Source organism: Pseudophryne corroboree, chromosome 9, assembly GCF_028390025.1.
Source record: "Pseudophryne corroboree isolate aPseCor3 chromosome 9, aPseCor3.hap2, whole genome shotgun sequence".
NCBI lineage: Eukaryota > Metazoa > Chordata > Amphibia > Anura > Myobatrachidae > Pseudophryne > Pseudophryne corroboree.
Genome location: NC_086452.1, coordinates 318,636,589 through 318,708,677, shown reverse-complemented (window position 1 = coordinate 318,708,677; position 72,089 = coordinate 318,636,589). Strand labels below are relative to the sequence as shown.

Here is a 72,089-nt window from a genome sequence, read left to right as displayed (position 1 = left end):
TTTTCCGGAAACGGTAGCGTTTTCAGCCACACGCCCCTGAAACGCCGTGTTTCCGCCCAGTAACACCCATTTCCTGTCAATCACATTACGATCGCCGGAGCGAAGAAAAAGCCGTGAGTAAAAATACTTTCTTCATAGTAAAGTTACTTGGCGCAGTCGCAGTGCGAACATTGCGCATGCGTACTAAGCGGATTTTCACTGCGATGCGATGAAAAATACCGAGCGAACAACTCGGAATGAGGGCCATAGATTATATGGGGACTATAAATCACAAGTAAAAATACACCGTCAGTATATCTTGTGATACAATCCTATATTAAACAAAGAAAAACCTGAAACACTTGGCCCCCTCAGGTATAGCAATATAGGAATAGCCCACTGAGTGAAATACCCTGCAATAAGGCAACCACGCAGCAGCTACATGCACACACACGTATATAGTCACAAGCGTACCATGCAGAAATTATGTACCATAAACTGCACTGGACTAGCAATACAAAGTAATACTCAGTATGGCTTATATGTGATAACAATAGCTATAACAATGCACAGTAATTACTGGATGTATATCACAGGGCGTTTGTACCACACAACCCTGAATGTATGCGCTCTTTCTTAACTAACACTGTCCCAGTGACAGGTAGAATACTTAAGTGTCCTGTAGGAAGCACAGCACTGGCAATCAGGCGGTTCGGTTCCACAAAGTATTTGCCCTAGTAGTCCCAGGAACAGCAAGGCTCCGTCTGTAATGGCTGCTGACCGGGAGTGAGGGAGAGAGAGAAGCAGCTCCAGGGCGGGAACATTGCTGAAATGGCACCCTGGGGCTGGGGGGAGGGGCCTCAGGTCCGACCTGCTCCCCCTGCTGGCATCCCCACCGGGTGCTTGCGGGCAGTGTAAAACGGAGGTTTATAATAAAATTTCCCCCTGACCTGTGCCCATGAGTTTACCCTGGTGGCTAGTGGAGCGGCTGCCCAGTATTCAGTGTCCACGCCAATGCGCGCATGGATCATGGTAAATAGCGGGCACAGGAGCCCCTTACCTCCCCCTTGTCTGCGGCCCCGCGATCCGGGAGACGGCGACGTGTGTGAGACTCATGTTTAGAGACCATTTCAAAAAAGGATGGTTCAGCGCATCCCTAGCTTGTTCAATATGTGTATTAAGGTTATATAATAAATTTTGTAATGATATTATGCAGATTATTTCTGCATGATATAATCATTACAAAATGTATTTCTGCATAATATAATCATTACAAAATTTCTTATACAACCTTAATACACATATTGAACAAGCTAGGGATGCGCTGAACCATCCTTTTTTGAAATTGTATTCTCTTTAGGGTGGGGTTCTTTTAGTATACCCACCAATAGTTCATCAGCAGCAACCAGCTTGCATGGTATAATTAGCACAGTTCTTACATACACACTTGCCTCACGTTTAGAAGAAGCCAGCGCCTCCGCAGCAGTGACGCGGCAACCAGGGCGCGTGAGTATACAGCGCCGCTGGGAGTGAGGGAGCCACACACAGGCAAGTCAGAAAGACTGTCTGCAGCAGCCCTTGAAGTCTTGATTAGAAAAAAAAAAAATCTTAATTTTTCTTGTAATTTAAGCTATCAATAGACTGCCTGAGGCAGCCCTCCTGTTAAGTGCCTGATTACTGCATGGCACCAACTTACAAACTGAGCTCCCTGTGCATGGAGGCGGAGCTGTGCATCTTGGGAACAGTCAAAAGCTTTGAGCCTGTTGGTGCCTCGGATCAAGATCCTACTCTACACCCCGATGTGAATCCTTGTGGAGCCCAGTGTACCCCGCAGCAGAAAATAAGAATTTACTCACCGGTAATTCTATTTCTCATAGTCCGTAGTGGATGCTGGGGACTCCGTAAGGACCATGGGGATTAGCGGCTCCGCAGGAGACTGGGCACAACTATAAAGAAAGCTTTTAGACTACTGGTGTGCACTGGCTCCTCCCACTAAGACCCTCCTCCAGACTTCAGTTAGGATACTGTGCCCGGAAGAGCTGACACAATAAGGAAGGATTTTGAATCCCGGGTAAGACTCATACCAGCCACACCAATCACACTGTATAACTCGTGATACAATACCCAGTTAACAGTATGATAACAACTGAGCCTCTCAACAGATGGCTCAACAATAACCCTTAAGTTAAGCAATAACTATATACAAGTATTGCAGACAATCCGCACTTGGGATGGGCGCCCAGCATCCACTACGGACTATGAGAAATAGAATTACCGGTGAGTAAATTCTTATTTTCTCTAACGTCCTAAGTGGATGCTGGGGACTCCGTAAGGACCATGGAGATTATACCAAAGCTCCCAAACGGGCGGGAGAGTGCGGATGACTCTGCAGCACCGAATGAGAGAACTCAAGGTCCTCCTCAGCCAGGGTGTCAAATTTGTAGAATTTAGCAAACGTGTTTGACCCCGACCAAGTAGCTGCTCGGCAGAGCCGAGACCCCTCGGGCAGCCGCCCAAGAAGAGCCCACCTTCCTCGTGGAAGGGGATTTTACTGATTTAGGATGCGGCAGTCCAGCAACAGAATGTGCAAGCTGAATCGTACTACAGATCCAGCGAGCAATAGTCTGCTTTGAAGCAGGTGCACCTAACTTGTTGGGCGCATACAGGATAAAGAGCGAGTCAGTCTTTCTGACTCCAGCCGTCCTGGAAACATAAATTTTTAGGGCCCTGACTACATTCAACAACTTGAAAGCCTCCAAGTCATTTGTAGCCGCAGGCACCACGATAGGTTGGTTCAGATGAAAAGCTGATACCACTTTGGGGAGAAACTGGGGACGAGTCCTCAATTCTGCCCTATCCATATGGAAAATCAGATAAGGGCTTTTACATGACAAAGCCGCCAATTCTGAAATACGCCTGGCCGAAGCCGAAGCCAAAGCCAACAACATGACCACTTTCCACGTGAGATATTTCAAATCCACGGTTTTCAGTGGCTCAAACCAATGTGACTTTAGGAAATCCAACACCACGTTGAGATCCCAAGGTGCCACTGGAGGCACAAAAGGGGGCTGAATATGCAGCACTCCCTTAACAAAAGTCTGAACTTCAGGTAGTGAAGCCAATTCTCTCTGGAAGAAAATCGATAGAGCCGAAATCTGGACCTTAATGGAACCCAATTTAAGGCCCATAGTCACCCCTGACTGTAGGAAGTGCAGGAAACGGCCCAGCTGAAATTCTTCCGTTGGGGCCTTCCTGGCCTCACACCACGCAACATATTTTCGCCATATGCGGTGATAATGGTTTGCGGTTACTTCTTTCCTAGCTTTAATCAGCGTAGGAATGACTTCCTCCGGAATGCCCTTTTCCTTCAGGATCCGGTGTTCAACCGCCATGCCGTCAAACGCAGCCGCGGTAAGTCTTGGAACAGACAGGGCCCCTGCTGCAGCAGGTCTTGTCTGAGCGGTAGAGGCCATGGGTCCTCTGACATCAATTCTTGAAGTTCCGGGTACCACGCTCTTCTTGGCCAATCCGGAACAATGAGTATAGTTCTTACTCCTCTTCTCCTTATTATCCTCAGTACCTTTGGTATGAGAGGAAGAGGAGGGAACACAAACCGATCGGTACACCCACGGTGTTACCAGAGCGTCCACAGCTATCGCCTGCGGGTCTCTCGACCTGGCGCAATATTTTTCTAGCTTTTTGTTTAGGCGGGACGCCATCATGTCCACCTGTGGCTTTTCCCACTGGTTTACAATCATTTGAAAGACTTCTGGATGAAGTCCCCACTCTCCCGGGTGGAGGTCGTGCCTGCTGAGGAAGTCTGCTTCCCAGTTGTCCACTCCCGGAATGAACACTGCTGACAGTGCTAACACGTGATTTTCCGCCCATCGGAGAATCCTTGTGGCTTCTGCCATCGCCGTCCTGCTTCTCGTGCCGCCCTGTCGTTTTACATGGGCGACCGCCGTGATGTTGTCTGACTGGATCAGTACCGGCTGGTTTTGAAGCAGGGGTTTTGCCTGACTTAGGGCATTGTAAATGGCCCTTAGTTCCAGAATATTTATGTGCAGGGAAGTCTCCTGACTTGACCATAGTCCTTGGAAGTTTCTTCCCTGTGTGACTGCTCCCCAGCCTCGAAGGCTGGCATCCGTGGTCACCAGGACCCAGTCCTGTATGCCGAATCTGCGGCCCTCTTGAAGATGAGCACTCTGCAGCCACCACAGCAGAGACACCCTTGTCCTCGGAGACAGGGTTATCGGACGATGCATCTGAAGATGCGATCCGGACCACTTGTCCAACAGGTCCCACTGAAAGGTTCTTGCATGAAACCTGCCGAATGGAATCGCTTCGTAGGAAGCTACCATTTTTCCCAGGATCCGCGTGCAGTGATGCACCGACACCTGTTTTGGTTTTAGGAGGCCTCTGACTAGAGATGACAGCTCCTTGGCCTTTTCCTCCGGGAGAAACTTTTCTCTGTTCTGTGTCCAGAACCATCCCTAGGAACAGCAGGCGTGTCGTAGGGACCAGCTGTGACTTTGGAATGTTTAGAATCCAGCCGTGCTGTTGTAGCACTTCCAGAGATAGTGCTACCCCTACCAACAACTGCTCTCTGGACCTCGCCTTTATCAGGAGATCGTCCAAGTACGGGATAATTAAAACTCCCTTCTTTCGAAGGAGTATCATCATTTCGGCCATTACCTTGGTAAAGACCCTCGGAGCCGTGGAGAGACCGAACGGCAACGTCTGGAATTGGAAATGACAATCTCGTACCACAAATCTGAGGTACTCCTGGTGAGGATGGTAAATGGGGACATGTAGGTAAGCATCCTTGATGTCCAGCGATACCATGTAATCCCCCTCGTCCAGGCTTGCAATAACCGCCCTGAGCGATTCCATCTTGAACTTGAAATTTTTTATGTATGTGTTCAAGGACTTCAAATTTAAAATGGGTCTCACCGAACCGTCCGGTTTCGGTACCACAAACATTGTGGAATAGTAACCCCGTCCTTGTTGAAGTAGGGGCACCTTGACTATCACCTGCTGGGAATACAGCTTGTGAATTGCCTCTAGCACAGCCTCCCTGCCTGAGGGAGTCGTTGGCAAGGCAGATTTGAGGAAACGGCGGGGGGGAGACGCCTCGAATTCCAGTTTGTACCCCTGAGATACTACTTGCAAGATCCAGGGATCCACCTGTGAGCGAGCCCACTGATCGCTGAAATTTTTGAGGCGGCCCCCCACCGTACCTGGCTCCGCCTGTGGAGCCCCACCGTCATGCGGCGGACTTGGAAGAAGCGGGGGAGGACTTTTGCTCCTGGGAACCTGCTGTTTGTTGCAGCCTTTTTCCCCTACCTCTGCCTCTGGACAGAAAGGACCCGCCTTTTCCTCGCCTGTTTCTCTGGGTCCGAAAGGATTGTACTTGATAAAACGGCGCTTTTTTAGGCTGTGAGGGAACCTGGGGTAAAAATGCTGATTTTCCAGCTGTCGCTGTGGAAACTAGGTCTGAGAGACCATCCCCGAATAACTCCTCACCCTTATAAGGCAAAACTTCCATGTGCCTTTTGGAATCTGCATCCCCTGTCCACTGCCGAGTCCATAAGACTCTCCTAGCAGAAATGGACAATGCACTTATTTTAGATGCCAGCCGGCAGATCTCCCTCTGTGCATCTCTCATGTATAAGACTGAGTCTTTTATATGCTCTATGGTTAGGAGAATAGTGTCCCTGTCTAGGGTGTCAATATTTTCTGACAGGGAATCTGACCATGCAGCGGCAGCACTGCACATCCATGCTGACGCAATAGCTGGTCTAAGTATAATGCCTGAGTGTGTATATACAGACTTCAGGATCGCCTCCTGCTTTCTATCCGCAGGCTCCTTTAGGGCGGCCGTATCCGGAGACGGAAGTGCCACCTTTTTAGACAAACGTGTGAGCGCTTTATCCACCCTAGGAGGTGTTTCCCAACGTGCCCTATCCTCTGGCGGGAAAGGGAACGCCATTAGTAATTTTTTGGGGATTACCAATCTTTTATCGGGGAAAGCCCATGCTTCTTCACACACTTCATTTAATTCTTCAGATGGGGGAAAAACTATGGGTAGTTTTTTTCTCCCCAAACATAATACCCTTTTTAGTGGTACCTGGGTTTATATCCGAAATGTGTAATACCTCCTTCATTGCCTCAAATCATGCAACGAACGGCCCTAGTGGACATTAGATTTGACTCGTCGTCGACACTGGTATCAGTATCCGTGTCGACATCTGCGTCTGCCATCTGAGGTAGCGGGCGTTTTAGAGCCCCTGATGGCCTTTGAGACACCTGGGCAGGCACGAGCTGAGAAGCCGGCTGTCCCGCATTTGGCATGTCGTCAAATTTTGTGTGTAAGGAGTCGACACTTGCACGTAATTCCTTCCATAAAACCATCCGCTCAGGAGAGCCCCTAGTGTGCATCCAGCTCAGCCGGGCACAAGAATCTAACTGAAGTCTGGAGGAGGGTCTTAGTGGGAGGAGCCAGTGCACACCAGTAGTCTAAAAGCTTTCTTTATAGTTGTGCCCAGTCTCCTGCGGAGCCACTAATCCCCATGGTCCTTACGGAGTCCCCAGCATCCACTTAGGACGTTAGAGAAACTATATTTTTTAATAACTTTTTGTAGTAAACAAAGTTTGTGTACATTGAGCCAACAGAAAACAAAGATTTCATTATCTCAGTCTCACTCAAAATATTCTTTATTTTGAAATTTTCCATATTTTATAATAAGAATTTACTTACCGATAATTCTATTTCTCATAGTCCGTAGTGGATGCTGGGGACTCCGAAAGGACCATGGGGAATAGCGGCTCCGCAGGAGACTGGGCACAAAAGTAAAAAGCTTTAGGACTACCTGGTGTGCACTGGCTCCTCCCCCTATGACCCTCCTCCAAGCCTCAGTTAGGATACTGTGCCCGGACGAGCGTACACAATAAGGAAGGATTTTGAATCCCGGGTAAGACTCATACCAGCCACACCAATCATACCGTATAACTTGTGATCTGAACCCAGTTAACAGCATGATAACAGAAGGAGCCTCTGAAAAGATGGCTCACAACAACAATAACCCGATTTTGTAACAATAACTATGTACAAGTAATGCAGACAATCCGCACTTGGGATGGGCGCCCAGCATCCACTACGGACTATGAGAAATAGAATTATCGGTAAGTAAATTCTTATTTTCTCTGACGTCCTAGTGGATGCTGGGGACTCCGAAAGGACCATGGGGATTATACCAAAGCTCCCAAACGGGCGGGAGAGTGCGGATGACTCTGCAGCACCGAATGAGAGAACTCCAGGTCCTCCTCAGCCAGGGTATCAAATTTGTAGAATTTAGCAAACGTGTTTGCCCCTGACCAAGTAGCTGCTCGGCAAAGTTGTAAAGCCGAGACCCCTCGGGCAGCCGCCCAAGATGAGCCCACTTTCCGTGTGGAATGGGCTTTTACAGATTTTGGCTGTGGCAGGCCTGCCACAGAATGTGCAAGCTGAATTGTACTACAAATCCAACGAGCAATCGTCTGCTTAGAAGCAGGAGCACCCAGCTTGTTGGGTGCATACAGGATAAACAGCGAATCAGATTTTCTGACTCCAGCCGTCCTGGAAACATACATTTTCAGGGCCCTGACTACGTCCAGCAACTTGGAATCCTCCAAGTCCCTAGTAGCCGCAGGCACCACAATAGGCTGGTTCAAGTGAAAAGCTGAAACCACCTTAGGGAGAAATTGAGGACGAGTCCTCAATTCTGCCCTGTCCGTATGAAAAATTAGGTAAGGGCTTTTATAGGATAAAGCCGCCAATTCTGAGACACGCCTGGCTGAAGCCAGGGCTAACAGCATTACCACTTTCCATGTGAGATATTTTAAGTCCACAGTGGTGAGTGGTTCAAACCAATGTGATTTTAGGAATCCCAAAACTACATTGAGATCCCAAGGTGCCACTGGAGGCACAAACGGAGGCTGTATATGCAGTACTCCCTTGACAAACGTCTGAACTTCAGGAACAGAAGCCAGTTCTTTTTGGAAGAATATTGACAGGGCCGAAATTTGAACCTTAATGGACCCTAATTTGAGGCCCATAGACAGTCCTGTTTGCAGGAAATGCAGGAAACGACCCAGTTGAAATTCCTCTGTAGGGGCCTTCCTGGCCTCGCACCACGCAACATATTTACGCCAAATACGGTGATAATGTTGTACGGTTACATCCTTCCTGGCTTTGATCAGGGTAGGGATGACTTCATCCGGAATGCCTTTTTCCTTCAGGATCCGGCGTTCAACCGCCATGCCGTCAAACGCAGCCGCGGTAAGTCTTGGAACAGACATGGTCCCTGCTGGAGCAGGTCCTTTCTTAGAGGTAGAGGCCACGGGTCTTCCGTGAGCATCTCTTGAATTTCCGGGTACCAAGTCCTTCTTGGCCAATCCGGAGCCACGAGTATAGTCTTTACTCCTCTCCTTCTTACGATTCTCAGTACTTTTGGTATGAGAGGAAGAGGAGGGAACACATACACTGACTGGTACACCCACGGTGTTACCAGAGCGTCCACAGCTATTGCCTGAGGGTCCCTTGACCTGGCGCAATATCTGTCCAGTTTTTTGTTGAGGCGGGACGCCATCATGTCCACCTTTGGTTTTTCCCAACGGTTCACAATCATGTGGAAGACTTCTGGGTGAAGTCCCCACTCCCCCGGGTGAAGATCGTGTCTGCTGAGGAAGTCTGCTTCCCAGTTGTCCACTCCCGGAATGAACACTGCTGACAGTGCTATCACATGATTCTCCGCCCAGCGAAGAATCCTTGCCACTTCCATCATTGCCCTCCTGCTTCTTGTGCCGCCCTGTCTGTTTACGTGGGCGACTGCCGTGATGTTGTCCGACTGGATCAACACCGGCTGACCCTGAAGCAGAGGTCTTGCCTGACTTAGGGCATTGTAAATGGCCCTTAGTTCCAGGATATTTATGTGAAGTGACGTTTCCATGCTGGACCACAAGCCCTGGAAATTTCTTCCCTGTGTGACTGCTCCCTAGCCTCTCAGGCTGGCATCCGTGGTCACCAGGACCCAATCCTGAATGCCGAATCTGCGGCCCTCTAGGAGATGAGCACTCTGTAACCACCACAGGAGAGACACCCTTGTCCTTGGAGACAGGGTTATCCGCTGATGCATTTGAAGATGCGATCCGGACCATTTGTCCAGCAGATCCCACTGATAAGTTCTTGCGTGGAATCTGCCGAATGGAATCGCTTCGTAAGAAGCCACCATCTTTCCCAGGACCCTTGTGCATTGATTTACTGACACTTGGCCTGGTCTTAGGAGGTTCCTGACTAGGTCGGATAACTCCTTGGCTTTCTCCTCCGGGAGAAACACCTTTTTCTGTACTGTGTCCAGAATCATCCCTAGGAACAGCAGACGTGTCGTCGGAATCAGCTGCGATTTTGGAATATTTAGAATCCATCCGTGCTGTCGTAGTACTACTTGAGATAGTGCTACTCCGACCTCTAACTGTTCTCTGGACCTTGCCCTTATCAGGAGATCGTCCAAGTAAGGGATAATTAAGACGCCTTTTCTTCGAAGAAGAATCATCATTTCGGCCATTACCTTGGTAAAGACCCGGGGTGCCGTGGACAATCCAAACGGCAGCGTCTGAAACTGATAGTGACAGTTCTGTACCACAAACCTGAGGTACCCTTGGTGAGAAGGGCAAATTGGGACATGGAGGTAAGCATCCTTGATGTCCAGAGACACCATATAGTCCCCTTCTTCCAGGTTCGCTATCACTGCTCTGAGTGACTCCATCTTGAACTTGAACCTTTTTATGTAAGTGTTCAAGGATTTCAGATTTAAAATGGGTCTCACCGAGCCGTCCGGCTTCGGTACCACAAACAGCGTGGAATAATACCCCTTTCCCTGTTGTAGGAGGGGTACCTTGATTATCACCTGCTGGGAATACAGCTTGTGAATGGCTTCCAATACCGCCTCCCTGTCGGGGGGAGACGTTGGTAAAGCAGACTTCAGGAACCGGCGAGGGGGAGACGTCTCGAATTCCAATTTGTACCCCTGAGATACTACCTGCAGGATCCAGGGGTCCACTTGCGAGTGAGCCCACTGCGGGCTGAAATTCGTGAGACGGGCCCCCACCGTGCCGGAGTCCGCTTGTAAGGCCCCAGCGTCATGCTGAGGACTTGGCAGAAGCGGGGGAGGGCTTCTGTTCGTGGGAAGAGGCTGTCTGCTGCAGTCTTTTTCCCCTTCCTCTGCCCCGGGGCAGATATGAGTGGCCTTTTGCCCGCTTGCCCTTATGGGGACGAAAGGACTGAGCCTGAAAAGACGGTATCTTTTTCTGCTGCGAGGTGACTTGGGGTAAAAAGGTGGATTTTCCAGCCGTTGCCGTGGCCACCAGGTCCGATAGACCGACCCCAAATAACTCCTCCCCTTTATACGGCAATACTTCCATATGCCGTTTGGAATCCGCATCCCCTGACCACTGTCGTGTCCATAATCCTCTTCTGGCAGAAATGGACATCGCACTTACTCTTGATGCCAGAGTGCAAATATCCCTCTGTGCATCTCGCATATATAGAAATGCATCCTTTAAATGCTCTATAGTCAATAATATATTGTCCCTGTCCAGGGTATCAATATTTTCAGTCAGGGAATCCGACCAAGCCACCCCAGCACTGCACATCCAGGCTGAGGCGATTGCTGGTCGCAGTATAATACCAGTATGTGTGTATATACTTTTAAGGATATTTTCCAGCTTCCTATCAGCTGGTTCCTTGAGGGCGGCCGTATCTGGGGACGGTAACGCCACTTGTTTTGATAAGCGTGTGAGCGCCTTATCTACGCTAGGGGGTGTTTCCCAACGCGCCCTAACCTCTGGCGGGAAAGGGTATAATGCCAATAACTTTTTAGAAATTAGCAGTTTTTTAATCGGGGGAAACCCACGCTTCATCACACACCTCATTTAATTCATCTGATTCAGGAAAAACTACGGGTAGTTTTTTCACACCCCACATAATACCCTTTTTTGTGGTACTTGTAGTATCAGAAATGTTCAAAACCTCCTTCATTGCCGTGATCATGTAACGTGTGGCCCTACTGGAAAATACGTTTGTTTCCTCACCGTCGACACTGGAGTCAGTGTCCATGTCTGGGTCTGTGTCGACCACCTGAGGTAACGGGCGCTTTAGAGCCCCTGACGGTGTTTGAGACGCCTGTACAGGTATTAACTGATTTGCCGGCTGTCTCATGTCGTCAACAGTCTTTTGTTAAGTGCTGACACTATCACGTAATTCTTTCCATAAGACCATCCAGTCAGGTGTCGACTCCCTAGGGGGTGACATCACTAACACAGGCAATTGCTCCGCCTCCACATCATTTTCCTCCTCATACATGTCGACACAACGTACCGACACACAGCACACACACAGGGAATGCTCTGATAGAGGACAGGACCCCACTAGCCCTTTGGGGAGACAGAGGGAGAGTTTGCCAGCACACACCAGAGCGCTATATATATACAGGGATAACCTTATATAAGTGTTTTTCCCTAATATAGCTGCTGTATATATTTATATGCCAAATTTGTGCCCCCCCTCTCTTGTTTTACCCTGTTTCTGTAGTGCAGGACTGCAGGGGAGAGTCAGGGAGCCTTCCTCCAACGGAGCTGTGAGGAAAAAATGGCGCCAGTGTGCTGAGGAGATAGGCTCCGCCCCTTTTTCGGCGGCCTTTCTCCCGCTCTTTTATGTAAAAATTGGCAGGGGTTAAATACATCCATATAGCCCAGGAGCTATATGTGATGTATTTTTTACCAAAAAAGGTGTTTTTATTGCGTCTCAGGGCGCCCCCCCCCAGCGCCCTGCACCCTCAGTGACCGGAGTGTGAAGTGTGCTGAGAGCAATGGCGCACAGCTGCAGTGCTGTGCGCTACCTTATTGAAGACAGGACGTCTTCTGCCGCCGATTTTCCGGACCTCTTCCGTCTTCTGGCTCTGTAAGGGGGACGGCGGCACGGCTCTGGGACCCATCCATGGCTGGGCCTGTGATCGTCCCTCTGGAGCTAATGTCCAGTAGCCTAAGAATCCCAATCCACTCTGCACGCAGGTGAGTTCGCTTCTTCTCCCCTTAGTCCCTCGGTGCAGTGAGCCTGTTGCCAGCAGGTCTCACTGAAAATAAAAAACCTACTTTAAACTTTTACACTAAGCAGCTCAGGAGAGCCCCTTAGCCTGCACCCGTCTCGTTCGGGCACAAAAATCTAACTGAGGCTTGGAGGAGGGTCATAGGGGGAGGAGCCAGTGCACACCAGGTAGTCCTAAAGCTTTTTACTTTTGTGCCCAGTCTCCTGCGGAGCCGCTATTCCCCATGGTCCTTTCGGAGTCCCCAGCATCCACTAGGACGTTAGAGAAATTTGGATAGGGATACTCAACCTGTAGTAGTGTCTCCTGGTTCTATCAAATCTGACGAAGACTGCAGCTCTCATGCAAAAAAAAAAAAAAGACGGCGGTGGGATTTGCCACTGCTAGTTAAAGTGTTCAATTGGCAACAATCATTCAGTGCAGAATACTGTAACTGGGAATATAAGTGGAAAAATTAGCAGAACAATCTTTCAGTGGCTTTAATTAGGAGTTATGTATAAATGTCTGCCTCGGATTCTCTGTAACCTTTTATACTATTAGCTTAAGGTCACTTTGATCTCTATCCAAACCGCTTTTATTTTACCATTATGCCGTCACTTAGTAATACATTGTTTTGTCATAGTAAGGTTCATAAACTGCAAATGTCATGCTTAGCTTTTTGCTCCCCTTCCTCTTTATTTCAAAGTTTATCCAATTGGTTTTGGCAATTCTTTTAGTGAAGGCGATCAAATAATTTGGCTTTACCCCTTCTCTATTCTTGAATTCTCACACTTTTTAGTCAATACTACTATAATACATATCTAATTAAAATGAAAACAAAATATATGTGCAGCGGTGACTACAGAGAGAACGCAGTCCAAAATTCAAGTAGTGGAGCCACAAAGTGACAGTGAGTCCCGGATGGTGATGTTTGGCAGCGTTTGGGGTGGAGGTTGGTGTGGCACCCCTATTTGAATTTTGGACTGCTCTGGAGCAGCCACTGCATGGGTGCCTCATAACCCCCCCTCTCCCCCCCAAGATTAAAATATACTCTTCAGAGCTTTTCTTGTGGGAAATTCAAACTCAAGACCACCTGTTCCATTGTCGGGTGTTTAAACTGGTGAGCTATCTGTAACTAATATGACAGCGTACCTTGTTAATAACCACCTTAAAATACAAACGACACAGTATTCCTTGTATTTGTAAACTAGACCAATGGCAGTCATGCAGAATTATGTAGTGCAGTCGTGGTCTCTGCATCCCCTTGGACCCACCCCTGAAAGGTTGTGATTATTTGCCTGCTTGATTTCTTTCCTATGTAGAACACTTTAGCGTCCTTAGCCAAAGTGAAAGACAATGCCGCCAGTCTATGATGCCTAATAATATAGCCAAACTGATCAGCCACTGTGTCACTCTGCACAGCAGTATCGGCCATGGCCAGCTTAAAGAGGAAATGTGCAGAAATAAGGAGCTATCAAATATTTACCTGAAATATAAAATTTTTGCAAAACCACATCAATATAATTAGCTACTGCACATTTGCACTGCTGTTATATTTGTAAAAAATTAGAAAACTTTTACAAATTTGTAATTACTAACAACTCTTAGGGCCAAATTCAAATAACCGCTGTGCATTACCGCAGACTAATTGATCTGCCAGAGCTATTTAATTAAAGTCCTTAGGCTGCATTTAACGCGGATTTCTGTTCAGAGCCTGAGGAGGATCAAACTGAAATCCACATTAACTGGAGAGATTCTGTCGATTACCCTTAGTAGAGGCATTTGTATATGAAGACTATGAAAGTGCCCATGGTCTTCCTGCTCCGTTCTATTAGCTTTATCTCCCGAAAATAGATCACTAAGAAAAAAGAAAGTACTTTTAAAATGGACATACGACAGTCGATTGTTGTAAAAACCATACACTTTATTGACATTGTTAATAACCATAGAAAATCCATGCAGTTCCAACAAAACAAATACTACTTTGTTATCCTCCCAGGATCCAGAGCATAGACTACCTCTTCTTAAATCCATACTTCTTTCTCTCATAGAAAAGATCTGTTTTGGAACTACCCAAATTTACAATTTTGGGGCAACCGTCTCTCTGAAAGATAAACAAAGTAAAGGGTTAACACTTGCCAAGGCTCGAGCAGAGAAACAGGAAACATTGTTAAATAATCTCAAACATAATGACATGCAATTTTAAATATCTAGAATTTTCTGACAATTTATGCAACTATAAATCTGATCAATAAAAGGAGATTTATGGTAGACTTATGGTTAAATCTTTCTGCGAGGTACATTGGTTGAACAGGGAAACATCGGGGTGTAGAAATGGATCTTGATCCAGGCACCAACAGGCTAAAACTTTAGACTGTCCCAGGATGCATTGGGGCCGCCTATAACCCCTGCCTCCAGGCACTGTGAGCTCAGTTTCGTTAACCAGTCCAATGCAGGAGCAGGTAAAAGAGAAGGTAGATGTTAGTCACATAGAACCACGTTCTCATGACAGGAGAAGGGACTAGTGACTAATGCCATACAAACCCATAGAAGCAGGGTGGGCGCACTGTGGAACCAATGTACCTCGCAGAAAGATTTAACCATGGTAAGTCTACCATAACACTCCTTTTCTGCAGCAGGGTACATTGATTTCCACAGAGAAATATCGGGGATGTCCTAAAGCAGTTCCCCAAAGGCAGGGACGCGCCGTAGCGGGTATGAGAACCCGGCATCCAAAGGAAGCATCCTGGGAGGCGGAAGTATCAAAGGCTAATGAACGTGTTCACTGAGGACCACATAGCCGCGTTGCACAATTGTTCAGCAGACGTGCCTCGGCGTGCCGCCCAAGAAGATCCAACACACAGAGTAGAATGGGCTTTAATAGCAGCAGGAGCTGGGAGACCAGCCAGCGCATAGGTTTGTGCAATCGCCATTCTAATCCATCTGCCAAGGTTTGCTTATTCACAGGCCAGCCACGTTTGTGAAAACCATGAAGTACAAAAAGGGTATCTGACCTCCTGATAGAGGTAGTCCTCTCCACATATATACGGAGAGCTCGCACCACATCCAAAGCCCTCTCTTTGGAGGACAAACCAGAAGAGGTGAAAGCCGGAACCATAATCTCTTGGTTAAGGTGAAAAGAGGACACCACTTTAGGTAAATAACCCGGGAAAGATCCAAGAACTCCCGGTCACTGTGAAATATCAGGCAGGGTGGATAACAGGACAAAGCGCCTAGGTCAGACACCCTCCTAGCAGAGGGCAATCGCCAGTAGGAACAGGACCTTGACCGCAAGTCATTTAAGGTACACTGACTCAAGAGGTTCAAATGGAGACTCTTGAAGGGCATTCAGGACAACAGACAAATCCCATGGAGCCACCGGAAAGACAAAGTGAGGCTGAATCCATAACACACCCTGAGTAAAGTATGTACGTCAGGAATAGACGCAATTTTTCTCTGAAACCACACCGAGAAGGCCGAGATATGAACCTTGAGGGAGGCCACACGAAAGCCTAAATCCAGGCCTTGTTGTAGAAAAGCCGGAAGTCTTGAAGTACTGAATTTGTATGAATCTTAATTCTTAGCAGCACACCAGGTGAAGTAAGAATTCCAGACCCTGTAATAAATCTGCGCAGATGCCGGTTTGAGGGCCTTCAGCATAGGTTTGGCTAACCGCCTCAGAGAATCCTTTGGCCCTCAGGAGTGAAGCTTCAAGAGCCACACAGTCAAAGCCAGTCTGGCCAGGTCCAGGTAGACACAAGGGCCCTGAACGAGGTCTGGGCATTGAGGAAGGAGAAAAAGAGGCTCTATCGACAGACCCTGTAGGTCTGAGAACTAATGCCGTCTGGGCCACGCTGGGGCGATTAGAAGTAGTATTCCTCCTTTTTATTCTTCTGCAGTACCCTGGGCAGGAGTGACACTGGAGGGAACATGTAGGGCAGCCAAAAGTTCCATGGAATTGCCAGTGCATCCACGAATGCTGCTTGAGGATCCCTGGTTCTTGATCAGAAAACCGGAACTTTGTGATTGTGTCGAGACGCCATCAGGTCTACATCTGGCAGGCCCCACTTGTTCACTAGGAGTTTAAAGACTTCCTGATGAAGACGCCACTCTGTGGCGTGCACGTCCTGATGACTGAGGAAATCCGCTTCCCAGTTGGAGGCCTCCCGGAATGAACACTGCCGATATTGCTGGCAGATGGCATTCCACCCAACTAAGGACTTTTGACACTTCCATCATTGCCATGCGGCTTAGAGTGCCGCCTTGATGGTTTATGTACGCCACCGTGGTGGCATTGTCTGACCATACCTGAACAGGCCTGTTCTGTATCAGAGGCAGGGCAAGAGAAAGCATTGAACACTGCCCGCAATTCCAGAATGTTTATCGGGAGGAGTGATTCCTCCTTGGTCCACTGAGCCTGGAAAGAGTTGCTCCAACACCGCGCTCCAACCCCTCAGACTGGCGTCCGTAGTCAGTAGGACCCAGTTGGAGATCCAGAAGTGACGGCCCCTGCTCAACTGCTGGTCTTATAGCCACCAGGTCAGCGACAGATGAACCTCACGGAGATTATGCGAGTCCTGATCCGATGAGGTAGGCCGTCCCACTTGGAAAGGATTAACCTCTGCAGAGGGCGGGAATGAAATGGAGCGTACTCTACTATGTCGAACACAGACACCATGAGGCCAAGTACTCGCATCGCAGAGTGTATTGACACTCTTGGGCGAGAGAGGAAGTATCTGATCCTGTCCCAAAGTTTCAGGACCTTCTATGGAGACAGAAACAGCCGTTGACCGTGTGTCCCCAGCAGCGCCCCCAGGTGCACCATGCTCCGAGCAGGGATCAGCGAGGACTTCTTCCAGTTGATGAGCCACCCGTGGGCTTGTAGGAAGTTTACTGTTAGTTGTAGATGACTGAGAAAAACATTGTGGGAGTTCGCCAGAATCAGCAAGTCGTCCAGATACGGCAGGATCCTGACTCTCTGGCGACGGAGACGAGTCGTCATCACGGCCATAATCTTGGTGAAGATACGAGGGGCCGTGGCCAATCCAAAAGGCACAGCCTGGAATTGATAATGAAGGTTGCCAATAGCAAACCGCAGATATTGCTGATGCGATATGGCAATAGGTATATGCAGGTAAGCATCTTGTTTATCCAGGGATACCATATAGTCTCCGGGTTCCATGGCCAGAACAATTGAGCGCAGTGTTTCCATACGGAACTTGGATACTCTCACAAACTTGTTCAGTGATTTGAGGTTGAGTATAGGCCGGAAAGACCCATTGAGTTTCGGGACTAGAAACAGGGTCGAATAGTATCCTCTGCCCCTTTGGGACAGAGGTACCAGCACGATTACTCATGTATCCAGGAGGGAACGCACAACCAGTTGTAGAGCTTGCGCCATCAACGGATCCGAAGGGATAACCATTGTGCAGAACTGGCGAGGGGGACGACTCTTGAAAGAGACTGTGTACCCATGAGAGAACTTCTCGCACCCATGAATCTGAAGTGGTCTTTAACCAGATCTGGGTGAATCGCAGAAGTTGGCCTCCCACCCTGGGGTCCCCCAGAGGAAGGCCCGCCTTTTCATGAAGCAGGCTTGTCGTGTTTAGAAGCAGGCTGACGGGCGGCCCAGGATTGCTTTGCCTGGGGCTTGGTGGTTTTGGGAGCACAAGATTGTCTCGGGAATGCCTGACTTTTTGCTTTCCCTCGAGGCCGAAAAGTGGTACCTTTTGCCTTCTGTTCAGAAGGATTAGTATTCGGGAGAAATGCAGTCTTAGCAGCCGCAAAGTCAGTCAATCTTATTGAGATCTTCCCCAAATAGGATGTCTCCCTTAAAAGGGAGTACCTCCATGGTCTTTTTGGAGTCCAGGTCCACCTTCCACGACCTCAACCACAGAATAGGATGGACATAGTCGACGCCTTGGCCGCTAACACACCTGCCTCAGAGGACGCCTCATGAATGTAATAGGCAGCAGTGGTAATATGAGACAGGTACTGTCTGGAAAAGTCAGATATAGTCCCTTAGGATACAGAATACAGTGATAGTTAAAGTTTGGATTTCACTTTCAATGTATCCACACAGCAGATACAGGCACACACAGTCACAGTGACAATGCAGATAAATACGTGTGTGTGTGTGTGTGTGTGTATGTGTATGTGTATGTGTATGTGTATGTGTGTATGTGTGTATGTGTGTATGTGTGTATGTATGTATGTATGTATGCATGCATGCATGCATGCATGCATGCATGCATGCATGCATGCATGCATGCATGCATGTGTATATATATATATATATATATATATATATATATATATATATATATATATATATCTAGAATTGGAGACTACGGCGCTTGGGTGCAGTTTATGTGGTAGTTATACACAGAATATACAGTAAAAATGTAGTTTAAAAATATGATAAAACGTAATGAATATAATAGAGAAGAAACGTGAAGTAAGAGCCCCTATTTCATATAAAAGCACTTCTCAATAAGTTATCAGAGCGGCAGCTTGTAATGCATATAGATATGCTTGGCGTGCATATAGAATTTGTTGCAAGAATTGGTGAAAACAAGCGCCCAAGAGTGTGATTCTTAAAATCAGGGGAAATGAAGGTGTAGAGGAACGGATGATAAGGATCGGTTTAAAACACTTATCTGGTAGGTAGAGACTTGACTCAAGCAGTACTCTTTTTGTGGATTAAGAACATGCGGATAAAACAGAAGAAAACTAACATAGTGTGTACCATTTATGTTACGTATTATGTTGCTGCTTAGTTTCACAGGCCTAATTAGGGAACTAGCTTATTCCCACAAAATATAAATTTGTAGCCTGAGCAGTGTATATATTAAAAATACAAAGAATTTAATAACATAATCACATAAAAACACACATAAAATAGCTGTATAACATGCGTACAGAATAAAAAAATTTTATCAGGCTCATCTGTCCATGTAAATGACTGAAATGCATGGGTACAGGATTTAAAATTGTTATAGGCTTGATGTCCCTTGATGAAGTCCTGTTGCTGACGGACGAAACGCGTTGGGAATACCTGCAGACATCTCCTCTCTATGGACAGATAAGCCTATAACAATTTTAAATCCTGTACGCATGCATTTCAGTCATTTACATGGACAGATAAGCCTGATATAATTTTTTTATTCTGTACGCATGTTATACAGCTATTTTATGTGTGTTTTTATGTGATTATGTTATTAAATTCTTTGTATTTTTAATATATACACTGCTCAGGCTACAAATTTATATTTTGTGGGAATAAGCTAGTTCCCTAATTAGGCCTGTGAAACTAAGCAGCAACATAATACGTAACATAAATGGTACACACTATGTTAGTTTTCTTCTGTTTTATCCGCATGTTCTTAATCCACAAAAAGAGTACTGCTTGAGTCAAGTCTCTACCTACCAGATAAGTGTTTTAAACCGATCCTTATCATCCGTTCCTCTACACCTTCATTTCCCCTGATTTTAAGAATCACACTCTTGGGCGCTTGTTTTCACCAATTCTTGCAATATATATATATATATATATATATATATATATATATATATCTATATCACAAAATACACTTATCTCGCGCTGTATTAAGTCAGGCTGCACCTCATGAAATATCCCCCTGCTAGTTGGGGATAAAAATAATGCTATAGATACAATGTTCAGAGGGCGCACACCAATAATGTATTTACAGTGAAATTCTTAACCAGCAAAATCCCATGAAACACATTTAATAAAACAATATGTTAAAATAAGAATTTACTTACCGATAATTCTATTTCTCGTAGTCCGTAGTGGATGCTGGGGACTCCGTAAGGACCATGGGGAATAGCGGCTCCGCAGGAGACTGGGCACATCTAAAGAAAGCTTTAGGACTATCTGGTGTGCACTGGCTCCTCCCCCTATGACCCTCCTCCAAGCCTCAGTTAGGATACTGTGCCCGGACGAGCGTACACAATAAGGAAGGATTTTGAATCCCGGGTAAGACTCATACCAGCCACACCAATCACACCGTACAACTTGTGATCTGAACCCAGTTAACAGCATGATAACAGAGGAGCCTCTAGAAAAGATGGCTCACTACAGCAATAACCCGATTTTTTGGTAACAATAACTATGTACCAGTATTGCAGACAATCCGCACTTGGGATGGGCGCCCAGCATCCACTACGGACTACGAGAAATAGAATTATCGGTAAGTAAATTCTTATTTTCTCTAACGTCCTAAGTGGATGCTGGGGACTCCGTAAGGACCATGGGGATTATACCAAAGCTCCCAAACGGGCGGGAGAGTGCGGATGACTCTGCAGCACCAATTGAGAGAACTCCAGGTCTTCCTCAGCCAGGGTATCAATTTTGTAGAATTTTACAAACGTATTTGCTCCTGACCAAGTAGCTGCTCGGCAAAGTTGTAAAGCCGAGACCCCTCGGGCAGCCGCCCAAGATGAGCCCACCTTCCTTGTGAAGTGGGCATTTACAGATTTTTGGCTGTGGCAGGCCTGCCACAAAATGTGCAAGCTGAATTGTACTACAAATCCAACGAGCAATAGTCTGCTTAGAAGCAGGAGCACCCAGCTTGTTGGGTGCATACAGGATAAACAGCGAGTCAGATTTTCTGACTCCAGCCGTCCTGGAAACATATATTTTCAGGGCCCTGACAACGTCTAGCAACTTGGAGTCCTCCAAGTCCCTAGTAGCCGCAGGCACCACAATAGGTTGGTTCAGGTGAAACGCTGAAACCACCTTAGGGAGAAACTGAGGACGAGTCCTCAATTCCGCCCTGTCCGAATGGAAAATCAGATAAGGGCTTTTACAGGATAAAGCCGCCAATTCTGACACGCGCCTGGCCTAGGCCAGGGCCAACAGCATGACCACTTTCCATGTGAGATATTTTAACTCCACAGATTTAAGTGGTTCAAACCAAAGTGACTTTTGGAACCCAAAAAACTACATTGAGATCCCAAAGTGCCACTGGAGGCACAAAAGGAGGCTGTATATGCAGTACCCCTTTTACAAACGTCTGAACTTCAGGGACTGAAGCTAGTTCTTTTTGGAAGAAAATTGACAGGGCCGAAATTTGAACCTTAATGGACCCCCATTTTCAGGCCCATAGACACTCCTGTTTGCAGGAAATGTAGGAATCGACCCAGTTGAATTTCCTCCGTCGGGCCTTACTGGCCTCGCACCACGCAACATATTTTCGCCAAATGCGGTGATAATGTTTTGCGGTAACATCCTTCCTGGCTTTGATCAGGATAGGGATGACTTCATCCGGAATGCCTTTTTTCCTTCAGGATCCGGCGTTCAACCGCCATGCCGTCAAACGCAGCCGCGGTAAGTCTTGGAACAGACAGGGTCCTTGTTGGAGCAGGTCCCTTCTTAGAGGTAGAGGCCACGGATCCTCCGTGAGCATCTCTTGAAGTTCCGGTTACCAAGTCCTTCTTGGCCAATCCGGAGCCACGAATATAGTGCTTACTCCTCTCCATCTTATCAATCTCAGTACCTTGGGTATGAGAGGCAGAGGAGGGAACACATACACTGACTGGTACACCCACGGTGTTACCAGAGCGTCTACAGCTATTGCCTGAGGGTCCCTTGACCTGGCGCAATACCTGTCGAGTTTTTCCCAACGGTTTATAATCATGTGGAAGACTTCTGGGTGAAGTCCCCACTCTCCCGGGTGGAGGTCGTGCTGAGGAAGTCTGCTTCCCAGTTGTCCACTCCCGGAATGAATACTGCTGACAGTGCTATCACATGATTTTCCGCCCAGCGAAGAATCCTTGCAGCTTCTGCCATTGCCCTCCTGCTTCTTGTGCCACCCTGTCTGTTTACGTGGGTGACTGCCGTGATGTTGTCCGACTGGATCAACACCGGCTGACCTTGAAGCAGAGGTCTTGCTAAGCTTAGAGCATTGTAAATGGCCCTTAGCTTCAGGATATTTATGTGAAGTGATGTCTCCAGGCTTGACCATAAGCCCTGGATATTCCTTCCCTGTGTGACTGCTCCCCAGCCTCGCAGACTGGCATCCGTGGTCACCAGGACCCAGTCCTGAATGCCGAATCTGCGGCCCTCTAGAAGATGAGCACTCTGCAACCACCACAGGAGGGACACCCTTGTCCTTGGTGACAGGGTTATCCGCTGATGCATCTGATGATGCGACCCGGACCATTTGTCCAGCAGGTCCACTGGAAAGTTCTTGCGTGGAATCTGCCGAATGGGATTGCTTCGTAGGAAGCCACCATTTTACCCAGAACCCTTGTGCATTGATGCACTGAGACTTGGCTCGGTTTTAGGAGGTTCCTGACTAGCTCGGATAACTCCCTGGCTTTCTCCTCCGGGAGAAACACCTTTTTCTGGACTGTGTCCAGGATCATCCCTAGGAACAGAAGACAAGTCGTCGGAACCAGCTGCGATTTTGGAATATTGAGAATCCAATCGTGCTGCCGCAACACTACCTGAGATAGTGCTACACCGACCTCCAACTGTTCCCTGGATCTTACCCTTATCAGGGAATCGTCCAAGTAAGGGATAACTAAAATTCCCTTCCTTCGAAGGAATATCATCATTTCGGCCATTACCTTGGTAAAGACCCGGGGTGCCGTGGACCATCCATACGGCAGCGTCTGAACTGATAGTGACAGTTCTGTACCATAAACCTGAGGTACCCTTGGTGAGAAGGGTAAATTTTGACATGAAGGTAAGCATCCTTGATGTCCCGAGACATCATGTAGTCCCCTTCTTCCAGGTTCGCAATCACTGCTCTGAGTGACTCAATCTTGAATTTGAACCTCTGTATGTAAGTGTTCAAAGATTTTAGATTTAGAATCGGTCTTACCGAGCCGTCCGGCTTCGATACCACAACAGTGTGGAATAATACCCCGTTCCCTGTTGCAGGAGGGGTACCTTGATTATCACCTGCTGGGAATACAGCTTGTGAATGGCTTCCAAAACTGTCTCCCTGTCAGAAGGAGACATCGGTAAAGCCGACTTTAGGAAAACGGCGAGGGGGAGACGTCTCGAATTCTAATTTGTACCCCTGAGATATCACCTGAAGGATCCAGGAGTCTACTTGCGAGTGAGCCCACTGCGCGCTGAAATTCATTGAGACGGGCCCCCCGCCGTGCCTGATTCTGTTTGTAAAGCCCCAGCGTCATACTGAGGGCTTGGCAGAGGCGGGAGAGGGTTTCTGTTCCTGGGAACTGGCTGATTTCTGCAGCCTTTTTCCTCTCCCTCTGTCACGGGGCAGAAATGAGGAACATTTTGCCCGCTTGTCCACGAAAAGACTGCGCCTGATAATACGGCGTCTTCTCATGTTGAGAGGCGACCTGGGGTACAAACGTGGATTTCCCAGCTGTTGCCGTGGCCACCAGGTCTGAAAGACCGACCCCAAATAACTCCTCCCCTTATTAAGGCAATACTTCCAAATGCCGTTTGGAATACGCATCACCTGACCACTGACGTGTCCATAACCCTCTACTGGTAGAAATGGACAACGCACTTAGACTTGATGCCAGTCGGCAAATATTCCGCTGTGCATCACGCATATATAGAAATGCATCTTTTAAATGCTCTATAGGCAAAAATATACTGTCCCTATATAGGGTATCAATATTTTCAGTCAGGGAATCAGACCACGCCAACCCAGCACTGCACATCCAGGCTGAGGCGATTGCTGGTCGCAGTATAACACCAGTATGTGTGTAAATACATTTTAGGATACCCTCCTGCTTTCTATCAGCAGGATCCTTAAGGGCGGCCATCTCAGGAGAGGGTAGAGCCCTTACAAGCGTGTGAGCGCTTTATCCACCCTAGGGGGTGTTTCCCAACGCACCCTAACCTCTGGCGGGAAAGGATATAATGCCAATAACATTTTAGAAATTATCAGTTGTTATCGGGGGAAAACCACGCATCATCACACACCTCATTTAATTTCTCAGATTCAGGAAAACTACAGGTAGTTTTTCCTCACCGAACATAATACCCCTTTTTGGTGGTACTCGTATTATCAGAAATGTGTAAAACATTTTTCATTGCCTCAATCATGTAACGTGTGGCCCTACTGGAAGTCACATTTGTCTCTTCACCGTCGACACTGGAGTCAGTATCCGTGTCGGCGTCTATATCTGCCATCTGAGGTAAGGGGCGCTTTAGAGACCCTGACGGCCTATGAGACGTCTGGACAGGCACAAGCTGAGTAGCCGGCTGTCTCATGTCAACCACTGTCTTTTATACAGAGCTGACACTGTCACGTAATTCCTTCCAACAGTTCATCCACTCAGGTGTCGACCCCCTAGGGGGTGACATCACTATTACAGGCAATCTGCTCCGTCTCCACATCATTTTTCTCCTCATACATGTCGACACAAACGTACCGACATACAGCACACACACAGGGAATGCTCTGATAGAGGACAGGACCCCACTAGCCCTTTGGGGAGACAGAGGGAGAGTTTGCCAGCACACACCAAAGCGCTATATATATATATATACAGGGATAACCTTATATAAGTGTTTTTCCCCTTATAGCTGCTGTATTGTTAATACTGCGCCTAATTAGTGCCCCCCTCTCTTTTTTAACCCTTTCTGTAGTGTAGTGACTGCAGGGGAGAGCCAGGGGAGCTTCCCTCCAACGGAGCTGTGAGGGAAAATGGCGCCAGTGTGCTGAGGAGATAGGCTCCGCCCCTTTTTCGCGGACTTTTCTCCTGCTTTTTTTATGGATTCTGGCAGGGGTTAAAATTCATCCATATAGCCCTGGGGGCTATATGTGATGTATTTTCGCCAGCCAAGGTGTTTTTATTGCTGCTCAGGGCGCCCCCCCCTAGCGCCCTGCACCCTCAGTGACCGAAGTGTGAAGTGTGCTGAGGAGCAATGGCGCACAGCTGCAGTGCTGTGCGCTACCTTGGTGAAGACAGGATGTCTTCTGCCGCCGATTTTCCGGACCTCTTCTGTCTTCTGGCTCTGTAAGGGGGCCGGCGGCGCGGCTCTGGGACCCATCCATGGCTGGGCCTGTGATCGTCCCTCTGGAGCTAATGTCCAGTAGCCTAAGAAGCCCAATCCACTCTGCACGCAGGTGAGTTCGCTTCTTCTCCCCTTAGTCCCTCGATGCAGTGAGCCTGTTGCCAGCAGGTCTCACTGAAAATAAAAAACCTAAACTAAAACTTTCACTAAGAAGCTCAGGAGAGCCCCTAGTGTGCACCCTTCTCGTTCGGGCACAAAGATCTAACTGAGGCTTGGAGGAGGGTCATAGGGGGAGGAGCCAGTGCACACCAGATAGTCCTAAAGCTTTCTTTAGATGTGCCCAGTCTCCTGCGGAGCCGCTATTCCCCATGGTCCTTACGGAGTCCCCAGCATCCACTTAGGACGTTAGAGAAAAATTGTACAGTTGTATAATATTTCATAGAAACAATGTTCTTTTATACAATGCACCAATAAAACAATACTTAATAGTGTGATTCTTTCATAAAACCCAACGCGTTTCGTCCACTCGGGACTTCATCAGGGGTATGAGTCGTAGTTGTTGGAATGCATGGCGGAAGTGAGATCATCACACAGGTGTATTACCTTAAATACAGGTTATAAACAGATTATATGGTATTTCTTGGTTTATCACATGATTATACCTCCTTTGCCCGTTGACCATTATACATACTAATATATATTAAAAAGAGAATTCCATTACCACCTATATAAATTACAATATTATAAAAATATAATTAGACCTATCAACAGGGAGGAGGAAGTGATGTAACACCCTTGTAGGTATAAATAGGCTACACTAGCACCTCCTAGTTCACTTGATATCCAGGAGATGAGGCAGCCACACACATCTAGAAATCTTCATTGTAAATTGTGATGTAAGGTCTTTGATTAATGGGATTTTTTGTAGACTGCATTTAGCATTGATATTCCCTATATATTTAATTTTTAGTTGGATATTATATTTATCTCACCGGATATTGCATAGAGGATCTACCCCTTTTGTTGCGTTTTATTCTATTGCAAGTGCACGATTTAAAGTAAGTGTTTTTGTTTCAGTAACTTGGATCCTAATGGGTAGTGTCCGTATTAATTCTAAATTATAATCCATTAGATTGGCCTTCTTAGCCATATGTTGATTTATAAAGACATCTCACGGGGGATTGCGAACATCTGATGGTACTTTATTCCCAGATACCTATTGTGAGTATAGGTCTAATAACTTGAGATGAAACTGGGGGTTGAATCTACTATTGTATATAGTTACTATCTATTCTCCTCTAGAATTATCCACAATAAATTGCACCACACCATTGCGAACGAATATTCGACCCTCAATGTGGGGGACTTCCTTAAATCATTCTTGAAGTAAGTAGTTAATCTCACCAATCATTCCTGATAATAAATGAGTTAATCTAGATCTTAATCAAGTCTGATAAATTTGAATTCATTTAACCATGTAAATACATGGAATTAGAGAACTATTGATGTTTATTTATTGATTCAATCTAGTATTGGCTATTGGATATATAAAAATCTTTTTTCAATGTCCTATGAAAGTTATATGTAATAATAAAAATTGTTATAGCCCATTATTGATCATGAATAGGACATTTGTTATCATGATATAAAGTTGATGTTTTTCTTGTTCTTCCTCTTTTCCTCCATCGATAAACCATCTATGACTCATACCCCTGATGAAGTCCCGAGTGGACGAAACGCGTTGGGTTTTATGAAATAATCACACTATTAAGTATTGTTTTATTGGTGCATTGTATAAACAAACATTGTTTCTATGAAATATTATACAACTGTACAATTTTTAACTTTGTTTTATTAAATGTGTTTCATGGGATTTTGCTGGTTAAGAATTTTACTGTAAATACATTATTGGTGTGCGCCCTCTGAATATTGTGTGTGTGTGTATGTGTATGTGTGTGTGTGTGTGTGTGTGTGTGTGTATGTATACACGTATACACACACACACACACACACATACATGGTCCGAGAACGGATGTATACATCAGAATACTTGTACAATATATTCTGGTACAGGTACACTTGTTCTTAACTAACGCCGTCTTAATAACGACATGTAGAATACTTAAGTGTCTGTAAAATCACAGCGCTGATGTACAGGCGTATTTACAGAGGAGACCTTGCCCTGCAGTCCCGGAGACCAGTCGCAGCTAATCATAGAAGATGGCGCCCAGCGTCTCAGTCAGGGAGTGAGGGAGAGTGTGGGGCAGCCCCAGGGCGGGAACACCAGCAGTAGATGGCGCCAGGAGCTGGGGGAGGGGCTACAGGTCAAGCGCCTTCTCCCCTATGCTGGTCCTCACCACCTGGTACTACAGAGTCTTAATAAAGTGGGCATTAGTACACCCGACCTGTACTCCTATGCCCTGGTGGATATTGTGGGGTCCCTGCTCTGTTACAGTGACCACGCCAGAGTCGCAGTCCGTCTCCTTGGACTGCGACCGGAATGCGATTTAACAGTGGGTCCCGCCTGGGGGACCCTCTTACCTCCTCCCTTCAGTAGCAGCCACGCGAACCAGGAGAGTGTCTGCGACACTGTGCCTAGAGCCGAAGCGTCTCTCCGCAAGTACCCAGGAACAGAACCAGCGGGAGTATGTGACGCCGCCGCAGCACAGAATGTCACCCTGATATGTAAGTGCTGCGGCCCTTAAAGTCTTCTAAAAGCTTTTTCAGGGCTACCCCCCCTGTTAAGTGACCTGCATCTGCAGGCACCAACTCGAAACTGAGCTCACAGTGCCTGGAGGCGGGGTTATAGAGGAGGCCCCAATGCATCCTAGGACAGTCTAAAGCAGGCATGTCCAAACTGCAGCACTCCTGCTGTTGTGAAACTACATATCCCAGCATGCACTGACACAGTTTTGCTGTCAGAGAATGCTAAAGCGGTATCAGGGCATGCTGGGATGTGTAGTTTCTAAACAGCTGGAGGGCCGCAGTTTGCACATGCCTGGTCTAAAGCTTTAGTCTGTTGGTGCCTGGATTAAGATCCATTTCTACACCCCGATGTTTCCCTGTGGAAACCAATGTACCCCGCTGGAGAAAGAGTATGTAACAAGATTTTCCACTATTTTATTATATACACACACCGTTCAACTTATGATAAAACGTACCCTTAAACTGTCCCTACTATCATATGGTATAAACGCACTCTGCTACCGAGGGTTCCACCACCACTTTTTGCAGGAAAGAAAATGGTCAACCACATAACCAGGCCAAATTCAATCAGTACAAGAAAGCTGTGCAATCGGGAGTTATTGCTTAACTTTCCTAATCCTTGTTACTGGAATCACTGGCCTCTAAATACGGAGCTATGAGAACTCAGAACACGATGATGTCTCTGTCTGAAGAAGTTTCCATAAAGACCTGAACCTGGCAGGATTACTCAGTAAATCAGAGGCCCTTGCCTCAGACTGGGTCAGCTGAATCCTTGCTAAATATGAACGTACCCCCCATGCCGGTACAACCGTTTCTCCAACCCTGACAATAACAGTGCAGCAAGGGCCTAATTCAGAGATGTACGCTAATGCTGCCGGGGCTACATATGTGTAAGCAGCGACTGTGGAAAAATATGCAAATGCCATAGCCCCCCCTGGAATAGTATTCAGACGCACACCGACGACTTTGCGAGTCATGGCCACAGGAAGATGTGGGAGCAACTGCAACAAAGTACAGGTTTGTAATCACAAGCTGGGATATGCCAGAAATCGGTCCTGGCAGGTGTGCGTTTTTTGCTGCTGCACCCCTTAACTGCTCCCAAACAGACCCTCACTGTTAATCACTTTACTTTCTGCATCCGCAGTCTGGTGTGTTTCATCAATGGATTGCGCATATACCAGAGGTCAGCTGTTTGAAGTACAGATACATTACAATAGGCCCACCCCCTTATCACATGATGACTGCATCAGAAAATAGCATGCAGAAATAGCTGGGGATATGAGCAAGTTATTTGAAAAGTGAGAATTGTTCCAAAATAACCACATATAATCGTGAGATTCATTTCCTTCACTACATGGATACATTTTACTTGGTTTGCTCACATCTTTCTCTTGAATGGTGCACTCCTTGCAGTAGTAAGCATCGGATACTCCTGGGCCCCCACAGATCACACAACGTCCCTGGTAAGACCCATAGTTGCACTCATCGCAGATCCGCACCAGAGTACAGGGGCGCACGTAGGAGTCACAAATTACACACTTCCCGTCACCTACAAAGGACAGAGGACAAATATTTCATTTTCGCAGGCAACTCTTACAATGGACATGACTAACAAAAGACTATAAAAGGGGGTGTTTTTTGGGGGGTTTAACAACACAGAACTAAATGTGCTGGGGAATACTTACTACTGTTCTAGGTCAGAGCATTTTTATACGTAATCTGTGACTTTATAATGATTGGTTTTGTAGGGATGCGGTTAGGATCCCAACAGTCAGAATATCAACAGCAGAATCCCAACTGATCCCACAAGTAACCGAGGTTAGGGCTATGATTAGGGTTAAAATACTTCCCGGGATCAGTCATGGATGCCGCTGTGGACATCCTGACTGTCAGGATTTCAAACCGAACCCCCCTTGCAATACGAATACTATTACTAGATGCCTAATAAGCTATAAGCAACTTTGGATGCAGCTACGATGCGAGTAAGATTCTACATTCAGACCAAAATATGAATGTCAGAGAATCACTACCCATGTTGGAGGGTCTAAGAATGGGTGTAGGCAGATACATCTGTAAGTGTGTTTATATATCCTATAATTATATAAGTCAAACATTCACAAGCTATTACATAAAATGGGCCTTTAATAGAAAGGTGGTAAGGAACAGGCCTTTCTTTAAATAATCCAAACAATTTGCAAGATGTGATCAATGATATACTGCAGAGAGGTGTCAAAGTCTAGTGGTCAGACGAGATTGAAATGAAACTTTTTACACCTGAACACTACACATTGGAGAGATTCAATTATCTGTTTGAACCCCGCTCGCTAACCCCCAGAGGCAGGATAATCCCTCGCAGCCCCAGGAGCTGCATGGAAAAATTCACATTAAATGCACCACTCTGCATTTAACATGCGGGGAAATCCATTTGATTGCAAATTGTCACATTAACCTAGAACAACATTGAATAATTGAATAGCTTGTGTGTAAAACTGGGAGCTTAACCCTGCACCTAATTGAATTCCCCTGATTATGCATGGCATAGATCAGAAACACTGCACGAGCCAAATAACACCTTGTCCGCTCTAAAAATATGCTTATGGTAGCATGTTATAGACACAGTTTTATGTGCCAGGGACAGGCAATATTTTAAAATCAATGTACTGTACTCATAACAGACAAATCACGGATAAAAACCCTGCTACTCTACACCAACTTTGGAAATTTGATTATGAACACAATCCAAAACCCAATGCAAGAGCAACATTGAGGTACGGTAGCGTAAAATGAAGAAAATAAATCTACATGAGTGTCAGAGCTTGAATCCTAGGGGTATATTTAGGTTTTCACTGACAATTTTAACATGCATGTTTAAAGTAACTCAATGTATGGTTTTTAAAAAAATAAGAATTTACTCACCGGTAATTCTATTTCTTGTAGTCCGTAGTGGATGCTGGGAACTCCGTAAGGACCATGGGGAATAGACGGCTCCGCAGTAGACTGGGCACATCTAAAGAAAGATTTATGACTACCTGGTGTGCACTGGCTCCTCCCCCTATGACCCTCCTCCAAGCCTCAGTTAGGACACTGTGCCCGGAAGAGCTGACACAATAAGGAAGGATTTTGAATCCCGGGTAAGACTCATACCAGCCACACCAATCACACGTATAACTCGTGATAGGAACCCCGGTTAACAGTATGATAACAAAAGGAGCCTCTGAACAGAAGGCTCGCAATAATAACCCGATTTGTGTAACAATAACTATTTACAAGTATTGCAGACAATCCGCACTTGGGATGGGCGCCCAGCATCCACTACGGACTACGAGAAATAGAATTACCGGTGAGTAAATTCTTATTTTCTCTGACGTTCTAGTGGATGCTGGGAACTCCGTAAGGACCATGGGGATTATACCAAAGCTCCCAAACGGGCGGGAGAGTGCGGACGACTCTGCAACACCGAATGAGAGAACTCCAGGTCCTCCTCAGCCAGGGTATCAAATTTGTAGAATTTTGCAAACGTGTTTGCCCCTGACCAAGTAGCAGCTCGGCAAAGTTGTAAAGCCGAGACCCCTCGGGCAGCCGCCCAAGATGAGCCCACCTTCCTTGTGGAATGGGCTTTTACAGATTTAGGCTGCAGTAGTCCCACCGCAGAATGCGCCAGCTGAATAGTGCTACAAATCCAGCGCGCAATAGACTGCTTAGAAGCAGGAGCACCCAGCTTGGTGGGTGCATACAGGATAAACAGCGAGTCAGTTTTTCTGACTCCAGCCGTCCTGGAAACATAAATTTTCAGGGCCCTGACTACGTCCAGCAACTTGGAATCCTCCAAGTCCCTAGTAGCCGCAGGCACCACAATAGGTTGGTTCAAGTGAAAAGCTGAGACCACCTTTGGGAGAAACTGAGGACGCGTCCTCAATTCTGCCCTATCCATATGGAAAATCAGATAAGGGCTTTTACAAGACAAAGCCGCCAATTCTGAAACCCGCCTGGCCGACGCCAGGGCCAACAGCATGACCACTTTCCACGTGAGATATTTTAAATCCACAGTCTTAAGTGGTTCGAACCAATGTGATTTTAGGAATGCCAAAACCACATTGAGATCCCAAGGTGCCACTGGGGGCACAAAAGGAGGCTGAATATGCAGAACTCCTTTGACAAAAGTCTGAACTTCAGGCAGTGAAGCCAGTTCTTTCTGGAAGAAAATCGACAGAGCCGAAATCTGGACCTTTATGGACCCCAATTTGAGGCCCAACGACACCCCTGCTTGCAGGAAGTGACCCAGTTAAAATTCCTCCGTCGGGGCCTTCATGGCCTCACACCAAGCAACATATTTCCACCAAATGCGGTGATAATGTTTTGCGGTGACATCCTTCCTGGCTTTTATCAGGGTAGGGATGACTTCCTCCGGAATACCCTTTTCCTTCAGGATCCGGTGTTCAACCGCTATGCCGTCAAACGCAGCCGCGGTAAGTCTTGGAACAGACAGGGTCCCTGCTGCAGCAGGTCTTGTCTGAGCGGCAGAGGCCAAGGGTCCTCTGCAAGCATCTCTTGTAGTTCCGGGTACCAAGCTCTTCTTGGCCAATCCGGAACCACGAGTATGGTTTTCACTCCTTGCCTTCTTATTATTCTCAGTACCTTTGGTATGAGAGGTAGAGGAGGAAACACATAAACCGACTGGTACACCCATGGTGTCACTAGAGCGTCCACCGCTATCGCCTGAGGGTCTCTTGACCGGGCGCAATATCTTTTCAACTTCTTGTTGAGGCGGGACGCCATCATGTCTACCTGTGGTTTTTCCCACCGGTTGACCAGCATTTGGAAGACTTCTGGATGAAGTCCCCATTCTCCCGGGTGGAGGTCGTGCCTGCTGAGGAAGTCTGCTTCCCAGTTGTCCACTCCCAGAATGAACACTGCTGTCAGTGCTAACACATGATTCTCTGCCCATCTGAGAATCCTTGTGGCTTCTGCCATAGCCATCCTGCTTCTCGTGCCGCCCTGTCTGTTTACATGGGCGACCGCCGTGATGTTGTCTGACTGGATCAGTGCCGGCTGGTTTTGAAGCAGGGGTCTTGCCTGGCTTAGGGCATTGTAAATGGCCCTTAGCTCCAGGATATTTATGTGAAGAGAAATCTCCTGATTTGACCACAGTCCTTGGAAATTTCTTCCCTTTGTGACTGCCCCCCAGCCCCGAAGGCTGGCATCCGTGGTCACCAGGACCCAGTCCTGTATTCCGAATCTGCGGCCCTCTAGTAGATGAGCCCTCTGCAGCCACCACAGCAGCGACACCCTGGTTCTGGACGATAGGGTTATCCGCTGTTGCATCTGGAGATGGGACCCAGACCATTTGTCCAACAGGTCCCACTGAAACGTCCTTGCGTGGAACCTTTCCGAATGGAATTGCTTCGTATGAAGCTACCATTTTTCCCAGGACTCGTGTGCATTGATGTACCGACACTTTTCCTGGTTTTAGGATGTCTCTGATGGGGACATGCAGGTACGCATCCTTGATGTCCAGGGATACCATGTAATCCCCCTCCTCCAGGCTCGCAATAACCGCCCTGAGCGATTCCATCTTGAACTTGAACCTTTTGATATAAGTGTTCAAATCTTTTAAATTTAAGATGGGTCTCACCGAACCGTCTGGTTTCGGTACCACAAACATTGTGGAGTAGTAACCCTTTCCTTGCTGAAGGAGGGGTACCTTGACAATCACTTTCTGTGAATACAGTTTTTGAATAGCCACCAACACTGCTTCCCTGGCAGAGGGAGTTGCCGGCAAGGCAGATTTTAGGAAACGGCGGGGGGGGGGGGGGGGGGGGGGGGAAGACGTCTCGAATTCCAGCCTGTACCCCTGAGATACTACTTGAAGGATCCAGGGATCCACCTGTGAGAGAGCCCACTGTGTGCTGAAAAACCTGAGACGTGCCCCCACCGTTCCCGGTTCCGCCTGAGCAGCCCCAGCGTCATGCTGTGGACTTACCGGACGCAGGGGAGGACTTCTGCTCCTGGGAACTAGCTGTGTGCTGCAGCTTTTTCCCCCTTCCTCTGCCCCTCGGCAGAAAGGATGAGCCTCTAGCCCGCTTATTTTTCTGGGGCCGAAAGGACTGTACCTGATAATACGGTGCTTTCTTTTGCTGTGGGGTAGCCTGTGGCAAAAAAGTCGATTTCCCAGCAGTAGCTGTGGAAACGAGGTCTGAAAGACCTTCCCCAAAAAGTTCCACCCCTTTATAGGGTAAAACTTCCATGTGCCGCTTGGAGTCGGCATCACCTGACCATTGCCTAGTCCATTACCCCCGTCTGGCGGCAATGGACATAGCGCTTATTTTTGATGCCAGCCGGCAGATATCCCTCTGTGCATCACGCATGTATAAGACCGCGTCTTTTATATGGTCAATCGTCAGCAAAATATTGTCCCTATCCATGGTATCAATGTTTTCCGACAGGGAGTCTGACCACGCAGCTGCAGCACTGCACATCCAAGCTGATGCAATAGCGGGTCTCAATATAATGCCAGTGTGTGTGTGTATATAGCTTTTAGGGTACTTTCCTGCTTTCTATCAGCAGGTTCTTTTAGGGCGGCCGTATCCGGAGATGGTAGTGCCACCTTCTTTGATAAGCGTGTCAGCGCTTTATCTACCCTAGGGGGTGTTTCCCAGCGTGACCTATCCTCTGGCGGGAAAGGGTACGCAGCCATTAACCGTTTAGAAATGATCAATTTCTTATCTGGGGAAGACCACGCTTCCTCACACACCTCATTTAATTCCTCAGATGCAGGAAAAACTACTGGTAGTTTTTTCTCACCAAACATAATACCCTTTTTTGTGGTACCAGGGGTATCATCAGAAATGTGTAAAACATTTTTCATTGACTCAATCATGTAACGGGTGGATCTATTGGAGGGTACACTCGTCTCATCATCGTCGACACTGGAGTCGGTATCCGTGTCGACATCTGTATCTGTCATCTGAGGTAGCGGGCGTTTTATAGCCCCTGATGACATTTGAGGCGCTTGGACAGGCACAAGCCGAGTAGCCGGCTGTCCTATGTCGTCAAACCTTTTATGTAAGGAGCTGACACTGTCACGTAATTCCTTCCATAAGTCCATCCACACTGGTGTCGACCCCGCAGGGGGTGACATCACATTCACAGGCATTTGCTCCGCCTCCACATCATTATCCTCATCATACATGTCGACACAGCAGTACCGACAACCAGCAGACACACAGGGAATGCTCTTACAGAGGACAGGACCCCACAAAGCCCTTTGGGGAGACAGAGGGAGAGTATGCCAGCACACACCAGGGCGCTATATAACACAGGGATATCACCTATACAGAGTGTTTCCCTTATAGCTGCCTATATAATATATATACTGCGCCTAAATTGTGCCCCCCCTCTCTGTTTTACCCTTTCTGTAGTGCAGGACTGCAGGGGAGAGCCAGGGAGCTTCCTTCCAGCGGAGCTGTGAGGGAAAAATGGCGCCAGTGTGCTGAGGGAGATGGCTCCGCCCCTTTTTCGGCTGGCTTTCTCCCGCTATTTTATCGTTTCTGGCAGGGGTTAATATACACCTATATAGCCCCTGAGGCTATATATGGTGTTAGTTTTGCCAGCCAAGGTGTTACTATTGCTGCTCAGGGCGCCCCCCCCCCCAGCGCCCTGCACCCATCAGTGACCGGAGTGTGTGGTGTGCATGAGGAGCAATGGCGCACAGCTGCAGTGCTGTGCGCTACCTTGGAGAAGACAGAAGTCTTCAGCCGACGATTTTCCGGACCACCTTCTTGCTTCTGGCTCTGTAAGGGGGACGGCGGCGCGGCACCGGGAACGGACGACGAGGTCGGGTCCTGTGTTCGATCCCTCTGGAGCTAATGGTATCCAGTAGCCTAAGAAGCCCAAGCTACCACCAGTTAGGTAGGTTCGCTTCTTCTCCCCTTAGTCCCTCGCTGCAGTGAGCCTGTTGCCAGCAGGTCTCACTGTAAAATAAAAAACCTAAACTATACTTTCTTCTAGGAGCTCAGGAGAGCCCCTAGTGTGCATCCAGCTCAGCCGTGCACAGAAATCTAACTGAGGCTTGGAGGAGGGTCATAGGGGGAGGAGCCAGTGCACACCAGATAGTCCTAAATCTTTCTTTAGATGTGCCCAGTCTCCTGCGGAGCCGTCTATTCCCCATGGTCCTTACGGAGTTCCCAGCATCCACTAGGACGTCAGAGAAAATTAAATAAATAAATAAATAAATAAATAAATAGAAAACCAATTATTTGGGGGAACACACACTTTGGTATCTTTACCCCCGGGACTTCAGTCAATTTAGAATCTATACTAAACTAACCTGGTCTAAGTTAAAAAGGTTTGCAAAGCCAATGGGCAAATATTGCTTTCTCTTGGTGTTCAACGTTAGCAGACAACGAAGAAGAGACACTAATAGCTGCCAGAGTTGGGGTTTGTAAGTACTGGAGAAGGAATACTTAAATATTTCACTTTTACCATTACTTGGTTTAATAGGTTTATAGTTAGCACATACACATATTTTAGATATTTATAATGTGCCTTTCTTCTATTGGTTCATGTCTTGCATGATATATTAATTTACCTGTTTTCATGTGGATTCAATAAACCTGTGTCTTTTACCAACATGTGCACACAATTATATGTAGTATCAGACATGAATTCATATATTATGTTCAAGGATAGCCAGGGCACTTGGGGTTAGATTTATGAAGCGGTGACTTCATTCTCAGGCAGGTTTCACCAGGAAATTTAAAGTGGAAATATTAAGTGCAAAACACAGCACACTGCACATATTGCTGCAGCTTTTACATTTCCAGGTCAAATTCATCAAAACACAACAGCTTGCAAAACCTGCGGCTTCATAAATTTAGTTCTTTACATTTTTCATCTAGTATTCATTCATGTTGGCTCTCAGAACATGCTCATACAATTATATTTCATTAAGTGCCACGCAGTGGTAAGAATAAGCATTGCCTTATTACAAAATAAGATGTTCAACATCATTTTTCATTTCAGCATTATGGTAGAAACACTGAGCAATGTAACTATAAATAAGCAAATAGAAATATGACTTATAGGCCTCAAAAATAATTCTAAAAGTATTTCCTGTAACTATTAGAATGCGTTTATGAATCTGGAGTGAGGTCAAATGGAATTTCTCTTACGTCCCAGAGGATACTGGGGTCCATTTAGTACCATGGGGGTATAGACGGGTCCACTAGAAGCCATGTGCACTTTAAGAATTTGATAGTGTGGGCTGGCTCCTCCCTCTATGCCCCTCCTACCAGACTCAGTTTAGAAAATGTGCCCGGAGGAGCCGGTCACGCTGAAAAAAGCTCCTGAAGAGTTTTCTGCATTTATTTTTTATGTTTGTTATTTTCAGGCAGGGCTGGTTGACACCAGCCTGCCTGCTTCGTGGGACTTAGTGGGGAGTGAACGGCCCAACCTCTTGAAGGGTTAATGGTCCCGTTCTCCACTGACAGGACACTGAGCTCCTGAGGGAACTATTTGCAAGCCCCACCACAGTGAGCGTACATTCCCGCAGCACGCCACCACCCCTAACAGAAGAATGAAGAGTGGAGAGTATTGAGCCGGCGTCCCGGTAACCGGGGCGCTGCCCATTATGGCAGCATGAAGGTACGGAGACGCACGGCTTCTAAGCAGGGCGGAATGAGTCTCCAGACACAGTACACAGCTGCGTCTCAGTACACTGAACACAGTACCCAAACTGGCAAACACAGACTTAAAACGATTCAGCTCCATTTTAAAGCACACAAATTACCTCACCCAGAAAAAAAAAAAAAAAAAAAAAAAAGGGGAAGACCGCGCGCTATTGAAGGGGCGGGGCTTCACTATGAGAGAATCCAGCAGTTCACCAGCGCCATTTTCCCTCTGCAGTGGACACAGATGCTGACTGACAGGGACGCGCAGCTCCTCCGGTGTGACTCCAAATTACCTCAGCGGTACCAGGGGGTAACAGCAGAGGGGAAGCGACTATTCGTGTACCAAGTCCCCTATCAGGGTAGTCTGCGACCCGGCTAAGCTTGGCATTAGCGGCAAGGGCTGGCTCCAAACAACTGTCTCTCCCTGAAGGGCTCTTTGTGGGTTACTTGTGCTTAACCTTTTCCTGTGTGTGCTGTCACATTTACATTAAGTCAGGCAGAGAGTGTGTTTCTTGTACAGCAGAGTGTTCCTCTTCACCGGGGAATCACTATTGGGTACTCAGGGTTCACTATGGAGGAGTGGTTTTTTCGCACAGCAAGGCTGCGATCGCTTGTGCAGCCCTGCTATGCAATAAAAGTTTTGTGTAGAACAAGACCAAGGTAAGAGTTACTTACCCGGTGCGATCAATCCAGCGTTGCAGGTCCTGGAATTGACGTCAGACATCTGCCCTCCAAACGCCTCGACACGCCTGCGTTTGGATCTCCACGCCCAGTAAACGGTGAGTTGAAGCCCAGTTCTGCCTTACTCCTGGTAATCTTCTTGCGGTCGCCGCTGCGACAGCTTTCTTCATTAGCGGCGTCGCTGCCCGGTGAAAGCCATCAATAGGCAACGAGGCGCCTGCGCAATGCGTCCGCAGTACCGACTCGACCGAGCAGCTGCGAAGAAGCACAGTATGCAATCGGGTCGGAATGACCTCCTCAGTCCCCAAAATAGCGTCTCAATCCCCTCCCATTTGTCCGCAAAAGCGATCTCTGGCCCATATCCTGCAATCTGTCTCTGAAGGGTCAGACTTGGAGGAAGGTGAGGTGGGCTTGGAGGGGTGAAATGCGGCTCTGTCACAGGGAATAGAGGCTCTTATAGAGGCTATCAGAAATGTTCCGCATACTCCTGATAAGGTGTCAGAGGAATGAGAGGAATCTCATTTTAATGTGTAAAAAAAAAAAAATTATAAAATAAATAAATAAAAAGAGGTCCTCTTTTCCTGAGTCAAAGGAATTGAATACCCTGTTTGAAGAACCGTGGGTTAATCCTGATAAGAAATTTCAGATCCCTAAAAAGGTTACTCTCATCTTCTCCCTTTCCTCCGGAGGATAGGGGAAAAAAAAAAAAAATGGGAAAATCCACCGATAGTGGATGCATCAGTCTCTAGGCTGTCCCGAAAAATTGTATTGCCCGTTCCTGATGCAGCCTCCCTGAAAGATACGGCTGATCGTAAAATTGAGACTACACTAATCACTGTACACAGCTGCTGGGGTGGCCCAAAGACCCACTATTGCATGTGCGTGGATCACAAAAGCCATTGCAATATGGTCAGGTAACCCAATTGAGGGGTTAGATTCCTTGTCTAGAGAGGAAGGGGGGGGGGGGAGTTTTACTCCTGCAGCATATACAGGACTCTGCGAACTTTATGGTGGAAGCCACAAAAGAGATATGCGTGCTTAACGCACGCACCACTGCTATGGCAGCGTCGGCACGCAAGGGCTTGTGGCTATGCCAATGGACTGCTGACGCAGACTCCAGGAAAGGCGTGGAACGCCTACCATTCACAGGAGGGGCCTTGTTTGGAGATGAACTAGACAAATGGATCTCCACAGCTACTGCGGGAAAGTCTACGTATCTTCCTTCCGCAGCCCCCCCCCCCCCCCCCAACCAAGAAGACTTATTCAGCTTCTAAGTTACAGTCCTTTTCGGACGGCCAAGTTAAAGGGCAAATCCAGAGGTGCTTCTACATCCTCAAGTGGCGCAAGAGGTAAACCACACAAACCAGCAACTGTAGGTGCTCAAGAACAGAGCTCAGGCTCTGTTTCCTCAAAGACTTCAGCATGAAGGTGGACTGCAATGCCTGGAAGGCTGTCAGGTGGGAGGCCCATCTGCAATTCTTCAGTCAGATCTGGTCACGTTCGTGCCAGGATCCCTGGGTCATAGATCTTATTTCCCAGGGCTACAGACTGGAGTTCAAAAAGCTCCTACCTCAGATTCTTCAAATCGGGCTTGCCAGTTTCACAAGAGGCAAGTACTTTACAGCATACCATCCAAAAACTGGTACAGACTCAGGTCATTGTTTCAGTTCCACCTCATCTGCTCAATAAGGGGGTACTACTCCAACTTGTTTGCAGTACCGAAACCGGACGGTTCGGTAAGACCAATTCTGAACCTCAAGTATTTGAACCCGTACTTACGAGTGTTCAAATTCAAGATGGAGTCTCTGAGACCGGTAATATCAGGTCTGGAGGGGGAATTCCTAGTGTCTCTGGATATCAAGGATGCCTACCTTCACATTCCGATCTGGACATCTCATCAGGCTTATCTACAGTTTGCACTGCAGGACTGTCACTACCAGTTCCAGGCCCTGCCATTTGGTCTCTCCACGGCACCGAGGGTGTTCAACAAGGTGATGGCAGAGATGATGTTTCAGCTCCGCAAAAAGGGAGTGAACATAATTCCGTATCTGGATGATCTACTGATAAAAGCACCGTCCAGGGAAAGGTTGCTGGACAGCATTGGTCTCTCAACCAAACTCCTCCAGGATCACGGGTGGATTCTGAACCTTCCAAAGTCTCACCTAGAGATAACAAGGAGGCTCCCATTCCTGGGAATGATACTGGACATGGAGTTGCAGAAAGTGTTCCTTCCATTGGAGAAGGCATTGGTAATCCAGTCGATGGTTCGGGATGTCCTGAAGCCAACCCGGGTGTCGGTGCATCTGTGCATTCGCCTTCTGGGGAAAATGGTGGCCTCTTAAGAGGTTCTTCAATACAGAAGGTTTCACGCACGACCCTTCCAACTCGATCTGTTGCACAAATGGTCCGGATTGCATCTTCATATGCACCAGAGACTTCATCTGTCGCCAAAAGCCAGGATCTCCCTTCTGTGGTGGCTACAGACTTCTCACCTCGTCGAGGGTCAGAGATTCGGAATTCAGAACTCGATTCTGTTAAACAAAGACGCAAGCCTCAGAGGTTGGAGAGCAGTCACTCAGGGGGTGCAGTTTCAAGGAAGATGGTCAAGTCAGGAAGTCGTCCTTCCAATCAATATTCTGGAACTCAGGGCCATATACAACGCCCTTCTGCAGGCCTCACATCTTCTTCAAGGTCAGGCCATTCAAGTCCAGTCGGACAATGTGTCGGCAGTGACGTACATAAACAGACAGGGCAGAACGAAAAGCAGAGGAGCAATGTCAGAGGTGTCAAGAATTCTCTTGTGGGCAGAAAGAAATGCTGTGGCGTGGTCAGCGGTCTTCATTCCGGGAGTAGACAACTGGGAAGCAGACTTCCTCAGCAGACACGACCTGCACCTGGGGAAGTGGGGCCCTTCACCCGGAAGTGTTCAGCTGCTTGACAAGTCGAAGGGGATATCCACAGATCAACATGATGGCCTCTCGTCTCAACAAGAAGCTCAAGCGGTTTTGTTCCAGGTCGAGAGACCCACAGGCAGTGGCGGTGGACGCCTTTACGGCTCCATGGGTCTATCAGATGGTGTACGTATATCCTCCACTTCCTCTGATCCCAAGAATTCTAAAGAAGATAGAAAGGGTTCAAGCAATAGTCATTGCTCCGGACTGGCCAAGAAGGGTCTGGTACGAAGATCTGTGGCCTCTACCTCTTCACGAGGATCTTCTGAAACAGGGCCCATTCGTATTTCAGGACTTACCGCGGCTACGTTTGACAGCATGGAAGTTGAACGGACAATTCCAGCCAGGAGAGGGACCCCTCACAAGGTTATCCCGACTATGATCCAAGCCAGGAAGGGGGTAACATCTAAGCATTACCATCGTATTTGGAAGAAATCAGTCTCTTGGTGGGAGAGCAGAAATTATTCTGCTGTGGAATTTCACTTGGGACGTTTCCTACTTTTTCTGCAGGCAGGCGTGGATGTGGGCCTGCGTCTGGGCTCCATAAAAGTCCAGATTTCAGCCATGTCCATTTTCTTTCAGAAACAATTGGCTTCTCTCCCTGAGGTCCAGATGTTCTTGAAAGGTGGTCTGCACATCCAACCTCCCTTTGTGCATCCCACGGCACCTTGGGATCTCAATGTGGTGCTGCAGTACCTCCAATCGCACCGGTTTGAACAGATACAGGAGGTGGACGTAAAATATCTTACGTGGAATACCGCCACACTGTTGGCCTTGGCTTCAGCAAGACGTGTCTCGGAGCTGGGGGCTTTGTCTCACAAAAGTCCCTATTTAATTTTCCATGAGGACAGAGCTGAACTCCGAACTAGTCATCAATTTCTTCCTAAAGTGGTGTCCGCACTTCACATCAACCAACCTATTGTGGTTCCGGTTGTCACCGACACCTCTGCTACTTCAAAGTCTTTGGATGTTGTGAGGGCTTTGAAGGTGTATGTAAAGCGAACAGCTCGTCACAGAATATCTGACTCGCTTTTTGTTCTTTATGATCCTAATAAAACGGAGTGTCCTGCTTCAAAGCAGTCCAATGCACGCTGTATCAGGCTTACTATTCAGCATGCTTATTCCACGGCAGGTTTGTTGTATCCAAAATCTGTACAGGCCCCCACTACTAGGTCGGTGGGTTCTTCCTGGGCAGCTGCCCGGGGTGTCCCTGCTTTACATCTCTACCGAGCGGCAACTTGGTCATGTTCGAACACGAGGTCTCGCTTGCTGGAACCGGGTGGACGCTGCCGTGAGCGGCGGCTGTGATGCGGGGACGGTGAGAGGCAGAGAGCCACGGGCAGACGGAGAGCAGCGCTACAGTAGCGGTTATATAGCTGCTGCTGTAGCGCTGCTCTGCCCTGTCTCAGCTCCCGCATCTCAATTCGACTTTTTTTGAAGTCAAATTGAGAATGCATTGAATAGCCCAGGTCGGATCCATTCAGACAAATGAATGTCGGAATGGATCCGACTTCAATTGAATATACCCCACTGTCTGTAAAATGACAATTGTGAGCTGGGCGGACGCTGCTGTGAGCGGTGGCTGTGACACATCCTCCGGCGCTGCTCTCCCCGTCTCTGCTCCCGCATCTCACTTCGACTTTTTTTTAAAGTCGAATTGAGATGGTCGAAAAGGAGGCCAAAACAGTTTGACACAAGCACGCGGATCGGCAGCTATTCCACCGATCCACGTGCTTTTCAACAAGTCGAATTCATCGACTTGTCGAATAATTTGGGGTTAGATTGAGTAGGTTGGAACCCCTTCTGACCTAAAAAATAAAATAAAATAGGAATTTTAATTCCTACCGGTAAATCCTTTTCTCTTAGTCCGTAGAGGATGCTGGGGACTCCGTAAGGACCATGGGTATAGACGGGATCCGCAGGAGACATGGGCACACTATAAGACTTTGAATGGGTGTGAACTGGCTCATCCCTCTATGCCCCTCCTCCAGACTCCAGTTAGAGAACTGCGCCCAGGGAGACGGACATTTCGAGGAAAGAATTTATTGTTTACACATGGTGAGTGTCATACCAGCTCACACCCCGAACATACCGCAGAACGTGGCATTAAATAGAATACCAGCCAACGGCATGAACAATACACAGCCACATGCTGAAAGAATATGTAACACAATCTGTGTGTCAACAGAACCAATAAGACACCGCATGCCATGGCATGAACAACGTCAGCAACAGCCTGACAGAAAAGAAACACCACAAGAGTGTAACCATAACCAATAACTGCAGACACAGTACGCACTGGGACGGGCGCCCAGCATCCTCTACGGACTAAGAGAAAAGGATTTACTGGTAGGTATTAAAATCCTATTCTCTCATACGTCCTAGAGGATGCTGGGGACTCCTTAAGGACCATGGGGTTTATACCAAAGCTCCAGACCGGGCGGGAGAGTGCGGACGACTCTGCAGCACAGATTGAGCAAACATGAGGTCCCCATCAGCCAGGGTATCAAACTTGTAGAACTTAGCAAAAAAGAGTTTGAACCCGACCAAGTAGCCGCTTGGCAAAGTTGAACCTTCCGAGACTCCTCGGGCATCCGTCCAAGAAGAGCCCATCTTCCTAGCAGAATGGGTCTCCACCGACTTCGGTAACGGCAATCCAGCCGTAGAACGAGCACGCCAAAACTTATCACAGATCTAGCGTGTAACAGACTGCCAAGACGCAGGCGCCCCAATCACGCTGGAAGCATACCGGACAAACAGAGCCTCCATTTCCCCAAACTGAGCCAAATTGGTGACATAAATATCCAAAGCCCTGACTACCTCAAGAGACCTTGAATCAGCCAACGCTTAAGTAACCAAAGGCATCAAATAGGCTAGTTTCTGCGAAACACAAAAACCACTTTTGGCAGAACTATTATCAGAGTTCTCAATTCCACTCTATCCACATGGAAGATCAAACAGGGGATCTTGTGAGACAAAGCCGCTACTTCCGACATCCGCCTTGCGGACGCCCAAGCCAAAAGCATGACCACCCCCCAAGAGAGAAATTTTAACACAATCTTTCATAAAGGTTCCAATCAGTGTGACACAAGAAAACGCAACACCACGTCAAGGTCCCACAATGCCAATGGGGCACAAAAAGATATTGGATGTGCAGTACTCCTTTCACGAAAGTCCAAACTTCCAGAAAGGTGGCCAATTCTTTACTTGAAAGAAAATATATAAGGCCGAAACCACACGGAAATGGAGCCTAACTTTAGGCCTGCATCCACACCTGCTTGCAAAGAATGGAGAAGAACGACCCAGCTGAAAGTCTTCCGTAGTAGCCTTCTTGGATTCACACCAAGACACATATTTTCTCCAAACACGGTGGTAAGGCTTTGCCGTTACTTCTTTTCTAGCCTGAAGAAGTGTGGAAATGACTTTACTGGGAATACCCGTTCGGGCTAGGATATGGCGTTCAACCGCCACGCCGTCAAACGCAGCCGCGGTAAGTCTTGATACACGCCCGGATCTTGCTGTAACAGTTCCTCACGTAGAGGATGAGGCCAGGGATCTTCTATGAGTAAATCTTGAAGAACTGGATACCAAGCCCTCCTTGGTTAGACCGGAACAATGAGGATCGCCTGAACCTTTGTTCTACTTACGTTTAACACCTTCAGAAGAGTGAAAACGGAGGGGACACATAGACCGACTGAAAACACCCAAGGTGTCCCGAGGACGTCCATTGCTATAGCTTGAGTGTCCCTTGACCTGGAACAATATCCCTGAGGTCTCTCGTCGAGACGAGACGCCAACATGTCCAATTGAGGCACTCCTCAACGACTTGTCACTTTAGTGAAAACTTCTCGATGACGACTGTATTTCTCCCGGATGGAGACAGCGTCTGCAGAGGAATCCATTTCTCAGTCGTTCGCATCCAGAACGAAGACTAATACAGCGTTTACCAGTCTTTCCACCCAGCGGAAAACTTTTTCGGCTTCTGCCATTGCCGCTTCGCTCCTTGTTCCGCCCTAGCGGCTTACTTACACCATTGCTGTCAAGACGTCCGACAGAATTAACACGGGCAGATCACGAAGCATATGTTCATTGAAAATAGCTCTTAATTCAAGAAAGCTTATTGCAGACAAGCTTCCCAGCTTGACCTTTTCCTCTGGAAATACTTCCCTTGCAAGGACTGCTCCCCAGTCTCGGAGATCTGCAAGCATGGACACCTGGATCTCATCCTGGATTCCGAACTTTCGTCCCTCTAGGAGGTGAGAACTGAACAGACACCACAGGAGCGAAATCCTGGCCATTAGGATTATATTCCGGCGCATGTGCAGGTGAGACCCGGACCACATTTCCAAGTGACCCCGTGAAAACCACTCTGGCATTTGACCTGCTCACCGAAAAAGGCCTCTTAGGCCGCACCCATCTTCCTCAGCAACGGAACATATTGATGGAATGTCACTGCAAATCTGATCCGACTCCGGATCCTCAGACCTCTTTCCACAGGAACACACAGAACTTCAACCGTTCCGTATCTACTCTGATACCCACCTCCGACGTCTGCGACGTTGGGAATAACAGTCTTCCCCTGTGTTGAAGAACAGTGAGAGAGAAAACAACGATTTGCACCACTTGTGTCTTGACCTCGCCTTAATCAGGAGAGTGTTCCAGTACAGACTAACAATGGCTCTTACTATTCAAAGAATACCATCCTACTGCCATCACTCTGGAGAACTGGCAAAGACAATCCTGGATATCCACCCAGGTAAGCTAAATGTGGAGAACAACGCATTTAAACCCCTTAGGTTTTTGTTTTTTTAAACAGGGACAGCAGGACAATGCCCTGAAGCTGATGCAACTCTGGTATGGCGTCGCGTACTACCTCCCCTTCCAGATGGGAAACACAAGATCTATTTGAAAAATCAGTGAGTGGAAACATCTGTAAATGCCAGAATGTCCCCCATAGCATTCTATAATTGACACACAGGTCCTAGTCTATTCCCGAACTGACTGAAAAGTAGTAGACTAGTTCCCACCGGAGTGGGCTCCAGCCAGAAAGACTCAGCGACATGTGGTGAATGTGGTAGAAACAGAAAACAACATCCGCTTCTGCGAACCTAACAAGGCTGCAGAACTCTTACCTTTTCACCTTCCACTATCTGCACAGAAAAGGAAAAAAGAAGAACGGTATCGAAACGGTTAAAATGACTGCATCCACAAAAGAATGCGTCACCAACTGTTGTGAAGGAGTCTAACTCACGAAGTTAGATTTACCAGCAGTATCCGCCGAGATTGACTGAACTGAGGCATCCCGAAACAGTGGTACACCGACCCAGGAAGAAACTCCAGTATCTCTCGGAGTCAGCCTCAGCATTCCCCCGACCGCACCTCCTGTATACGTACGGCAGCCTGCCGCAATGTTATAGAGAAGAACCCACATAAGAAACATCCCCTCTCTCTTTAGGGCAATTCTATCGGATGCCTTTCCAACTATAAACACTCCCCCATGTGCATGTAATGCAAATAACTCCAAAGCATAGAAATAAAATATCACTTAGCTTCCTATGTACGATCCTTTGTGACAGGGCCCCGTGTCGACCAGGAGTTGACTTTCACAGCATTCTATCCGCGGCGGGAAAATAATAAACATTCGGACTCCTTGAGAGGAACTGAGACCAACTCGTCACGGCTGACCTAGAGCTTTATCAACAGAGCGACCAGCACATGAGAAGGAATACTTTTACTTCAGCATTCATTTAAATCATAATATAATACACAATTACACACATCCTAAGATAGATAGATTAGTGTTCACTCTAGGCTGTTTTAGCAGGGCGCCGCGCCCTGCCCGTTTTTTAACAGGCAAAACCCGCCCTGCCCCTTTTGCGGCGCCCTGCTAGAACAGCCACCCGCTCCCTGCGTGTATAGATGCCGTACGCATGCGCGCGGCATCCATTCACGCATTGGGAGAGGGCTGGGGGAAGCCCAGCACCGACGGAGGTGCTGGGCACGCCCCCAACAGTGACGTCGCCGGCCACAGACGCTCTCTATAGTAGCGTCTGTGGGCTGCACCGCCCCCTAAAATGACGGAGGTGTGGCCACGCCCCCTAATTTGCGTGGCCACACCCCCATTTCGGTCGCGCGCGGCTTTGGACATGTGCCCCCGGAGTCCGGCGCCCTGCCCCTTTTCACTCCTAGAGTGAACACTAGATAGATAGATATCTCTCTATATATCTATATCATACATATAAGCGGATTGTCCGGAACTGTCGGGTCCCTAGTGACATTAATGTGTTCTGAATGTGTATGACATGTACTGAATGCTCCAGTTGTGGATCTACCAGGAAACGTTATGGTCGACAGAAAACCTAGTATTAGTCAACAGCAGGAAGTAGTAACCAGGCAAAATAACATTTTTGCAACCCCGAGGGGTCCGAGGGAAGTATACATATAATTTTTAATAATACTCCCCCCACCTATACGACCATGTCTGTGCTCAAGTTACACGCCCATGAAACCGTACTACATACATACATACATACATACATACATACATGTATATGGCAATTACAGCATGTTAATTTACACCCAGTAATAACAGTTGGTGCCGACAGGGTCACCCACATACTACTGTGTCTCCCATACAGTGTTTACTTTTGACAAGCCTACAACTACTGACCTACTGATACTGCATCTACTGAATCAAGTACCAATAGGCGTCGGCGATGCCGACAGTGATTCCCACAGCTGTTTGTGAAAGAGCACTCACGCATGTCGACATGTGTGGACTAAAAAGCTATAGTGGGTATATCTGACAGGGAATACACAGATATATGCACAACACAAAAATTACATGCCCATTTTCTAAAATAGTGCTATATTTTCCTCTATATAGCACTAAAACACTGTGCCCCCCCTCGTTTGCACTGTATACTTGCTTTGGCGGGGACATGGAGAAAATGGCACCGAATCCTGTTGTGAGGGCTAAGCCCCGCCCCTTCTCGGCGCGCTTCAGCCCCGCTATAAATATAGCTTTTTTATGCTGGCGGGGGCCCGTATACAGTGTCTACACACTGTATACATGTGTTGCCACACTCAAATGAGGTATATATTGCTGCCCAGGGTGTGAGGGCGGGCGGGCGACCCCCCCCCCCCCCCCTGCACCCTTGTAAAGCCGTTGGCGTGTGGGAGCAATGGCGCACAGCGCGACCGCTGCATTACACTGGCGGGGGTATCGTACACGGTGTCCGGGCACCGAATATGCATCTCATGCCAGCGGTAAGACTCCCAGTAACTTGCTGCCCAGGGCGCTTCCCCCCAGCACCCTGCGAGTGCTATTGGTGTGTGGGAGCATGGAGCGCAGCGCGACCACTGCGCTGTACCTCCGTTACTGAAGTCTTCTGCCGTCAATGAAGTCTTCTGTTCTTCTAATACTCACCCGGCTTCTGTGAGGGGGTGACGGCGCGGATCTGGGAACAAGCAGCTAGGCGCACCAAGTGATCGAACCCTCTGGAGCTAATGGTGTCCAGTAGCCTAAGAAGCAGAGCCCTTGAACTCACAGAAGTAGGTCTGACTTCTCTCCCCTCAGTCCCACGATGCAGGGAGCCTGTAGCCAGCAGGTCTCTCTGAAAATAAAAAACCTAACAAAGTCTTTAAGAGAAACTCAGTAGAGCTCCCCTAGTGTGTGCCCAGTCACTCCTGGGCACAGAATCTAACTGGAGTCTGGAGGAGGGGCATAGAGGGAGGAGCCAGTTCACACCCAAAGTCTTATAGTGTGCCCATGTCTCCTGCGGATCCCATCTATACCCACGGTCCTTACGGAGTCCCCAGCATCCTCTAGGACGCATGAGAAAAGACAAAAACTGCCGGCTTTTCAGCAGACGTCAGCTTTCGACTTCAATTGAATATACCCCATTGTTTGATTTAAATAAAATAAAAATATACGAGTTAGGAGCTGATTGGTTGGTACTTTATATATCTCACAATTTTCTCTCTCTCCAGGCTTTGATAAAATAGGATTTTAGTTACCTACCGGTAAATCCTTTTCTCGTAGTCTCTAGAGGATGCTGGGGTCCACATTAGTACCATGGGGGTATAGAAAGGTCCAAACAGGAGCCATTGGCACTTTAAGAGTTTGAGAGTGTGGGCTCACTCCTCCCTCTATGCCCCTCCTACCAGTCTCAGTCTAGAAACTGTGCCCGAGGAGACGGACATCTTCGAGAGAAGGATTTAAACACAGATAGTGGCGTGATTCATACCAGCTCACACATACAAGGCACATCAAGCTAACAGCTTGAAAACTCAGCAACCGCTGAAACAGTGCTTACCAAATAACAATGCAGTACTTAACTAAAAACAAAGTTGTACTGAACCAGATAACCATTCAAGGAAAACAAAGCGCTGGGCGGGCGCCCAGCATTCTCTACGGACTACGACAAAAAGGATTTACCAGTAGGTAACCAAAATCCTATTTTCTCTTACGTCCTAGAGGATGCTGGGGTCCACATTAGTACCATGGGGATGTACCAAAGCTCCCAGAACGGGAGGGAGAGCGCGGAGGCTCCTGCAGAACTGATTGGACTCTGATGATCTGAAGTTCAGTCAAAGTATCGAACTTGTAGAACTTTGCAAACGTGTTCGACCCAGACCAAAGTTGCAGCTCGGCAAAGTTGTAACGCCGAGACACCCCGGGCAGCCGCCCAGGAAGACCCCAACTTACGAGTAGAGTGGGCCTTGACAGACGCAGAACACGGCAAGCCTGCCATAAAATACGCATGCTGGATAGTGAACCTGATCCAGCGAGATATCGTATGCTTAGAAGTAGGACACCCAATTTTCTTGGGATCAAACAGGACAAACAGAGAGTCCGATTTCCTCTGACGAGCAGTCCTCTTCACATATATTTCCAGAGCACTTACAACATCCAAGGACTTTGATGAAATTGAGGAGTCAGTAGCCAATTTTCTTGGGATCAAACAGGACAAACAGAGAGTCCGATTTCCTCTGACGAGCAGTCCTCTTCACATATATTTCCAGAGCACTTACAACATCCAAGGACTTTGATGAAATTGAGGAGTCAGTAGCCACTGGCACCACAATAGGGTTGTTGATATGAAATTCCGACACAAACATCGGAAGAAACTGCTGACGTGTCCCGAGCTCAGCTCTATCTTCGTGGAATATCAAGTATGGGCTTTTACGGAACAAAGCCCGCAACTCCGACACACATCTAGCAGAAGTTAAAGCCAACAACGTGACAGCCTTCCACGTAAGAAATTTGACCTCATCCTCCTGTAGAGGCTCGAACCAGTCCGATTGGAGGAACTGCAACACCACGTTAAGGTCTCAAGGCGCCGTAGGCGGTACAAAGGGAGGTTGGATGTGTAGAACTCCCTTCAAAAAGGTCTGAACCTCAGGGAGTGCAGCCAATTGTTTCTGGAAGAAAATGGATAGGGCCGAAATCTGGACCTTCACAGATCCCAACTTCAGGCCCATATCCACACCAGCTTGTAGGAAGAGTTGAAACCGTCCCAGTTGAAACTCCACCGCAGGAAATTTCTTGGACTCACACCAAGATACATATTTTTTACAAATTCGGTGGTAATGTTCAGACGTTACTCCTTTCCTAGCCTGTATCAGGGTAGGAATAACCTGTTCGGAATGCCCTTCCGAGATAGTATCAGGCGTTCAAGCTCCATGCCGTCAAACGTAGCCGCGGTAAGTCTTGATAGGCGAACGGCCCCTGCTGCAGCAGGTCCTCCCGAAGAGGAAGAGGCCTCGGCTCTTCTTGCAGTAGATCCAGAAGATCCGCGTACCAAGCCCTTCTAGGCCAGTCTGGAGCAATGAGGATCACTTGAACCATTGTTCTCCTTATGAGCTTTAGAACTCTTGGGGATTAGTGGAAGCGGAGGAAACACATACACCGACTGGAATACCCACGGAGGCACTAGGGCGTCCACCGCCACTGCTTGCGGGTCCCTCGAACTGGAATGTTACCGTCGAAGCTTCTTGTTGAGACGAGAGGCCATCATGTCGATCTGGAGTACGCCCCAAAGATCTGTTACCTCCTTGAACACCTCCGGATGGAGACTCCGCACCCACGGATGGAGATCGTGTCTGCAGAGAAAGTTCGCTTCCCAGTTGTATACTCCCGGAATGAAGATTGCCGACAACGACAACGCGTTCTTTTCTGCCCAGAGGATGATTCTTGTTACCTCTGCCATTGCAGCTCTGCTCTTCGTTCCGCCCTGTCGGTTTATGTAAGCCACTGTTGTCACATTGTCCGACTGCACTTGAATGGCCCAATTTCTCAGAAGATGGGCCGCTTGGAGAATACCGTTGTAGGCGGCTCTTAGTTCCAGAATATTTATCGGCAGGCCGGCTTCCAGACTTGACCACCTTCCTTGGAAGGTTACCCCTTGAGTGACTGCGCCCCAGCCCCGGAGACTTGCATCTGTGGTTAGAAGGATCCAGTCCTGAATCCCGAACCTGCGGCCATCCAAAGGGTGAGGTAATTGCAGCCACCAGAGGAGTGAAATCCTGGCCTTTGGCGACAGATGTATTCTCCGATGCATGTGTAGATGGGATCCCGACCACTTGGCCAGGAGATCCAGTTGGAAGTTCAGAGCGTGAAACCTCCCGTACTGCAGAGCCTCGTAAGAGGCCACCATCTTCCCCAGAAGGCGAATGCACTGATGCACACCCGGGCTGGCTTCAGGACATCCCAGGCCATCGTTTGAATCACCAACACCTTTTCCTCTGGGAGAAACACCCTCTGCAGCTCCGTGTCGAGGATCATTCCCAGAAAGGACAACCTCCTGGTTGGTTCCAAATGCGATTTTGGAAGATTCAGGATCCAACCATGTTCCCTGAGAAGCTGGGACGTGAGTGCTATGGACCTTAAAGGCATCGTCCAAGGAGAAGCTGTTATCAGCAGATCGTCCAGATACGGAATTATGTTCACCCACTGTCTGCGGAGGAGAACCATCATTTCCGCCATCACCTTGGTGAATACCCTCGGTGCTGTGGAGAGGCGAATGCGAGGGCCTGGAACTGAAAGTGACAGTCCAACAGTGCAAATCGAAGATAAGCTTGATGCGGCAGCCAAATCGGAATGTGGAGGTACGCATTCTTGATATCCAGGGATAGTAGGAATTCCCCCTCACAAGACCTGATATCACTGCCCTTAGAGACTCCATTTTGAACTTGACCTCCCTCAGAAAGGGGTTTAGTGATTTTTAGTTCAGAATGGGCCTGACTGAACCATCCGGTTTTGGTACCACGAAAAGGTTCGAATAGTAACCTTTGCTTTGCATATGAGGTGGTACTGGCACAATGACCTGTGCCTCCACCAACTTCTGGATGGCTTCTTGCAGGACAGTCCTGTCTGCCAGCAGAGCTGGTAAACCTGATCTGAAAAATCGGTGAGGAGGGAGATTTTGAAACTCCAGCCTGTACCCCAGGGACACAATATCTTGCACCCAGGGGTCCAGGCCGGAGGAGGACACCCAGACATGACTGAAATGTCCGAGTCTCGCTCCCACCGGCCCCAACTCCGGGGGCCTGCAGTCCACCGTTATGCGGAGGACTTTGGTGTACCTGAAGCAGGTTTCTGTTCCTGGGATACTGCAGCCGCAGGTTTCTTGGACTTGGGCCGACCTCCCCGAAAGAAGGTGTTGGGTGGCTTGGCCTTTCTGGGCTTGGTAGACCGAAAGGGCTGTGATGTAACTGAAGAAAAGGGTTTCTTCGGAGCAGGTGTAACCGAGGGAAGAAAGGGTGACTTACCAGCCGTAGAGATCCACGCATCTAACGCTTCCCCAAAGAGAGCCTGACCTGTGTAGGGTAGGGTCTCCACACTTCCCCTGGATTCCGCGTCAGCAGACCACTGGTGCAACCACAGTCCTTGACGAGCTGATACAGACATGGAAGAAATTCCCACAGCCATGGAACCCAGATCTTTCATGGATTCTACCAGAAATCCTGCCGAATCCTGAATTTTACGTAAAAACAATTCAACATCACATTTCTCCATAGTATCCAAGTCTTCAAGTAACGTGCCTGACCACTTTACTATAGCTTTGGCAATCCAAGCACTGGCAATAGTGGGACATAGTATTGCCCCAGAAGCAGTGTACATGGATTTGAACGTATTATCAATTTTACGATCAGCTGGCTCTTTCAAGGCGGTCGATCCTGGAACAGGTAAAACCACCTTTTATGAGAGTCTGGATACCGACGCGTCAACAATAGGCGGGTTTTCCCATTCTCTACTAGGAAAGGAAATGCTACCAAAACCCTTTTAGGTATCTGGAATATTTTATCCGGGTTTTCCCAAGCCTTTTCAAATATAGCATTTAATGCCTTTGACACAGGGAAGGTTAGCGAGGCTCTCTTATTTCAGTGAAGTAAGCCTCCTCAACCTGCTCGGGTGTTGTATCAGCAATATTCAACACATCCCTAATAGCCTCTATCATCAACTGCACCCCCTTTTGCAAGAGATGCTGCCCCCCGCAACACATCCCCATCAACGTCTGCAGTATCAGAATCGGTTATCATCCTGCATGATCTGTGCAAGAGCACGTTTATGAGAATATACAGCGGGAAGCCCTGATGTACCAGAACTGGGCCAGACTGCCATAGAGTTCTGTAAAGCCCGAGTTGCAGATTCATTTTGTGCAACCCTATTTGAAATCTGAGAAATCATAGATTTGATAGAGGATAACCACTCAGGCTCCCTTGCTGGAAACAGTGCTAAACCAGTGCAATCCTGATTACATGGAATGGGATCATCCTGAGAGGACATATCCTCTGCAGAATATGACACAGAGACCCTGGACATTGCTTAATGGAGACCACAGACAATCCACACACACAGGGGAGGACAGACAGAGTTTCACCACCAAGAATGGCAAGAGAGACACAGAGATTGGAGCCAACCCACACACAGCGCTTTTAATATAAAAGGGAGACTCCATATCAGTGCCGACTGTGCACCTTAATAGGTTACACAGTCGTTTTGCAGCCTCCCCTTCTACAACCCCCTGGTACCGTGAGAGATAGCTGGAGTTGCTGTGGAGGGACTTGCTCTTCACTGACAGCATTGTGCAGGCAGGAAAATGGCGCTGAACGCTGCTGGGTCCGCTAAGAAGCTCCGCCCCCAAAATGGCGCTGTCTTCCCGCACTTCATAGGATTATACTGGCCTGAGGATTTATGCTGGCTGAGATCTCGGGACCCCGACAGGCTGTGTGACCAGTGAAGGATGTAGGCGCTGGCTCAGGGCGCCCCTCACAGCACGGCACTATGTACCGATGAGCCTCTGGAGTGCAGATAATACCGCGCTCCTACCCTGATGCCGCCATCTTCACACCGGCCCCCCGCTTGCTAGAGGGGTCGGTGTCTCACTCGCTACTGATCTTCAGCTCTGTAAGGGGGTGGCGGCATGCTGCTGGGGTGAGCGGTCTATCCCCTCAGGAGCTCAGTGTCCTGTTAGTGGAGATAGTGGCTCAGACCCCGCAGGGCGGACACTACTCCCCCCCCCCCTTAGTCCCACGAAGCAGGGAGGCTGTTGCCAGCAGCCCCCCTGTAAAATAATAAACTCTAAAATAAACTTTACTAGAGAAACTCTGGAGAGCTCCCCTAGACGTTACTGGCTTCTCCGGGCACATTTTCTAAACCGAGACTGGTAGGAGGGGCATAGAGGGAGGAGCCAGCCCACACTCTCAAACTCAAAGTGCCAATGGCTCCTGGTGGATCCTTCTATACCCCCATAGTACTAATGTGGACCCCAGCGTCCTCTAGGACGTAAGAGAAATACCACTTTAGTCTTGTAAACAATATATATTGGGATTTCACTTTCTGATGGTAAAAGTAAATATTATCTATGGTAAACAATACTGACCAATTATTTTAAAGTAGAACAAAACAGGCTTCAAACACCAACCACTTATTCTTATGAATATAGTACCTGACAGACAATAATAGCTGTTTTGCTCAGTAAGAAGGACTACACAAATATAATTTTACAATACAGATTCTGTGCATTGCTCCCAACAAAGAAAAATATAAGTATTTAAAAATGGATATAACATGTTTATTTTATGATAATAGGTTTTGCATTTACCGTACTTACATTTTTCACATAGTCTACCAATGGCTGAAAAAGAAAGAGAAAATGTTGATGTATACACAGCATTAAATATCAGCATATTTAAGTTTCTATGGTTTTGCTGAGGTGCGCTCCCTGGGTTACTAAGGATGATGTTCTTCGTCCCAAAATAAAGATTTCCTTCTACAGACAGCTTATTCGGCAAATTTTCTTCATTCCAAGTATCCCCAAAAAGAAAAGAGAAACTATATATGGTGAAGTACCGTAGGGATCATATAAGTTCAATGCTCGGGGTAAATAAAAATGTGATATGGTGTAAAATACACCCTAATGCAGCAGATCTACGTACCAGAAACAATGGGGTGTTCCAACTGGCCACCCAAATGCGCTTATAATCTCACTCCTTCTGTTCCTACGGATTCGGATCCCAATCCTTCCCCTCTCCGTTTTAGATATTGTGTATCCGGACAAATGAGAGGAGATAGCAATATAGTGAAGTACTGCTTATTTTAAGGTGCAAAAATAGGTTTATTAACAAAGTGCAATGTAAAACACTAGGTATCTCAAAGACAAAATGCTGATTCACATAAAAAAATTATTATATAGAAATCCACCACAGATCAGTGGACCCACGTACCAGAGTTAGTGGGGTGTCACAATGGCCCACCCAAAAACGCTTCCAGAATTGCTCCCCGGGGTATACAGCAACAGACAGCGTACTCCCTCTGGCTTCTGCAGGTACCTCCAATCAGTCACCCAGTGACTGATTGGAGGTACCTGCAGAAGCCAGAGGGAGTACGCTGTCTGTTGCTGTATACCCCGGGGAGCAATTCTGGAAGCGTTTTTGGGTGGGCCATTGTGACACCCCACTAACTCTGGTACGTGGGTCCACTGATCTGTGGTGGATTTCTATATAATAATTTTTTTATGTGAATCAGCATTTTGTCTTTGAGATACCTAGTGTTTTACATTGCACTTTGTTAATAAACCTATTTTTGCACCTTAAAATAAGCAGTACTTCACTATATTGCTATCTCCTCTCATTTGTCCGGATACACAATATCTAAAACGGAGAGGGGAAGGATTGGGATCCGAATCCGTAGGAACAGAAGGAGTGAGATTATAAGCGCATTTGGGTGGCCAGTTGGAACACCCCATTGTTTCTGGTACGTAGATCTGCTGCACTAGGGTGTATTTTACACCATATCACATTTTTATTTACCCCGAGCATTGAACTTATATGATCCCTACGGTACTTCACCATATATAGTTTCTCTTTTCTTTTTGGGGATACTTGGAATGAAGAAAATTTGCCGAATAAGCTGTCTGTAGAAGGAAATCTTTATTTTGGGACGAAGAACATCATCCTTAGTAACCCAGGGAGCGCACCTCAGCAAAACCATAGAAACTTAAACTGAACTTTTTTGGGAAATTGGTGACAACCCCAGCTGGGAGACTGCAGCACCTTTGAACTGAAGCGCCATCTGTACATCTTTGTTTTTGGTATTAAATATCAGCAGGAATTACAAAAAAATATGGTCATGATAGATATTTTTATAATCCTTGCACCTGAAAAACTGCATACTGGATATTTACAGCACAAAAAAATAAGAATTTACTTACCGATAATTCTATTTCTCGTAGTCCGTAGTGGATGCTGGGGACTCCGTAAGGACCATGGGGAATAGCGGCTCCGCAGGAGACTGGGCACAAAAGTAAAGCTTTAGAACTACCTGGTGTGCACTGGCTCCTCCCCCTATGACCCTCCTCCAAGCCTCAGTTAGGACACCGTGCCCGGACAAGCGTACACAATAAGGAAGGATTTTGAATCCCGGGTAAGACTCATACCAGTCACACCAATCACACCATATAACTTGTGATCTAAACCCAGTTAACAGCATGATAACAGAGGAGCCTCTAGAAAAGATGGCTCACTACAGCAATAACCCGATTTTTTGGTAACAATAACTATGTACCAGTATTGCAGACAATCCGCACTTGGGATGGGCGCCCAGCATCCACTACGGACTACGAGAAATAGAATTATCGGTAAGTAAATTCTTATTTTCTCTAACGTCCTAAGTGGATGCTGGGGACTCCGTAAGGACCATGGGGATTATACCAAAGCTCCCAAACGGGCGGGAGAGTGCGGATGACTCTGCAGCACCAAATGAGAGAACTCCAGGTCCTCCTCAGCCAGGGTATCAAATTTGTAGAATTTTACAAACGTATTTGCTCCTGACCAAGTAGCTGCTCGGCAAAGTTGTAAAGCCGAGACCCCCTCGGGCAGCCGCCCAAGATGAGCCCACCTTCCTTGTGGAATGGGCTTTTACAGATTTTGGCTGTGGCAGGCCTGCCACAGAATGTGCAAGCTGAATTGTACTACAAATCCAACGAGCAATAGTCTGCTTAGAAGCAGGAGCACCCAGCTTGTTGGGTGCATACAGAATAAACAACGAGTCAGATTTTCTGACTCCAGCCGTCCTGGAAACCTATATTTCCAGGGCTCTGACAACGTCTAGCAACTTGGAGTCCTCCAAGTCCCTAGTAGCTGCAGGCACCACAATAGGTTGATTCAGGTGAAACGCTGAAAACCACCTTAGGGAGAAACTGAGGACAAGTCCTCAATTCCGCCCTGTCCGAATGGAAAATCAGATGAGGGCTTTTACAGGATAAAGCCGCCAATTCTGACACGCACCTGGCCCAAGCCAGGGCCAACAGCATGACCGCTTTCCATGTGAGATATTTTAACTCCACATATTTAAGTGGTTCAAACCAATGTGACTTTTGGAACCCAAAAACTACATTTAGATCCCAAGGTGCCACTGGAGGCACAAAAGGAGGCTGTATATACAGTACCCCTTTCACAAACGTCTGAACTTCAGGGACTGAAGCTAGTTCTTTTTGGAAGAAAATTGACAGGGCCGAAATTTGAACCTTAAATGGACCCCCATTTCAGGCCTAGAGACACTCCTGTTTGCAGGAAATGTAGGAATCGACCTAGTTGAAAATTCCTCCGTCGGGGCCTTACTGGCCTCGCACCACGCAACATATTTTCGCCAAATGCGGTGATAATGTTTTGCGGTTATATCTTTCCTGGCTTTGATCAGGATAGGAATGACTTCATTCGGAATGCCTTTCTCCTTCAGGATCCGGCGTTCAACCGCCATGCCGTCAAACGCAGCCGCGGTAAGTCTTGGAACAGACAGGGTCCTTGCTGGAGCAGGTCCCTTCTTAGAGGTAGAGGCCACGGATCCTCCGTGAGCATCTCTTGAAGTTCCGGTTACCAAGTCCTTCTTGGCCAATCCGGAGCCACGAATATAGTGTTTACTCCTCTCCATCTTATAATTCTCAGTACCTTGGGTATGAGAGGCAGAGGAGGGAACACATACACTGACTGGTACACCCACTGTGTTACCAGAGCGTCTACCGCTATTGCCTGAGGGTCCCTTGACCTGGCGCAATACTTGTCGAGTTTTATAAACATGTGGAAGACTTCTGGGTGAAGACCCCACTCTCCCGGGTGGAGGTCGTGTCTGCTGAGGAAGTCTGCTTCCCAGTTGTCCACTCCCGGAATGAATACTGCTGACAGTGCTATCACATGATTTTCCGCCCAGCGAAGAATCCTTGCAGCTTCTGCCATTGCCCTCCTGCTTCTTGTGTCACCCTGTCTGTTTACGTGGGTGACTGCCGTGATGTTGTCCGAATGGATCAACTCCGGGTGACCTTGAAGCAGAGGTCTTGCTGAGCTTAGAGCATTGTAAATGGCCCTTAGCTTCAGGATATTTATGTGAAGTGATGTCTCCAGGCTTGACCATAAGCTCTGGAAATACCTTCCCTGTGTGACTGCTCCCCAGCCTCGCAGGCTGGCATCCGTGGTCACCAGGACCCAGTCCTGAATGTGCGGCCCTCTAAAAGATGAGCACTCTGCAACCACCACAGGAGAGACACCCTTGTGCTTGGTGACAGGGTTATCCGCTGATGCATCTGAAGATGCGACCCGGACCATTTTTCCAGCAGGTCCCACTGGAAAGTTCTTGCGTGGAATCTGCCGAATGGGATTGCTTCGTAGGAAGCCACCATTTTTCCCAGAACCATTTCATTGATGTACTGAGACTTGGCTCGGTTATAGGAGGTTCCCGACTAGCTCGGATAACTCCCTGACTTTCTCCTCCGGGAGAAACACCTTTTTCTGGACTGTGTCCAGGATCATCCCTAAGAACAGAAGACGAGTCGTCGGAATCAGCTGCGATTTTGGAATATTGAGAATCCAATCGTGCTGCCGCAACACTACCCGAGATAGTGCTACACCGACCTCCAACTGTTACCTGGATCTTACCCTTATCAGGGAATCGTCCAAGTAAGGGATAACTAAAATTCCCTTCCTTCGAAGGAGTATCATCATTTCGGCCATTACCTTGGTAAAGACCCGGGGTGCCGTGGACCATCCATACGGCAGCGTCTGAAACGGATAGTGACAGTTCTGTACCATAAACCTGAGGTACCCTTGGTGAGAAGGGTAAATTGGGACATGAAGGTAAGCATCCTTGATGTCCCGAGACATCATGTAGTCCCCTTCTTCCAGGTTCGCAATCACTGCTCTGAGTGACTCAATCTTGAATTTGAACCTCCGTATGTAAGTGTTCAAGATTTTAGATTTAGAATCGGTCTCACCGAACCGTCCGGCTTCGGTACTACAACAGTGTGGAATAATACCCCGTTCCCTGTTGCAGGAGGGGTACCTTGATTATCACCTGCTGGGAATACAGCTTGTGAATGGCTTCCAAAACTGCCTCCCTGTCAGGAGACATCGTTAAAGCCGACTTTAGGAAACGGCGAGGGGGAGACGTCTCGAATTCCAATTTGTACCCCTGAGATATCACCTGAAGGATCCAGGGGTCTACTTGCGAGTGAGCCCACTGCGCGCTGAAACTCATTGAGACGGGCCCCCACCGTGCCTGATTCTGCTTGTAAAGCCCCAGCGTCATACTGAGGGCTTGGCAGAGGCGGGAGAGGGTTTCTGTTCCTGGGAACTGGCTGATTTCTGCAGCCTTTTTCCTCTCCCTCTGTCACGGGGCAGAAATGAGGAACCTTTTGCCCGCTTGCCCACGAAAAGACTGCGCCTGATAATACGGCGTCTTCTTATGTTGAGAGGCGACCTGGGGTACAAACGTGGATTTCCCAGCTGTTGCCGTGGCCACCAGGTCTGAAAGACCGACCCCAAATAACTCCTCCCCTTAATAAGGCAATACTTCCAAATGCCGTTTGGAATCCGCATCACCTGACCACTGTCGTGTCCATAACCCTCTACTGGCAGAAATGGACAACGCACTTAGACTTGATGCCAGTCGGCAAATATTCCGCTGTGCATCACGCATATATAGAAATGCATCTTTTAAATGCTCTATAGGCAATAATATACTGTCCCTATCTAGGGTATCAATATTTTTAGTCAGGGAATCCGACCACGCCAACCCAGCACTGCACATCCAGGCTGAGGCGATTGCTGGTCGCAGTATAACACCAGTATGTGTGTAAATACATTTTAGGATACCCTCCTGCTTTCTATCAGCAGGATCCTTAAGGGCGGCCATCTCAGGAGAGGGTAGAGCCCTTGTTCTTACAAGCGTGTGAGCGCTTTATCCACCCTAGGGGGTGTTTCCCAACGCACCCTAACCTCTGGCGGGAAAGGATATAATGCCAATAACATTTTAGAAATTATCAGTTGTTATCGGGGGAAACCCACGCATCATCACACACCTCATTTAATTTCTCAGATTCAGGAAAACTACAGGTAGTTTTTCCTCACCGAACATAATACCCCTTCTTGGTGGTACTCGTATTATCAGAAATGTGTAAAAACATTTTTCATTGCCTCAATCATGTAACGTGTGGCCCTACTGGAAGTCACATTTGTCTCTTCACCGTCGACACTGGAGTCAGTATCCGTGTCGGCGTCTATATCTGCCATCTGAGGTAACGGGCGCTTTAGAGCCCCTGACGGCCTATGAGACGTCTGGACAGGCACAAGCTGAGTAGCCGGCTGTCTCATGTCAACCACTGTCTTTTATACAGAGCTGACACTGTTACGTAATGCCTTCCAACAGCCCTTTGGGGAGACAGAGGGAGAGTTTGCCAGCACACACCAGAGCGCTATATATATACAGGGATAACCTTATATAAGTGTTTTTCCCCTTATAGCTGCTGTATTTTTAATACTGCGCGTAATTAGTGCCCCCCTCTCTTTTTTAACCCTTTCTGTAGTGTAGTGACTGCAGGGGAGAGCCAGGGAGCTTCCCTCCAACGGAGCTGTGAGGGAAAATGGCGCCAGTGTGCTGAGGAGATAGGCTCCGCCCCCTTCTCGGCGGCCTTATCACCCGTTTTTCTGTGTATTCTGGCAGGGGTTAAATTCATCCATATAGCCCAGGAGCTATATGTGATGCATTTCTTTTGCCATCCAAGGTGTTTTTATTGCGTCTCAGGGCGCCCCCCCCCAGCGCCCTGCACCCTCAGTGACCGGAGTGTGAAGTGTGCTGAGAGCAATGGCGCACAGCTGCAGTGCTGTGCGCTACCTTGTTGAAGACAGGACGTCTTCAGCCGCCGATTTTCCGGACCTCTTCTGTCTTCTGGCTCTGTTAGGGGGCCGGCGGCGCGGCTCTGGGACCTATCCATGGCTGGGCCTGTGATCGGTCCCTCTGGAGCTAATGTCCAGTAGCCTAAGAAGCCCAATCCACTCTGCACGCAGGTGAGTTCGCTTCTTCTCCCCTTAGTCCCTCGATGCAGTGAGCCTGTTGCCAGCAGGTCTCACTGAACATAAAAAACCTAAAACTAAACTTTTCACTAAGCAGCTCAGGAGAGCCACCTAGTGTGCACCCTTCTCGTTCGGGCACAAAAATCTAACTAACTGAGGCTTGGAGGAGGGTCATAGGGGGAGGAGCCAGTGCACACCAGGTAGTTCTAAAGCTTTACTTTTGTGCCCAGTCTCCTGCGGAGCCGCTATTCCCCATGGTCCTTACGGAGTCCCCAGCATCCACTTAGGACGTTAGAGAAACATTGCTTTGCCAAATACACCTGCAAAGGGTCCATATGATCTAATTACAGCTAATAAATCACAGTTCACTTGCACTACAAACACACATTCAAAACCGGTGGGCAGATTTATGCGGCTGACAAGCAACAGTAATGACCAGGCCGCTGCTTTTGTACCATGTACTAAAAGATTATTTTAAATTTTCTCGTCTCCATGTGCAGTCTGATGATTTAAGCATGGCACAGGATGCCGTGCATCTAAAGCAGGTTTCGGTATCAATTACTGATGACCGGGATGTCGACCGTCAGTATACCGACAGCGGCATCCCGGCAAGCGCTAGAAAGCCCCTTGCGGGTTTACTGTGCTCACCACGCTGCGGGCACGATGGCTCGCCACAGGTTATATTCTCCCTCTGTGGGTGTCGTGGACACCCATAGAGGGAGAATCACCTACCCTGCCGGAATTCCGGCAGGCATTGGACCGCTGTGCGGGATTCCAGCGTCGTCAGTAATCTTAACCTCTTCCCCTAAAGCAAGCATGCTGGAAGTCAAGGTCTGACTCCACGGTGACATTTACATATACATTCGTGATGACTTTCAGATCACATTTACACTTCAGACAACACCTATGACATGAGCACAGATATAATGAAACATTGTGTTCTACAGCTACCACTTTATCAGCTGAGGTAGTGACCGCACTTTCCTGGATACACATGAGTACGTGCATTGACCAAGCAGTCCAGGATATGAATGGGACCGGGAAGGCGCCATATCAGGCTGCTAACGGACACAAACACACTTCCACAGCCTGTCACAGTCAATTTCTCGCCTGACTGCCGCTTACCCACTCCTGCCTGCTTCCTGCAGAAAATGAGATCCGGGTGATGTTTCGCCATGATCTCTTGTCTCCCACACCGAGATCCCTAACCGGACACGCCGTTATAGCGTTCCAAACCTCGCTATGGTCATCAGTGGGACATATTTCCCCGGTGATTGGCTTTCATTGCCCTGTGACCTGTGATGACTTCCGGATTACGTGATTGAAAAGTAGAGATCTGTCTTTAGTGTGGTTTTTTTTTAAATCTATCTTTATTTGCTCTAAATTATTTATACATGATCGTGAAACTGTTATGTTGCGGATTTATTTTCCCTTCGTGGAAAGGACCCGGATGTGACTTTAAGTGAGGGCGGAAGCATACCTAACAACTTTCGACACAGTCGCGGTCGGGTAGGAGGCGGGGCCTCGTGAGGAATCTAGGGAGTTGTGGGCGGGGCCTAGAGCCCCAAACCCAGTTTTGACATTTTGGGAGCGTGTGCCCAGCGCTCCCTGAGCAGCGGTAGATGCTAGAACCAAGTTGGAGAAAGGGCCTCTGATGTCAGAGGGAGGAGCTAGGCTGCCAGGATAGTTTGTTCGCTATCCACGCCACCAACAGTTACCTGTAGCCAGCAGAGCCGGCCTTAGGCATAGGCAAACTAGGCAAATGCCTAGGGCATTTGGTATGCTATGGGGCACCAGCAGCTCCTGCTGATTAAAATGATATGCGGCATGCCTATATTCTGTGTGTGACTGTGGCTGTATCTGCATACGAAATGCTACGTTGTGTGTATTCCTGGAAATCACTGTAATGTAGCATTTCGTATGCAGATACAGCTGCAGTCGCACACAGAATATAGGCATGCTGCATATCATTTTAATCAGTAGAAGCTGCTTGTGCATCCTAGCCATATAGTAATGCAAAATAAGATGCATTTTCATAAACAAAAGGTGCCCGATGTTAGCAGAGCTGCCAGCTGACTCATGCCAGGCATCTCCTGCAGAACTAGCGGCGGTGCTAGGGGGCACCAGCCAAAATCTTGCCTAGGGCATCATATTGGTTAGGGCCGGCTCTGGTTGCCAGGGCTGTTTCTAGGCAAGTTGGCTCCCAGTGCGAGATTTAAAAATGCGCCCCCCCCCCCCCCTCCAGATCTAAAAACAAAAAATGCGCGCGCCTACAAGGGGGTGTGGCCTCATTAAAATGGGCGTGGTCTCATTAAAATGGCCGTGGCCTCATCTGATATCACGGCCACCACAGGGGGGGGGGGGGGAAGACCCCATTTTACACACTACGGCAGGCAAGAGTCCCCATTTTACACATTACGCAGGCACATGTCCCCATTTTACACAGTAGGCAGGCAAGAGTCCCCATTTTACACAGTAGGCAGGCAAGAGTCCCCATTTTACACATTGCGGCAGGCACGTGTCCCCATTTTACACAGTAGGCAGGCAAGAGTCCCCATTTTACACATTGCGGCAGGCACGTGTCCCCATTTTACACAGTAGGCAGGCAAGAGTCCCCATTTTACATATTACGGCAGGCAAGAGTCCCCATTTTACACATTGCGGCAGGCAAGAGTCCCCATTTTACACATTATGGCAGGCAAGTGTCCCCAATTACACAGTGCAGCAGGCAAGTGTCCCCAATTACACAGTGCAGCAGGCAAGTTTCCCCAATTACACAGTGCAGCAGGCAAGTGTCCCCAATTACACAGTGCAGCAGACAAGTGTCCCCAATTACACAGTGCAGCAGACAAGTGTCCCCAATTACACAGTGCAGCAGACAAGTGTCCCCAATTACACAGTGCAGCAGGCAAGTATCCCCAATTACACAGTGCAGCAGACAAGTGTCCCCAATTACAAAGTGCAGCAGGCAAGAGTCCAAATTTTACACAGTGTGGCAGCTGGCAGGCAAGTGTCAAGTGGGGGGCAGGAAGGGAGAGAGAGAGACAACTTACATATGAAGGATCTTCCCGCTCTTCGGGTTGGCCGTCTCTCCTTCCTCGCGCCTCCTCCTTCCAGCTTCCTCGCGCCTCCTCCTTCCAGCCCTCCTCCGTCTTCTCGAGTACTCCTGCTCGGGGGGCGGAGTTTTGCGGAATGACGCGATTGCGTCGTGACGTCACGACGCAACCGCGTCATTCCGCAAAACTCCGCCCCCCGAGCAAGAGTACTCGGAAAGACGGAGAACAGGGAAACCGGGACCTGCAAAGTGCCGCGCGGGCGCCCCGTGCGGTTGCACGGCTCGCCCGCCGCAAGAAACGGCACTGCCTGTAGCATACTTGCCTACTCTCCCGGAATGGCCGGGAGGCTCCCGAAAATCGGGTGGCCCTCCCGGTCCCGATTCCTGCGCTCCCCCCTGCCCAGACGCCCACTTAGTAAGTAAAGTGGGTGGTCCAGGCAGTCGATGACGCGATTCTTGTTGAATCGTGTCATCATAGCCACGCCCCTAAAGTATAATGCCTATAATAGTGGCATTATGTGATGGGGGCGTGGCTTAAATGAGGCAATACCTCAGCCACACCTCCACACCCGCCTCCACCACGCCCCTGTTCCACCTCTGCTCCGCCCCCTCTCTTCGTCACTACCCTTCCCCGCCCCCTGCTGATCCGACCTGGCTGCTCTCTCCCGGAGAGAGCAGCAGAAGAGTCGGTAAGTATGACCTGTAGTCATAGGCGTGTGCAGACGTCGACACGGGAGTGCTGCTCCGGACTCCTCACCCTCCGCCAGGTATCGGACTACCTCCTCTACACCTTGCTCTGGGACATAAAATAGGCTGACCATATTATCCCTTTTTTACCTGGGACACTCATGAATTACACAGGTTCTGTGGCTGGCTGACTACAAGCCTGCATTTCACCTGGTTTTAAGCAGCCGCAGAACCTGTGTAATTCATGAGTGTTCCAGGTTAAAGGGATAATATGGTCAACTTGCATAAGACTGCTCACCTGGGCTGCCCAGGTGAGCAGTCTATGTCCTGAACGGGGAGGGGGAGAGTAGCCTATAATGCGGCGGAGGGGGGAAGTCCGGAGAGGCACCCCGTGTCGGTGTCTGCACACGCCTATGCCTTTAGTAACCTGGTGGCGAGCGAAGCAGGGCGAGTCACCGAGCCCGAAGCGTGCCCGCGAGGGTACATTCCGGATACTTTGTTCTGCCCTTGCTCCTCCCCATGGTGACATCACATGTGCTTTCTCCAACTCGGTTTTAGCCATAACTGCTATCCATCCCCTGGCTAACCCTCCCTGCACTGAAAGACGGTATCTACTCAGTGATCACCAGCTATGGATGACCATCGGATTATTCATTGATTGGTACCATTGATTGATAACGTCGATGGTGGGAAGCCATCTGTAAGGGAACCATCGATGGTGGTTACCCATACTTTAGTATTGAGCTAGTTGTGGGCCAATCAGGACCTGGCGTGTGGCTTCATGGGTGTCGGGGCAGAGCTATGCTCCATGTCCCCGACATCATGGAGAGCAAAAAAATTCTATAACTCCTTTTCATCTATGGCGGGAAACCATCTGGTTCTCCACCATCAATGGTAAAAGTTACCATTGGTCATAGTCCATCACCGGCTGCTTTGCAGAGCAGCATTGATCACTGGCTCTCTAACCTGTCCCCCCTATGCCCACGGGACAGTACAGCCCGCAGGTGGGACAGTGTCCAATTAGCAGGCCTGCCGAATATTCGGGAAAGTTGGGAGGTATGCTGAAGTTATCTTCCACGTCTGCCATTACAGCATGTTAATATTTTCTCCAGTCTCTGTTTGCCATTGTACCCTTGCAGGCTCGCTTCGCTCGCCACGCTTTGGGCCTGGAGTCTCACTTTGCTTGCCACAGGTTACTATTCCAAATAGCTTGTGACGTTATGGCAAAGGTCCTCTCCACAAAGGTAATCTAGATGCTACCGTTATGCTGCTCTGCACCTTTTACTGTTTCAGCACTTTTTTTATTTTTAAAATGCATTGTTATGTTGTCCCTGACGTATAATTTGCCTTTTTTTATTCCATTTCAGAATCCTTTAGGTCTTTATATAAATAATTTTATAAGCACAGTTCTCCACTTTATTTTTGTTTAACTCTTGGATTGAATTTTTCCACTATGCTATGCTATGGGAGCTAGCTGCTACTTTTATTTAAACTATTAATTGGTGTTGATTATGATATAGTGTTTTATTATGTGTGTGTGTGTGTGTGTGTGTGTGTGTGTGTGTGTGTGTGTGTGTGTGTGTGTGTGTGTGTGTGTGTGTGTGTGTGTGTGTGTGTGTGTGTGTATATACATACACACACTTACAGGTGGTTATATATTTTTCATTGCTATTAGTGCAGTGGAAACCTTTTCTTTCTTTTTGCACAGTACAATAAAACAACAAAAAAATAATAATAATTGAGTATCAAATGTCCTGAGATAAATATGTGCAGTAGGAATGATGATGGTGGAGCATGGCCCCTCTTCCAGCTACCACCACAGGGGAAAGAGAAGGGAATCTATCTCAGCAGAGATACAAGCAGGGCTGGAGTGGAGAAAAGAGGAAAGCCCCATCGGTCCTGCTTTATACAGGTCCAATATATTAGTCTATAATATAATCTTTGAGCAGTACGGATGGTGTAATGGTTAGCATTACTGCCTCACAGCACTGAAGTCATGGGTTCGTACTTGCGTGGGTTTCCTCCGGGTACTCCGGTTTCCTCCCACACTCCAAAAATATACTGGTAAGTTAATTGGATCCCAACCAAAATGAACCCTAGCGTGAATGTGTGTGCATGTACATATGTTGTAGGGAATATAGATTGTAAGCTCCACTGGGGCAGGGACTGATGTAAATGGGCAAATATTCTCTGGAAAGCGATGCGGAATATGTGTGCGCTATATAATTAACTGGTAATAAATAAATAAATCTTAGATGTCTGACTCCACAGTTGTGCGGTGGGACTGGGGAGAAACCATTCCCCTTCACAGTTCTCATTGAGACAGAGTGCCTGAAAAGTTTGAAGTAAGCAACCAAGTGATCAAGCTCTAGCAGCAAAACGTACGTCTTCCGGTTTCTGTCGGGTCTGATTTCCAGTTAGCGGAATTGCGGACTCTTGCATTTTCTCTCCCCAGCCCATCTACCAGGACTTCTTGCGGGCAGCAGCGGCGGCGGTGCAACTTCCACTTAGGCACAGAACTAAATGAATTAACAATACCAATTTTATTGTTGCCGGGGCACACTTTGTATAAATGTAAAAAATGTAAATATGATGTTTATTAATAATCAAGAATAAAATATGAACAAGTCTAAGGGGGAGATTCAAATGTTTGACAAGTCGGTTGGGTGTCTGTTTTTTCCTGTCTATTAGATCGGAAAAAACAGACTCCCAACTGACTTTTCAAACATTTGAATCTCCCCCTAAGTGTCCACCTTCTCGTTATTACTCAAAATCCTGAATAAAAACATGTTCTTAGTCACGTGTGTGTTTGTAAATTCAAATGGATAGGTACATAGAGAGAAATTTCACAGCCATATGCATTAGCTATGAGTCCCTTCCACATATAACACAAATTGTTAGAGAGTGAAAATTATATGTATATATTTCAATCTATTCCCAAGCATCTGTTTCTAGCAGAACTTGCTGTAGTGTGTATCAGTGGCGTGCTGTGAGGTCAGTAGCTGGTGAGACACTGCAGCTGTAATGTTTGCCGAGTCCCACCGATGACCCATACTGCCGCCGCACTGATGCCCCCTACCACCCCTGTGCTGATGCACGCTATCACCCCAAGCCATTGCCAGTTACTGCCGCCATAACTGATGCAGCAGCTTGTGCAGGTGAGGGATCTTTTCAGATCACTCCCCAATGTCTCCCCACCGCTTTCCCAGCTCTGTGGCTGTCCATTGCTGCAGTAATCCTCCTGCCATAGAGCCCATCTCATCCCACTAGGCAGACCTTGCAGCAGAAGTCTGCATCTGCCTTACAAGGTCCCCTGTCAGCCGGGCAGACTCAGCAGGGGTCACTGTGACTGTAGACATGCCACCCCCGCCCACATACACCTCACAGACAGCCTTTCTCACGCTGCCAGTCAGAGAGCAGCAGAGTTCTGCAGTTACAGCAATCCCTCTCACTGACTGTAGTGATTCCCCCTGCCAGAAAGTGGAATCCATGATTCTCCCCTCTATGGCCCTCCCTTCTCACCCGGACTCCTGACCAGCGCTCACCTGGACACCCGCACTGGGAACTGTATGCACTGGCTGTGCTGGCAGCGGGGAACCATGAGACACCAGGGGGAAGGGAGGAAGGCAGGGGCAAACGCAGGATTTACTGTGGGGGGTTTCTATAAAAAATAAATATATATATTTCCTTACTTCCTAGAGGATGCTGGGGACTCCGTAAGGACCATGGGGTATAGACGGGCTCCGCAGGAGACATGGGCACTCTAAAGACTTTAGAATGGGTGTGCACTGGCTCCTCCCTCTATGCCCTTCCTCCAGACCTCAGTTAGATCCTGTGCCCAGAGGAGACTGGGTGCACTGCAGGGGAGCTCTACTGAGTTTCTCTGAAAAAGACTTTTTGTTAGGTTTTTTATTTTCAGGGAGCACTGCTGGCAACAGGCTCCCTGCATCGTGGAACTGAGGGGAGAGAAGCAGACCTACTTAAATGATAGGCACTGCTTCTTAGGCTACTAGACACCATTAGCTCCAGAGGGTCGGAACGCAGGTCTCACCCTCGCCGTTCGTCCCGGAGCCGCGCCGCCGTCCTCCTCACAGAGCCGGAAGATTGAAGCCGGGTGAGTATTAAGAAGAAAGAAGACTTCAAAGGCGGCAGAAGACTTCAGATCTTCACTGAGGTAACGCTCCCACGCATACACAAACAGCGGGCACTGTAAGGGTGCAGGGCGCAGGGGGGGCGCCCTGGGCAGCAATATTAACCTCAAGGGACACTGGCATATAGATTAGATACTGCGGAGGCGGTATATTAAAAAAACCCTGCCAGTATAAATGATTTGAGCGGGACCGAAGCCCGCCGCTGAGGGGGCGGAGCTTGATCCTCCAGCACTAACCAGCGCCATTTTCTCCACAGCACACTGCAGAGAAGCTGGCTCCCCAGACTCTCCCCTGCTGAACACGGTTACAGAGGGCAAAAAAGAGGGGGGGGGGACATTTAATTGGCGCAGTGAGTGTAATTATATATATATTTCTATAAAAGCGCTGTACTAACTGGGATTTTATTCCAGTGTCCGGTGGCGCTGGGTGTGTGCTGGCATACTCTCTCTCTGTGTCTCCAAAGGGCCTTATTGGGGGACTGTCTCCATATAGATATATCCCTGAGTGTGTGGGGGTGTCGGTACGTGTGTGTCGGCATGTCTGAAGCGGAAGGCTCATCTAGGGAGGAGGCGGAGCAGATAATTGTGTCTCTGTCGACAACGCCGACACCTGATTGGTTGGATATGTGGAATGTTTTAAATGTAAATGTGTCTTTATTACATATGAGATTGGACAAAGCAGAGTCCAGGGATAAAACAGGGAGTCAATCCATGGCTTTGACTGTGTCACAGGGCCCTTCTGGGTCTCAGAAACGTCCACTGTCCCAAGTAGCAGAAACTGATACCGCCACGGATTCTGACTCCAGTGTCGACTACGATGATGCGAGGTTACACCGAAGGGTGGCCAAAAGTATTCATTATATGATTATTGCAATAAAAGATGTTTTGCATATCACAGATGACCCCTCTGTCCCTGACACGAGGGTATGCATGTTTAAGGAAAAGAAACCTGAGGTGACCTTTCCCCCATCTTATGAGCTGAATGAGTTATTTGAAAAAGCTTGGTAAACTCCAGACAAGAAACTACAGATTCCCAAGAGAATTCTTTCCCGCACATGACAGGTTACGGTGGGAATCCTCACCCAAGGTGGACAAGGCTTTAACGCGCTTGTCCAAAAAGGTGGCGCTACCATCCCCAGACACGGCAGCCCTCAAGGATCCTGCTGATCGCAGACAGGAGACTACCTTAAAATCAATTTATACACATACGGGTACCTTGCTCAGACTGGCAATAGCGTCGGCTTGGGTTTGTAGCACTGTAGCAGCTTGGGCAGATACCTTGTCAGCTGACATTGAGACCCTAGATAGGGATACCATTTTATTGACCTTAGGTCACATTAAAGATGCAGTCTTATATATGAGAGACGCTCAGAGAGACGTTGGGCTGCTAGGTTCGAGAGCCAACTCCATGGCGATTTCTGCTAGGCGAGCCCTGTGGACCCGCCAATGGACGGGTGATGCCGACTCAAAGAGGCATATGGAAGTTTTGCCTTACAAGGGTGAGGTTTTATTTGGGGAAGGTCTCGCGGACCTGGTTTCCACAGCTACCGCGGGTAAATCTACTTTTTTACCTTATGTTCCCCCACAGCAAAAGAAAACACCACAATATCAGATGCAGTCCTTTCGGTCACATACGTCTAGAAGAGGTCGGGGCTCTTCCTTCCTCGCCAGAGGTAAGAGTAGAGGGAAAAGAATGCCTGCTACGGCTAGTTCCCAGGAGCAGAAGTCCTCCCCGGCTTCTACTAAATGCACCGCATGACGCTGGGGCTCCACTGAGGGAGTCTGCGCCGGTGGGGGCACGTCTTCGACTCTTCAGCCACGTCTGGGTTCAGTCAGACGTGGATCCTTGGGCAATGGAAATTGTATCCCAAGGCTACAAGCTGGAATTCGAAGACGTGCCTCCTCGCCGGTTTTTCAAATCGGCTTTACCAGCTTCTTCCCCAGAAAGGGAGATAGTTTTAGCTGCAATCCAAAAACTGTGTCGACAACAAGTGGTTGCCGAGGTTCCCCTAGTTCAACAGGGGAAGGGGTACTATTCAACCCTATTTGTGGTCCCGAAACCGGATGGCTCGGTCAGACCCATTCTAAATTTAAAATCGCTAAACCTGTACTTGAAAAAGTTCAAATTCAAGATGGAATCGCTCCGGGCAGTTATCTCCAGCCTGGAAGTGGGGGATTTTATGGTGTCACTAGACATAAAGGATGCATACCTTCATGTCCCCATATATCCTCCTCATCAAGCGTACCTGAGATTCGCTGTATAGGACTGT

At 48.0% G+C, this 72,089-nt stretch overlaps 1 protein-coding gene across 1 annotated transcript; it reads right to left on the bottom strand.

Moving 5' to 3' along the window:
* Positions 1-14,001: 14,001 nt before the first annotated feature.
* On the bottom strand, positions 14,002-63,216 carry PHF5A (PHD finger protein 5A). The gene is made up of 4 exons (XM_063940468.1): positions 63,053-63,216; positions 55,201-55,224; positions 29,163-29,329; positions 14,002-14,202 (listed from the first exon to the last, which is right to left on the bottom strand). Exons 1-4 carry the CDS (start codon positions 63,102-63,104, stop codon positions 14,113-14,115), a joined length of 333 nt encoding a protein of 110 aa, XP_063796538.1. The 5' UTR covers positions 63,105-63,216; the 3' UTR covers positions 14,002-14,112.
* Between the last annotated feature and the right edge of the window lie 8,873 nt (positions 63,217-72,089).

What these genes read in the sequence shown, in the direction of transcription:
- PHF5A (XM_063940468.1), bottom strand. Translation starts at nt 63,104, where the DNA reads ATGGCGAAACATCACCCGGATCTCATTTTCTGCAGGAAGCAGGCAGGA. An exon ending in TGGTAGACTATGTGAAAAAT is followed by an intron (nt 29,330 to 55,200) that starts GTAAGTACGGTA and finishes TGTCCTTTGTAG; the next exon opens with GTGACGGGAAGTGTGTAATT. An exon ending in GCACCATTCAAGAGAAAGAT is followed by an intron (nt 14,203 to 29,162) that starts GTGAGCAAACCA and finishes TTTATCTTTCAG; the next exon opens with AGAGACGGTTGCCCCAAAAT.